Source organism: Micromys minutus, assembly GCF_963924665.1.
Source record: "Micromys minutus genome assembly, chromosome: 22".
NCBI classification, from domain to species: Eukaryota; Metazoa; Chordata; class Mammalia; order Rodentia; family Muridae; genus Micromys; species Micromys minutus.
Window position 1 is genome coordinate 19,961 of NC_137957.1, and position 72,089 is coordinate 92,049.

The 72,089-nt window shown below is 39.5% G+C and overlaps 1 protein-coding gene across 2 annotated transcripts; it reads right to left on the reverse strand.

Moving 5' to 3' along the window:
• Positions 1-17,854: 17,854 nt before the first annotated feature.
• On the reverse strand, positions 17,855-53,934 carry LOC308435045 (uncharacterized protein). Of its 2 annotated transcripts, XM_080935588.1 has the most exons (5): positions 53,831-53,929; positions 47,966-48,060; positions 47,737-47,863; positions 20,285-20,345; positions 17,855-19,838 (listed from the first exon to the last, which is right to left on the reverse strand). In XM_080935588.1, the coding sequence occupies exons 2-5, from the start codon at positions 47,972-47,974 to the stop codon at positions 18,533-18,535; spliced, it is 1,503 nt and encodes a 500-aa protein (XP_080791714.1). In that variant the 5' UTR covers positions 47,975-48,060; positions 53,831-53,929; the 3' UTR covers positions 17,855-18,532. The 2 variants fall into 2 exon arrangements, with proteins under 2 accessions (XP_080791714.1, XP_080791715.1); XM_080935589.1 differs by lacking the exon at positions 47,966-48,060 and having other exon boundaries at positions 53,831-53,934.
• Between the last annotated feature and the right edge of the window lie 18,155 nt (positions 53,935-72,089).

Sequence of the window (72,089 nt, forward strand, 5' to 3'; positions counted from 1 at the left end):
AGATTTGTACAAGGAGATAAGAAAGGATCTATTTTCATTCTTTTGCATGCTGAGTGCCAGTTGGACCACACCATTTGTTGAATAGGCTGTCTTTTTTCCATTGAATGTTTATGGCTCCTTTGTCGAAAATCAGGTGACCATATACATGAGGGCTCATTTCTGGATCTTCTATTCTATTCTATTGATCCACATGCCTATTTCTGTACCAGTACCACGCAGTTTTCAGCACAAGTACCTTGTAATATAGCTTGAGGTCAGGGATAGTGATTCCCGCAGATGTTTTCTTGTTGTTGAGGATGGATTTCGCTATTCTGGGTCATCTGTTGTTCCATATGAAATTGCACATTGATCTTTCCAATTCCATAAAGAACTGTGATGGAATTTTGATGGGCATTGCATTGAATCTGTAGATTGCTTTTGGTAGGATGGCCATTTTTAAGATGTTGATCTTTCCAATCCATGAGCAAGGGAGATCTTTCCATTTTCTGAGATCCTCCTCAATTTCCTTCTTTAGAGGTTTGAAGTTCTTGTCGTACAGGTCCTTCACTTGCTTAGTTAGAGTCACACCAAGGTATTTCATAGTTTTTGTGACGATTGTGAAGGGTGCCTCTTCCCTAATTTCTTTCTCCACATGTTTGTCCTTTGAGTATAGGAAGGCTACTGATTTATTTGAGTTAATTTTGTATCAAGCCACTTTGCTGAACTTGTTTATCAACTGTAGCAGTTCTCTGGTGGAATTTTTGGGGTCACTCAAGTACACTATCATGTCATCGGCAAAGAGTGATGTTTTTATCTCTTCCTTTCAGATTTGTATCCCCTTGATCTCCTTTTGCTGTCTAATTGCTCCAGCCAGGACTTCCAGTACTATGTTGAATAGGTAGGGGGAGAGTGGGCAGCCTTGTCGAGTCCCTGATTTTAGTGGGATTGCTTCGAGTTTCTCGCCATTAAGTTTGATGTTGACTGTTGGTTTGCTGTATATTGCTTTTATTATGTTTAAGTATGGACCTTGGATTCCCGTTCTTTCCAGGACTTTTAACATGAAGGGGTGTTGAATTTTGTCAAATGCTTTCTCAGCATCTAGTGAGATGACCATGTGGTTTTGTTCTTTAAGTTTGTTTATATGGTGGATTACATTGATGGATTTCCTTATATTAAACCATCCCTGCATCCCAGGGATTAAGCCTACTTGGTCATGATGAATGATTGTTTTGATGTGTTCTTGGATTCGGTTTGCAAGTATTTTGTTGAGTATTTTTGCATCAATGTTCATAAGTGAGATTGGTCTGAAGTTCTCTTTCCTTGTAGGGTCTTTGTGGTTTAGGTACTAGGGTTATTGTAGCCTCAAAAAATGAGTTAGGTAGTATTCCATCTGATTCTATCTTCTGGAATAGTTTAGAGAGTATTGGTGTTATGTCCGCAATAAATGTCTGATAAAATTCTGCACTGAACCCATCTGGACCTGGGCTTTTTTTGGTTGGGAGGCTTTTGATGACTTCTTCTATTTCTTTAGGTGTTATAGGGTTATTTAGATGGTTTACTTGGTCCTTGTTTAACTTTGGGATCTTGTATCTGTCTAGGAATTCATCCATTTCCTCCAGATTTTCCAATTTTGTGGAGTATAAGTTTTTGTAGTAGGATCTGATGAATTCTTGAATTTCCTCAGTTTCAGTTGTTATGTTTCCACTTTCCTTTCTGATTTTGTTAATTTGTATACTCTCTCTTTGCCCTCTAGATAGTCTGGCTAGGGGTTTATCAATCTTGTTGATTTTCTCAAAGAACCAACTCTTGGTTTTGTTGATTTTTTCAATGGTTCTTTTGTTTCTATTTGGTCTATTTCTGCCCTAATTTTGATTATCTCTTGCCGTCTACTCTTCTTGGGTATATCTGCTTCCTTTTGTTCTAGGGCTTTTAGCTGTGCTGTCAGGTTGCTGATGTAAGCTCTCTCCAATTTTTTTTGGACGCACTTAGGGGTATGAGTTTTCCTCTCAGTACTGCTTTCATTCCATCCCATAGGTTTGGGTATTTTGTGTTTTCGTTTTCGTTGAATTCTAGAAAATCCTTAATTTCTTTCTTTATTTCTTCTTTGACCCCGCTATCGTTTAACAGAGCACTGTCTAGTTTCCATGTGTATGTGGGCTTTTTGTTTTCTTTGTTCTTGTTTAAGACCATCCTTAGACCATGGTGATCTGAGAGGATGCATGGGATTATTTCAATCTTATATCGATTGAGGCTCGTGCTGTGTCCAATTATGTGGTCAATTTTCGAGAAGGTGCCATGGGGTGCTGAGAAGAAGGTGTATTCTTTTACTTTAGGATGATATGTTCTGTATATATCTATTAATTCTAATTGGTTCAAAGACTCTGCTAGCTTTGCAGTGTCCTTTTTCAGTTTCTGTTTCCATGATCTGTCCATTGGTGAGAGTGGGGTATTAAAGTCTCCCACTATTATTGTGTGGGGTAAAATGTATTTTTTGAGCTTTAGTAGGGTTTCTTTTATGAATGTGGGTGCTTTTTGATTTGGAGCATATATGTTAAGGATTGAGAGTTCCTCCTGACAGATTTCCCCAGTAATGAGTAAGAAGTGTCCTTCCTTATCTTTTTTGATAACTTTTGGTTGGAAATTTACTTTATTTGATATTAGAATTGCTACTCCAGCTTGCTTTTTGGAGCTGTTTGCTTGGAAGTTTTTTTCCCACCCTTTTACTCTGAGATAGTGTCTGTCTTTGTCTCTGAGATGAGTTTCCTGTATGCAGCAAAAGGCTGGATTTTGTTTATGTATCCAGTCTGATAGCCTATGTCTCTTTATTGGGGAGTAGAGTCCATTTATTTTAATAGATATCAAGGAATAGTTGTTTCTGTTTCCTGCCATTATTGCTTTTGTGGGTTGAGTTGTGTCTGTGTCTTTTTCTTCTTTTAGTTTTCTTGTTTAGGAGTTTTCTTGTTTTTACTAGGCTGTATTTTCCCTCATTGTATTGGGTTTTCCACCTATAATTCGTTGTACTGCTGGGTTTGTGGTCAGATATTGTGTAAATTTAGATTTGTCTTGAAATATCTTCATCTCTCCATCGATGGTGATTGATAGTTTTGCTGGGTTATAGCAGCTTGGGCTGGCACTTGTGCTCTCTTAGGGTGTGCATGATGTCTGTCCAGGCTCTTCTAGCTTTCATAGTCTCTGTTGAGAAATCGGGTGTGATTCTGATTGGCCTGCCTTTATATGTTACCTGACCTTTTCCCCTTACTGCTTTTAGTATTCTTTCTTTGCTTTGGGCACTTGGTGTTTTGACTATCATGTGTCAGGAGGTATTTCTTTTCTGGTCCAACCTATTTGAAGTTCTGAAGGCTTCTTTTATGCTCGTGGTCATCTCATTCTTGAGGGTAGGGAAGTTTTCTTCTATGATTTTGTTGAAGATATTTACTGTGCCTCTTAGTTGATACTCTTCTCCTTCTTCTATTCCTATTCTCCTTAGGTTCGGTCTTCTCATTGTGTCCTGGATTTCCTGGACATTTTGGGTTAGGAGCTTTTTGTTTTTTGCATCTTCTCTGGCTGTTTTGTCTATGTTTACAATGTTATCTTCTGCCCCTGAGATTCTCCCTTCGATCTCTTGTAATCTATTGGAAATGCTTGCTTCTGTGACTCCTGATTTCTTTTTTAGGTGTTCTACCTCTAGCGTTATCTCTTTTAGTAATTTCTTTATTGTGTCAATTTCCATTTTAAATTCCCTCTTCCATTCCTTCGTCTCTTTGGTTGTGTTTTCCACTAGTTCTTTGAGTTGTTTGAGTGTTTTTCTTGCTTCATCTTTAAAAGCTTCTGAATCTTTTTGCTTTTCCTCCCGTTCTTGTTTAAGTATCTCTATCAGCGTCTTGATGTATGATTTCAGGTCTGCATCATCTTTTTCTGGAGTGTTTGGCATTCCTATGTTTGCTGTTGTGGGAGAGCTGGGTGCTGGAGTTGCCAGGTTGTCTTGGTTTCCTTGGGATATACCCTTTCGCTTTCCTCTTGCCATTTTGTTGTCAGTGACATGTTCTCACCTTTCCCTTGTATCTGGTCTGTGTCCCTGGGTCTTCACTGGTCTAGGTGGCAGATGGGCCGAGCCCTGTTCTATGCCTCAGAGTCGCCGGGTGGAAAAAGAAGTTCCAAAGTTCTGTTCCTGGTCCCTGGATCAGGCAGGCCTGGGGGTGGGCTTACAGTGCTCACTCTGCAGAGATCTCTCTGCTCCCTGGCTGCCCAGGTCTCCTACTCACCAGTCTTTAAAGCTTTAGGTGCTGCTGATCCGTGTGGCTGATGGGCTGCACCCTGTTCTGTGCCCTGAAGTCGCCACCGGGTGGAAACATTAGTTCCAAAGTTCTGTTCCTGGTCCCTGGATCAGGCAGGGCTGGGGGTGCGCTTACAGTGCTCACTCCGCAGAGATCTCTCTGCTCCCTGGCTGCCCAGGTCTCCTACTCACCAGTCTTTAAAGCTTTAGGCGCTGCTGATCCCTGTGGCAGATGGGCCGCACCCTGTTCTGTGCACTGAAGTCGCTGCCGGGTGGAAACAGAAGTTCCAAAGTTCTGTTCCTGGTCCCTGGATCAGGCACTGAGGTCGCCGCCAGGTGGAAACAGAAGTTCCAGAGTTCTGTTCCTGGTCCCTGGATCAGGCAAGGCTGGGGGTGCGCTTACAGTGCACACTCTGCAGAGATCCCTCTTCTCCCTGGCTGCCCAGGTTTCCCACTCACCGGTCTTTAAAGCTTTAAACACTGCTGATCCATGTGGTGAATGGGCCGCGCCCTATTCTGCGCACTCGAAGAATGGTTTTACTATGTAAGGAAATTTAAAGGATTCAAATTCCTTGATCCAAAAACAAGCTTAACAGTATTTAATAAAAGACTAATATTTGATTTTAAAAAATAAACAAATTTGTCTTCTTTTAAAAGAAGTTTTCTTCAAAGTCATTAAGCTGTAGCTACTACCTCCTATTTGAAATAAGAAACTGCAGTGGGGAGAGCACACCTGTCTGTTTAGTATTAGTTGATGCCATATTCCTAAGACATGCAAAAGAAATAATACTTAGAGCATCTATTTCATTAGCATGGTTAGCGTGCCTCAGTGGTACAAGGACCTCAGGGGAGCAAATGGAATCACACCAGATGCTGAGTCCTGCCTCTCGTTCCCACAGCCCAGGACGGCCCCTACACAGGGTCCTGTAGCTTCTTTCCATGTGGGGATGGCAGCCCTGCTCACCATGGCTCAGATTCCCAACTTGCCTGGATCTCCTCAAAGGTCCCAGCAGTGGGTCACAGGTCAGCACACAACCCTCTCTTCAAACACAGGCAAGCCTGGAGCACAGCCAACCAGAAATGCCCTCCCCATTCTGACAAGTGAGTCCATCTTGAGACCCTGATTAGTATTAGCTGAATCCATAATCCTGGCACAGACTTCTAGTACAAAAATATTATTCTACCTACTTCATTAGTATAGTTCAGGGTAAGCCCTCTGATTCACAGGGATGGTTCCTTTGTGAAAATATTAATTTGTCCCCATTAGAATATTATAACTGTACCCAGGCCAGAAATTTTTTTTCTCTTGTTCATGAAGCTTTTTCTACTGACAAAATTTCATTACTACCTTACTCTTCTAAAAGCCCCTAGAAAGCACTTAGCTCAGAGATCTCAGCTCTGAAAACACTTTGGCATCCTTAAATTAGGCTAAAAATGAAATTGTTAATGGTTCTAGTGACATTCCTGCACCAATCAAGTAAGAAACATGTTCTTTTTCTTTGAGGTGTTTTTTTTTTCCCCCTAACTTCCCTGCCCAAAGAACAAGAAGTCTCAACCCCCTCTGAAGAAGTAACTTTACCAGGATTGGGGCAACAGCACATCTTGATTCCTCTGGCTGTGACAGGTGGCAGTACTGGGGCAGCTAACCAAAGGTCCTCTTTAAAGGGTTCCAAATGGCACATGTAGTCTTGAAAGGATAAAAATGTCCAAGGACCATTAATCTTTCTTCATAGGCTCAGAAAAGCCCCTTCCATTAGACTTCTCATTTTCCTTCAGCCTCTAAGGTTATTTTCCAGATGTGATTCCATAACCAACCCTCATGCCATTAATCAGCCAAAAGTCATCATGATACCCCCTCCATGTGGCTTTCAAAGAGAAGAAAAGGGATATTTAGCTTCCATTTCATGTTTATGCTAAAAGGAAAATACTGGCTTGTTTTCTTTGGCTGTAGGTAGGCACTAGAGTGAGCCAAACTCTGACATCTTACATCTGGGCAACATCTTTTTATCAAAATAAAAATATTAATAAGATATATGTCTAATTAACATCTCCCCAAAACTTACACTTATTGTCTGTGAAGCATGGTCCCTTTTTATCAATTCTTATATTACTTGGTTAAGCTTTCCTAATAAGTGCTAAAAATTGCGCAGGTGCCGAAAAGTAATTTTTTTTTCTGTACTGTTGAACAGAACCTCAGGTGTCAAGTGAACTTTCTAGAACTCTTAGGCTCCTCCAGCCTTTTCCTACTACTTTCCATCAATATAAGAGTAAGTCAAAGGCCTTGCTTGACCATATATGGCTTCCTCTGACACCTGCATTAAACTTCCCCATTGTACAGTGACAATATTACCTCATCGAGTAGGGTCACCATGACTCCATGAGCAATGAGTGACTTTCCACAGGTACAGAACACTGACTAATTTGATCAATGGCCCACAGACTGCTGAGACCTCACTGACTGGAGAGGGCAAAGAGGAAAATATTCTCTTAATCTCTCTAACCACATTAGAATAGCCTCCAAATGTCTTTACTTAATTTCCAGAAGATCACTTTTCAACTAGTCTGTCACTTAAAAAATATCTATTTATTTTTTTCTCCTCTTTTATTGGACATATTTTATTTACATTTCAAATGTTATCCCCTTCCCCGTTTTCCCCTCCTTAACACCCCTTTGCATCCCCCCTCTCTCTGCTTCTGTGAGGGTGCTCCCCTAACCATGAACCCCCTACCTCCCCACCCTGACATTCCCCTATACTGGGGCATCATGCCTTGGCAGGACCAAAGGCTTCTCCTCCCACTGATGCCCAACAAAGCCATCCTCTGCTACATGTGCAGCTGGAGCCACAGGTCTACCCATGTGTACTCAATACTCACCAAATTATTCCACAAAATAGAAACAGAAGAAATACTACCCAATTCCTTCTATGAAGCCACAATTACACTTATACCTAAACTACACAAATACCCAACAAAGGAAGAAAACTTCAGACCAATTTCCCTTATGAATATCAATGCAAAAATACCCAAAATTCTCGCAAAATGAATCCAAGAACACATCAAAACAATCATCCATCACGATTAAGTAGGCTTCACCCCAGTGATGCAGAGATGGTTCTATATATGGAAATTCATCAATATAATCCACTATATAAACAAACTGAAATTAAAAAACCCACATGGTCATCTCATTAGATGCTGAGGAAGTATTTGACAAAATTCAACACTCCTTCATGTTAAAAGTCTTGGAAAGAGCAGGAATCCAAGGCCCATGCCTAAACATAGTAAAAGCAATATACAGCAAACCAGTAAACAAAATCAAACTAAATGGAGAGAAACTTGAAGCAATCCCACTAAATCAGGGACTAGACAAGGCTGCCCACTCTCCCCCTACCTATTCAATACAGTACTGGAATTACTAGTAAGAGTACTCAAAGAGCAAACAGAAGTCAAAGGGATACAAATCGAAAAGGAAGTCAAAATATCAGTATTTGCAGATGATAGGATAGAATACTTAAGTGACCCCAAAAAATCCCACCAGAGAATTCCTACAGCTGATAAACAACTTCAGCAATGTGGCTGGATATAAAATTAGCACAAACAAATCAATTTCCTTCCTCTACTCAAAGGATAAACAGGCTGAGAAAGAAATTAGGGAAACAACACCCTTCACAACAGTCACAAATAGTATGAAATACTTTGGTGTGAGTCTGATACCTGTACTGATATTTCAATATCCATACATTTCTAAATAAATCTGGATTTGAAATTCATTTTAGCCAATCTAAGATTGTTGATCTCTGCCCTTGCTGACTTTAATACACAATACATCATGTGAAACCCTCATTTTTTATGTTCCTTAAATTGCTGCTTCAGACCTTCATAACCGGCAAAAGTTTTCTAGTCTTACTTACTCTGGAGATATCCAGCCATCTTTATCTTCATATATCTAAGTCTTTCATTACTGAGCAGGCCCTTTATGTATTTAGATCCTTCTAGCATTTTCCTTACTGTTTTTGTCCTAATGCGATGAGGCATAGGAACATTAACAAATAAATTTATTAGATGATCCATTTTACTGATGTGTGGGTAGATACTTGTATTCTCTTCATTTTCATGCTAGGGAGCATGAAGAACATCCTCAGTTTCTCCACCCCTCAAGATGTGACTCTGAAATATCTGCGAATGCTCCTTGTATTTATCTCTGTCTCTCTGTCTCTGTTTCTCTCTCTGATTTTAGCCTGTCTGTGCTAGAATGCCATGTATCCCAACTTCTTCAATGCAGATGTTAAATATATGCCAAAGAGATCAGTAGAGTTAATAGCTCTGAGTTAGGAAGGGTTTTGGCCCTGCTGTCTGTTTCTATGCTTGCCCATCAGACCCTGGCTAGCCCTGGCTCCACCCTCCTTGATGATAGCCCTGCCACCACCCAGAATCTGCCTACCATCACACTTCTACCTCTAATATTTGCTTCATCCCTCCCAACTTCTCGTCATGTTCCCAGAGCAGCACACTAACCTTCTAGTTCCTTTACCCTCTGGCCCTGTGCTCCCAGGTTGCCATGCCCACCAGCAAGGACAGATGGCTCAGCAGTCCCCTACCTCGTATTTCTTCTCCAGCAACTGCTGCAGCTTCTGCACCTGCAGAGGCTGAGGTCAGCGCTCTGAGTGCCTAAGGATCCTGGACTCTGCACACAGACCCAAGAGCCAGATCACAAGACCCAGGACTGTGCCAAATGACCCTGGACCTAGGTTTAAAAATAAGGGCTCTGGGACCCAACAACCCTAAACCAAAATACTTTCAAAACGCTGGGAAGTCAGAACCTTGACCCTCAAAAGCTCCAGCTGTGCCCTCCGCACCTGTCACTCTAAGCTGTGAACTGAGCAGGCCTCTGCCTCCAAGGTTTATGGTTAGAAGTGGTTGGGACTGGATGGAGCTGGCAGAGCCATGTGCAACCTAGTGTCTGAGAGTCACGTCTCTATTCTCCACAGACACTGAACACTGTTATGCTGCTGGAGCATTCATGCCAGACCCCATTGTGTTCTCTTCCTAACTCAAAGTGCCCAGTGCCTGCTCCATAGAAGATCCTGTTCCAGGCCATTTATTCAATCACTCATTCGGGAATTCACTCCTCACTGTGGGCTAGTCATTTTTCCAGTATTTATCAACTCTGAGCGTGGCACATTCAATGTCTTCATGGGTGTGTCTTTCAGTGGGGAGTTAGGCTATGGTGAAAATGAAAGAACCTAAAAACGAGAATATAATATTAAATAAAGTGGGCAATGGACAGTAACAAGCAGAGGATATAGGAAGGGAGCCTTAGCGACAGCTGGAGGGACAGAAATTCTATACGACAAATGGTATGGACAATTGCCCTTGGGTAGGAGAGTACATAGATTGTTTGAAGGCTGAGTGTCTGTGTATCAGGAGCAAAGAAAGGGTGGAGTAGAGAGGGAGAAGGAAGCATAGGAAGGTAGGTGGTACGGTGTGCCAGACTTGCTTCCCCACACCCAGACTGTAGACCCTGCAGCTCTATAACTTACCTCACCCCACATTCTTTGTGATGTTGCAGGCTTCCAATCCCCTGCAGGAACCGCCATTTTGCTTCAGGTACAGGATCTCCTCAAAAGCATGCAGATGGTCCTGTCCCCTCCCCACCAGTGGGTTCCACTTTAGGTGAGGTGCCTAAGCTGGCACCCTCATAAGTATGAAGCAGAGCCCCATTCCACCCTAGGCTACTCCTGAAAGAATAAAAACTATAGCCTAACCCCTCCAAGGACCCCAAGCTAAAGGAGCCTTAACCCTATGCCTAAGAACTCCACCCCCCACCCCGCCCTAGTGACTTATGACTGCCATTGCAACTCCCACCCAGGAGACCACGAAAATACAGACCTCTGAGACTATAGGGAAATGGTTGGTTTGTGATTCACAGGTTTTGCAATGATTGGTTGTAATTCACAGGCTTTTGTTATGATTGATTTGTGATTCGCAGGCTTTGCCATGATTGGCGGGCTTTGTTGTGAACTATATAAAATCTGTCTGGATTCTGCCCTCGTGGTCCGCAGCCCTCCAACATGGCGTACAGGTTGTGGGCCCCAAGCACGCTCGGAATAAAAATCCTCTTGCAGTTTGCATCAAGATCGTTTCTCGTGAGTGATTTGGGGTGTTGCCTTTCCTGGGAGGTTCGGAGAACCTGCACTTTGAGGTCGGAGGATCCCCGACCCGGGAGTCTGCCCTTTCACTCCTACATCTCTAGTGGGAACCAGTGTTCAAACCAGAGGGTAGAGGGCCTTCACCTTCCTGGGGACCAATCTTTCTTAATGTTTGGACACTGAGTTCTGGGCACTGGGGGAGATATCATATGGGGTCCAGACCAGGATCCAAACAAGAAATATAATGCTAAACTTTCACCTGCATGCTTTTCCTGGGGAGCCATGCCCTCAGCTCCTGATCCTTAAAACCTGCTGAGTGGCCTTAATCCTAGGATTTTCTTACATGTGGTTTGTTACATGCAGTCCAAGCAGAAAAATGTTTCTAGTCCTCCAATTAACTTTTCTAGTTTACTCACCATGGCTTCGAACTCAGTAATGTAGCCGAAAGTGACACAAATTTCCTGATTTCTCCCACTGCTGTCCACTGAGTGCTGGATGACAAGAGTGAGCCACCATACCTGGTTTCTTCTATGCTGATGACACAAGTCAGAGCTCTGAGCATTTCAGGCAAGCAGACTACAAACTGAGCTTCAGCTTCAGGCCCTCACTTCTTTCATATCTTAGACTTGATAACTCTTTGTACACCCACTCCTCTTTACCTTACACAATGCTATACTATACCACACGTGGCCAAGAAGGGGTCATGACAAATTCATCAATAATATTCTGTTTTGGAAATACATAAACTATGAAATCCAGAAGCGTTCTTCCCTCAGGCTAAGTCTGTTCTTAAAGAGATGAAAACTGAGCATCTTGACTCACTGAATCTCACACAGAATGCTGAAGTGGGAGGGTTTTCTGAGTTCCAATCCAGTCAGTAGTGAATTGCAAATTCAGGTGAGAGTAGACTACAATGTGATATTCTGCATAAAAGTAAGTAAACAAATTGATAAAATGGAAAGAGTCCAGCCTTTCTATACTGTGAACTCAGAATTGATTTTATCCTGGTGCTTTGGCATTGGTGTGTGAAGACTATTAGTCCTGATAGGAGAGAGCTTTGCCATTACCAAACACAGATAACTTGATTTTGTTACATTTTTATGTATTTGCCTACTTATTTGTTTGGAATGGGTATACATATGTGCATACATGCTGCAAGGTGGGACGTGGCTCTATCCTCTCCAGTGAACTTGTAGAGGTCAGAGGAGAGTGTGCAGGAGTTGGTACCCCATGGATTCTAAGAATTGAACTCAGGTCACATGGCTTTTAAGCATTTAAGGTGAGATTACATCTTTCTACATTTGGTTGCCTTGAAGGATTATGAGTTATGCCTGTGATGTGCTTATGTCATAATATGTAAAAAAAAAAAAAACCAGTTGCCCATTAAAACCCTGACTATGTACAAACTTCAGTCTTCCAAATTCTAGATGAAATACATCCATATGCCAAATACTATTTTTTTTATTTTTTCTGGTAACCTTACACTTACTTCCAGTGGATGATGTAGTTTGGTTATACAAAATATAAGTAATAAATTTTCTTATAATTTCTTTGGCTTGCTGGCAGCTGACAGAAATTTTTTATTTAAACCTTTATTGTGAACATGGCATCTGACCTAAAATTTTGAGGCTTCTAACATATTTCCTATTAATAATTAGTCAATTTCTCTATTCCCTTTGTCAATGGGCCTGACAAGCTTGTCGAGGCCAGATATAGGTGTTATATAATGAATAGCTTCTATTTCATATTGCCTGTTACAGTTGCATATATAACAAGTGAAATTTTGAATAGTCAGAAATAAATTTAGCAGTTTCTTTTTTCTGCATATTGTGAGCCAGTAATTTTATTATGAGATTCAGATAAAATAACATAAGAATTGTATACAGCTCTGATTTTTGAACTTTAGTATATGGGCTTTGAACTACTTTGCTCAATCTGTCTGACTTATTTCCCGTCATCCAATGTATTTGCATCCATATATAATGCAGGTGTTTTAGGAATTGGTGTTCCCTTTATGATATGTGGGGGAATCCAATTAGTCTTTTTGTAAACTGAAGATGCTTGCTTTCACGGCATTTGCTGTTAATTTATTCCAAATAGTTGCTTCAAGCTTTTTGTCAATCTTATTGATTACCCATAATGACATAATCTTAATATTAGTTAAGTACTATGATTTCTGCTGAGTCTGTTCCTGACAATTGATGTAGTCTTATTCTACCTTTGATGATTAAATCAGAACCTTTTTCTATTTAACTCTTTAACTTTTTACTTTGTATGCTAAGAAAGTCCATTCAACGACCGCATCTTCCCTTTGCATGGTGAGCTAGTATGAGAATGAGTTGATGGCAAAAGAACCAAAATACAATTAACTTTAGGATCCACATATGCATCTTGTAGTCTCTGTTCTGCCAGAGTTTACTTTGTTTCACCTGTTACACATTCTGGACTGTTTAAGTCTAAATCTCCTTGTAATCTTTGAAACAAATTACTGAAAATTAAGTAGTTAATTCAATGGTAGGTGGTAGCCAATTAACATTTTCATTTAGTAATTAAAAACCAAAGAGTTTGCAGTTAATCTCTTCTGATATGTATCTTTTGTAGTTAAATTTTCTGTTGACTTATTTTATACCCAATAGTTAATAGAATCTTCTCATTGTCGTCTTTCCCCTTCAGGAGCAGTCTCTAATCCCCAGCATGGCAGCATTGTTTGTTTCCTTAAACTTTTTCTCTAAAATATTTTTTTCAGAGTCTGACAACAAAATATCCATGTAACGACAAACAATGGTTTGAGGAAATTGTCTATGAATTATTTCTCGTAGTTGTTGGACAAGATATTGACATGAAGTTAGACTATTTAAGACTCCTTATGGAACTTTCCATTGATACCTTTTTACTGGGTGACCAGTACAATAAGTAGTACTGTGAAAGCAAACCTTTCCTTATTCTGCTCATGCAAGGAGATAGCTTTAAAAAAAAAAATCAAACTTTTAAATAAATTACTATCTTCAGCCATGGCTTAGGGAATAAAGAAGGTAAAGGAATTCCAGGCTTTAAGTGGTACATTAGGTGAATTATTCTATTCACCACTCTTACATGTATTAACATTCTCCATTTTCCTTATTTCATTTACAACCCCCCCAAAAAAACAAAACAAAACAAACAAAAAAAAAAAAAACAAAAACAAAAACCTAAGAGGAATGCCATGGGCTCGTAGACATTTCTGTATGTTACCCATACAGCTGCTTGTGTACCAGCTGCTCAAGTGCATATAATTATCCTTTGTTAAGGGACACTTATCTACCCACACAGGTATGTCAGTCAACCATTTTAAGGGTGGCCTCCCTTATAAATTTGGAAACTCAATTCCTGTGAGGTCTTGTGTTTGGACAATTGTCACAGCCTTGAGTTATTTTTGATGATGTACAGCAATGGAGCACGCAGCAGTTCAGCCTTAATTTCATCATGAAATCATGGGAATATTAATCTGAGCCCACTGTTGTAAAAGATCATTTCCCCATAAACATATGGGTATCTCAGCTACAAAAGGCTTTAACTTTCTTTTTTGACATTCCACTTTCATACATTTGACCCATGGTACTTTGTCTGAGATAACTTTCCAGTTCCTAGAAACTGTTCATAAATATTTGGAAGTGGCCATTCTGAATTTCAAGATTTTTGATAAATGATAGTTATACCAGCTCCTGTATCCACCAACTTTACTATTTCAGTACCATTTTCTTGCAATTTTAATTTGGCCTCTGATCATTTAAACTTTTTTGTCAGAATGTTTTCCAGTACTTTTAAACCCTCCTGTTCTTTTTACTTGACCCATTTTAGCTTTGACGTAGGGAAATAATAGAAGCTGTGAGCAATTCCTATCACCATTAAATTTCACCTGTTTTTACATAGGCTATAATTTTAATTTCTCTTTTGAAGTCATCATCTTTAATTTCTGAATAGACAATGAATCCTTGAGAAGTCTATCTGCACATTCTGAAGATTATATCTATTGTCCTGGCAGGAAAAGGACCATAAACGCAAGTATATATTTTATAACATTGAGTTTTGGGGGATACAGTAGGATCTTTATCTATGGCCAGGTCTAGACCAGCACTGCCTACAGTAGCTTGTATTGCTCCAATGGAAACCCTTGCCACATTCCTTGTACACACTTCAATGACTAGGCTGTCTTTCTATTATATATTTAGAGAAACCACTACCCTTAAAGATGCCTTGTTTACTTTTTCAATGCCAAGTACTCTATTTCTTGCATTTAACACACTGACATTTTGTGATCTGAGATCTTTAATGGTTTGGTCACTGTCTCTTCAAATGAAAGTATTTCATACAATTAAAGCATTTTGATATTAGAGATCTCTAGCTAGAGTCTGATCTATGCTATGAACATGATACACGTTAGAACCAATACTGATCATATCCTTATCCACTCATCGATTTGTGATTCTCAACCCTATGATGGTGTAATAACTTGTTTACATTTGTATTTGCATTTTCCTCTACCAGGGTTTCTATCAACATCTGCCTTACAGCAGGGTCTGATCTGAGACTAACCTTTGTTTAAAAAAAATCAGTGAAGGCTACTTCAGATCCTTATATAACTGTTGTAAATTAGGTGGATCTTATATCAATTTTCTCAAATATGTCTCAAGCTCTTAAAGCTACTAAGCAACATTGTTCTATAATAACAAAATCAATTTGCTTTTGTTTTTGTATGTCAGAGTACTGCCCTTTGCCTAGCAATTGGTCTCTTACTATATTTATCCCCTGTTGGGATTCTGTAAACCCCACCCCTCAGTTACCTAGCAACAGCCAGGTATACCCCACCCCTCAATTACCCAGCAATGGCCAGGTATGCTTCTCCCCAGTGACCTGACACTATAAAAGGGGCTGCTTGCCCCCTCCTCTCTCTCTTGCTCTTGCAGCCTTCCTCTCCCACCCCTACCCCTCCTCTTCTCTTTCCCTTATCCCTTCTCCCACGTGCTTATGGCCGGCCTCCACTCCTCAATTTCTCTCTCTCTCTCTCTCTCTCTCTCTCTCTCTCTCTCTCTCTCTCTCTCCCTCCCTCCCTCTCTCTCTCTCTCTCTCTCTCTCCCCCCCCCCCTCTCTCTCTCTCACCACCCTCTTAACTTTCCCATGACCTGAATAAACTCTATTCCATACTATACCATTGTGTGGCTGGTCCCTCAGGGAAGGGATTCCCAACATGGACCCCCCAGAGGCATCTGCTGTGCCCCTAGGCCTTGCTGCACCTCCATGGGCCATATGCCTTCCACTCTCTTCATCCTTCCCCTAACATTGGTGCCGTGACTCGGATCGTCATCCTTTCACAACATTGGTGTCCTGTGACTTTTCCTTTCATTGGTGCCCCGTCATCTTTTCCTTACATCCCCCTTATGCTATTTCACTTTTCAATATTCACAGCTCCTTCCTTTCAGCATGTACAAAGGTATATTTCTATTTTGAGTAGACCAGTCAATTAGAATTTGTTTCACATAAGATGAGGGCATCCCATATGAAACTATCACCTCCTTAAAATGGCTTAGATTTATCATCCATTCTTGTCATAACTTGGCTTCACCCTATTAGCAGGTATATGCTGTATGAATATTAGGAAAGATGATAGTGGTTTTGTAACTCCAGGATGCCCTGCCTCACACTCTGGTGACACAATTGTTTTGAGATTAACCCTTTCTCTTGAAATTGGATGTTTCTTCAGACTGCCATCCTTTCTTTTCAGCTTTTCTCTGACCTGAGGACCCTCCAAAGCATTTTCTTTCTCACTTTATTCCAGTCAGAATGTCCTTCTGTCTTGTGCAGTCTCCTGAACTGACTCATTTTGTTCTCCCTTTTCCAGTGCATGTAGATTCCCAAGTGGTTCAACCTCTACCCACAATTTTTCCAGTAGCCCTGACAATTCTGTAAACCTTTCAAATAAGAAAGAGTAGTGCGAACCCTTTTGTTTTCTCGTCTCCCTCCGTTTTCACTCCCAATTTTTTGTTTCTCAGTCCCTCCATTTTCACTCCCAATTTTTCCAACTGCTGAGCCATTCTCCCTTCCTTTTTTGAGAGAGGATATGGAGAGAAGAAGAAAAAAAACAAAAAATAAATATAAACAAGAACAAGAACAACAAAAACAAACAACCCCAAATGATCCTCCCTGGGAACAAATCAGGAAATATCTCGGGGTAACCAGCCACAATAAGTATTTTGCTGGCATCTTGAAACAAAAAGCCCTTCCACCATCCCTAGCTGTTTCCTCTATGGAATTTGAGATAAAATTTCTCATTCTGCCTACCTCCACTTAAGGGTGCCAGTTGTAGCCAGTGTTTGCTACTTTATGGGATATTTCTTCTACCCTTCTTTACCCCTTTTCTTCTTCCCTTTCAACTTCCTACTACAAAATCTGAAAGAAAAAAGGGTATACGAGAAATGTTATCATCAGACTACTTTGTGCTGATTTGGAGTGTTGAGTTCCTTGAGACCAAGTTGATTTTTGCTATCAGGATATCTAATTTGTTCTTCTTGCTTCTTTGAGCAATATACTGCCTTTTGGGGCCATAGCACTTATATATATGCCCTTTAAAAACTCTCCAGAATTCCAAACATGACACAATGGAAGAAACTATCTGCCACTGTGAAAAATCACATATGAGGCAAATCACAGACTCTCCATATACTCACACCTGAGATTAAAACAAAAATATATTTCCACAATGTTCCTGTGTTTATAAAAGAAACCAAAATTACACAATTTTCTCTACCTCCAAATTGTATTTTATAAGGAACCATAGTAGGAGATATGCTTGCTTACTCTGGGAGATTTTTAGTTGTTGGCATATTTGATTCTTGTTTCTTGTTTTGAAATTTCTGAGACAGGATCTCTCTTCATAGCTATGCCATCCTGGATCTAACTATGTAGTTCAAACTAGCCTGAAACTCATAAAAATTCACCCGGCTCTGTCTCCGAAGTGCTGGGATTACAAGAATGTACCACTACACCCAGCTGAGATGTTTTTAAAATGACCTATCTTTAAATCCGAGAATGAATGAAAGAATAATGTAAGATTTAAACAGGAGCCATCATTCTTTGGAGAAACAAAAACTCCTTGGAATACTAGAATGTGAATATAAATCATTTATGTTCTCAACATTTTGATTATTTTCTTTAATTTCATCTAGAATAATTTTTGTCTATGTGTACACACATGTGCTATGTAGTGCATGTGCCAGTCAGAAGACAACTTACAGGTGTCTGTTCCCCAATTCCTCCAGCAGGGCTGTAGAGATCAAACACAGCAAGTGCCTTCAACTATGGAGTAAAATCACTGGCCTTTACTTACCAGTCAAAAGTATTTTTGTATATATGTGACATTGTATGTGTGCATATGACACAGCCCAACTGTAAAAGTCAGAGAAAAACTTGCATGAGTAGTGTGAGTTTCCACATTACATATAAACTCAGGTCATTAGCCTTAGCAGCAACCTCCTTTAGTCACTGAGACATTTCTCTGCCATTCATTTGTGCTTCTGAGAAAGAGTTAAGAATAAGTATTAATTCCTCAGAATAAAGTAACCCATAAAAATGATGGTAGTATTATCATTTTCATTTGCAAGTAGGTTTTATTATTCAAATTATTCTGTGTTCCTCTATTTTGGATGGCAATGTGTAAACAAGACAATATTTTAATAATGAAGTGATTCTACTTATCTCACATGATTCCCAGTGAGATCACTCAGTGGGAAAAATGTGCCTGATGTATAAGGCTTTACTGCATTTATTGAATTCATGGCATTTCTAACCAGTAGGAATTCTCTCATGCCTTTGAAAATCATAACATGCAGAGGGATTATGACTTGATTGCATTCACAGGGTTTCTCTCCAGTATGAGTTCTTTGCTATGTCTGAATATTATACTTACATGCCAAAGCGTACTGCATCAATTACATTTGTAGGGTTTCTCTTTATATGACATTTTTTTGTGTGTGATTACAAAAACTACTGTAACACATAAAGACTTGTCCACATTGACTAGACTCATAGTTTCTTTCCAATATGATTTCTTTCATGTATTTGAAGATGACTGCAATATGGAAAGACTTTAGCACACCAATTAATTTGGTTTTTTAGCAGTATGATGTTTTCTATGATATCGAAGACTACTACGACTTGCAAAGGCTTTTCCACATTGATTACACTCATAAGGTTTCTCTCCACTATGACTTCTTTCATGTACTTGAAGACTAAAGCGACGTGTAAAGGCTTTACCACATTGATTACACTCATAAGGTTTCTCTCCAGTATGAGTTCGTTCATGCCTCTGAAGACTAATGCAATGTACAAATGTTTTTCCACACTGATTACACTCATATGGTTTCTCTCCAGTATGGATTCTTTCATGTATATACAGATCACCTCGACGTGCAAAGGCTTTACCACATTGATTACATTCATAAGGTTTCTCTCCAGTGTGAGTTTTTTCATGTTTTTGAAGACTACTGCTACATGCAAATGCTTTGCCACATTCAATGCAATGATAGGGTTTTTCTCCTGTATGAGTTCTTTTGTGTAGTAGAAGATTACTTCGACATGCAAATGCTTTACCACATTCATTACAGTCATAGGGTTTCTCTCCCGTATGAGTTCTTTGGTGTATTTGAAGAGAACTGTGACTTGGAAAGGCTTTACCACACTGAGTACATTTGAATGGCTTCTCTCCAGTATGACTTCTTTCATGTATATAAAGATTACTGTTATATGCAAAGGCTTTACCACATTGACTACATTCATATGGTTTATCAAGAGTATGATGTTCTTCATGATTTTGAAGACTTCTATGACGTGCAAAGGCTTTACCACATTGATTACACTCATAGATTTTCTCTCTAGTATGACTTCTTTCATGTTTTTGAAGAGCATTGCTATATGCAAAAGCTTTACCACATTGATTACATCCATAGGGTTTCTCTCCAGTGTGCTTTCTTTTATGAATTTGAAGATTGCTGCTACTTGCAAATGCTTTACCACAGTCATTGCAATCATAGGGTTTCTCTCCTGTATGAGTTCTTTTGTGTAGTAGAAGATTGCTGCTACATGTAAATGCTTTACCACACTCATTGCAATCATAGGGTTTCTCTCCTGTATGAGTTCTGTTGTGTATTTGAAGAGAATTGCGACTTGGAAAGGATTTACCACAGTGATTACATTCATAGAGTTTTTCTCGAGTATGTGTTTTTTCATGTTTCCGAAGATGACAGAAATGTGCAAAGGTTTGACTGCAGTGCTTACATTCATAGGGTTTCCCTTCACTATAGATTCTTTTATATATTTGAGGAAACCTTTTACCTGCAAATGTACATTGCTTCTTTCCATATCCCTCAAGTTCACAAGGTTTGTATCCAGAATGACAGATGTCATGTCTATTAAAGGAGAGACAACAAAAAGTGGTCACAGTGCATTCACACAGCTAACATTTTGTTCCCCATAGACATGTGCTATAGGAATTAATATTTTCCATAACTTTCTTGCCTCCTATAAATTATTCCTCTCCCTAAATTTTAGAAAATCATTGTAAGTTTATGAGTAACCCTAGCTTTACAATGAACTACTTGCTTATAATAGGTCTAGGATATAAACTAAACACCAAATCAATATGTATGCCTTTTATGATAATTGAATGGCATGAACCTAAATGTTGGTCAGCTACCTGAAACTGAAGTACATGGTCTTGTGAGAATTTAATAATCATTAACAAACATAAAGCTGTGTTTATTTCCACTGGTGCTTTACTTTAAAACTTTGGTTTCCATTAGACTTTTCCATTAAACCAGTGATGCATCTGTATTAGCTTTGAGATGAGACTTACCTTCCATATCTTCTAGAGCATCGAGAGTAACCCTCACTATTCAGGTCTTCCAACTTGTATCCTAAAATACAATACCAGAAAGTTTACTTTTTTTTTTTTCAAATCTCGGGTCTCTTTAATTTTTCCCCATTAATTAATTTATTTGTTCACTTTATGTCCTAATTGCTGCCCCTCCCCTTCCAGTCCTCCTTCCTAGGAGAGCCGGTAACCCTTCCCTCCAGGTATCTGACACATCAAGTCTCTGCAGGGCTAGGCACATCCTCTACCACTGAGGCCAGACATGGCAGCCCAGTTAGGGGAACACATTCCACAGACAGGCAACAGTTTTTTGGACAGTGCCTACTCCAGTTGTTGGGGAACCACATAAAAACCAAGCTGCACACAGCTGCTACATGTGTGCAGGGGGCCCAAGTCCAGCCCATATATGATCTTTAGTTAGTGGTTCAATGTCTGAGATTTCCCAAAGTTCCAGGTTTGTCGATTCTGTGTTTTCCTGTGGCGTTTCTATCACCTTTGGAGCTTCCAATCTTTCCCCTAACTGTTTCATAAGAGACCCCAACCTCTGTCCAACATTTGGCTGTGGGCCTCTGCATCTACTTCAGTCAGATGCTAGGTGGAGCTTCTCAGAGGACAGTTATGTCAAGTTGTTTTCTGTAAATATAACAGAGTATCATTAATAGTGTCAGGGATTGGTGCTTACCCATGGGATGGGTTTCAAACTGAGGTTGTTATTGGTTGGCCACTTCTCAGTCTCTGCACTATCTTTCTCCTTGCACTTCATGTAAACAGGATAAATTTTACCTCTATTGTGGGTCTTGCCTGAATGCAGGAGGTTGCCTCTTCAGGTTCTTTATCATCACTGCTATGAGGCTAAGCTAAGGTCACCACCTGGGAGTCTCCCCCATCACTAGTCTCTAGCATGTCCTAGAGATGTCCCCCACCCCTCACTCCCCACCCTCAGCAACTGTAGATTTCCATTCATTCTCCTGGCCTTTCTCCTGCCCTTCCCTACTCCTGATCCTGAATGCCCCACAGTCTCTTTTCCATTCTCTCCTACCCAGTTCTGTCCCTCCATCTGCCTACTAGACTGTTTTATTCCCTCTTCTAAGTGAGATTCAAATATCCTCACTTAGATCATCATTCTTGTTCATCTTCTTTGGGTCTAGAGAGTGTATCATGGGCATCCTGTAAGTAAGTATATATCATGCATGCCCTTTTGGGTCTTGATTACCTCACTTGGGATATTTTTACAAAAGATATGATAGTATAAATAACTGACTCAAAAATTTATAACAGAGAGTTCCTACAGCTGACAAATGCTTTTAGCAATGTGGCTGAATATAAATTAACTTAAAAAACTCAGTAGACCTCCTTTATACAAATGATAAACAGGCTGAGAAAGAAAGTGGAGAAACACCAGTCTTCACAATAGCCACAAATATGAAATACCTTAGTATAACTCTAACCAAGCAAGTGAAAGAGCTGTATGATAAAAACTTCAAGTATCTGAAAAAAGAATCTGAGAATACATCTAAAGATAGAAATATCTCCCATGTTCATATATTGGTAGAATTAACATAGTGAAAGTGGCCATCTTACCAAAAGCAATGTACAGATTTAATAAAATTCCCACCAAAATTCTGACTTTTTTTTTTTTTTTTACAAAGCTTGAAAAAGCCATTCTCACATGAAAAAAAAAAAAAAAGTACCCAGGATAGTTAAAAAAATCCTGTATGATAAAAGAATTTCTGGAGGTATCACCAAACCTGATCTCATGCTGTACTACAGAACAAAGGTAATAAAAACTGCATGGTATTGGTAGGCAGACAGGCTGATCAATGGAATCAAACAAAGATCCAGAAATAAACTCACACAGCTATAGACACTTGATTTTTTAACAAAGAAGACAAAACCATAGAACAGGGGGGAAAAACGGCATCTTCAACAAATTCTGATGTAACTGGATATCTGCATGTAGAAGAATGCAAATAGATTCATATTTATCAGCCTGCACAAAACTCGAGTCCAAGTAGTTCAAAGACCTCAACCTAGCTATAATAAGTCTAGAGAGTGGAAAATAGACTTTGACCTCAAATATATAGTAAAGCCTTTATGTCTAGCTTCAAGTGCAATGTTTCAGTGAAACTTTTACTGTGTTTGGGTTAATCAGTAGAGGCTGAGAAACTGTTCTGAGGCTGTTTGAACCTTGACAAAATGTTGTGTCTAGAGAATTTGCATTTAGTGTTACATGAGCACATACAGAACTACATCAACCTTACTCTGAAGACACTACAGAGAAACTTTCAATTATGGCTAGCCATGATCAAAATGGATTGAGATTTATGTGGTTTACCTGCTCACAGGGAGCAAAGGCAAGATAGCTTTAGTAACTGCAATATTTCCCTTTGGTAAGCCACAATTACCCCTGTGTAATATATGAATAAAGTAACTGGAGTAAGCTAGCTGGGTGTCAGTCTTTTCCAAGAAGGCTGACCTCTCTGCTAATTTGGAAAATAAAGACAGCATATTGGTGAGCTTCTCTCTACTGCAGCACCTACAACCAACTTCAACCAATAAATGGTGGACCAAAGGAGAGGGGGAGAGAGGAATCTGGACTTACTAGGAGAGGAGGTGAAAGAAGTTGCACTTACAAAGAATAAGTGAGTCTTCAGGATTTTGACAGAGGTCATGGGAAATTTACTACCTGGCCTGAGCAATTTCTCATCTCAAGAGTATTAGTATAAGCAGTTTATTCAATGTTTATTGGAAGAAAGTAGAGTAAAAAAAGATTATCAAGCTCTTTACATGAATTAAAAAGCACTGTCTACTAAACAGAGACTATGAAAGCTAGAAGATCCTGGACAGACATCATATAGACTCTAAGAAAACACAAATGTCAGCCCAGGTTACTCTATCCAGCAAAACTCTCAATTAACATAGATAAAGAGACCAATACATTCCAGGACAAAACTAAATTTACACAATATTTCACCACAAATCCAGCCCTACAAAGAATAATTGATGGAAAACCCAACAAAAAAAAAGAAGAAGAAAAGAAAAAAAAAGGAATCTACACCCTAGAAAAAGCAAGAAAATAAGTAATCAAGAAAACCAAAAGAGGAAAGACATACAGACATAATTCTACCTCTAACAGCAAAAATAGAAGGAAACAACAATCACTCTTCCTTAATATCTGTTAACATAAATGGATACAATTCACCAACAAAGAGACATAGACTATAAGACAGGATACATAAACTGGATTTCAGAGACAAAGACAGACACTATCTCAGAGTAAAAGGCTGGGAAAAAACCTTCCAAGTAAACAGCCCCAAGAAACAAGGTGAAGTAGTGATTATAATATCAAATAAAGTAGATTTTCAACCAAAAGTTATCAAAAAAGATAAGGAAGGACACTTTTTACTCATTACAGAAAAATACATCAGGATGGATTCTCAATCCTTAACATGCATGCTATAAATACAAGAGCCCCCATATTCATAAAAGAAACCCTACGAAAGATCAAAACATATATTGCACCACCACACACAATAATAGTGGGAGACCTCAACACCCCACTCTCATCAATGAACAGATCATAAAAGCAGAAACTGAACAAAGACACAGTGAAATTAGCAGGGGTTATGAGCCAATTGGAATTAACAGACATCAACAGAACAATTCATCCTAAAACAAAAGAATACATCTTTTTCTCAGCACCTCACAGAACCTTCTCCAAAATTGACCATTAGGTCAGTCAAAAAACAAGGCTCAATAGATATAAGAAGATTGAAATATTCCCATGCATCCTATCAGATCACCATGGACTAAGGCTGGTCTTGAATAACAACAAAGACAACAAAATACCCACATACAAATGGAAGCTGAAAAATGTTCTATTCAACGATAGCATGGTCAAAGAAATAAAAATATTCAGGATTTTCTAGAATTTAATGAAAAAGGAAAGCACAACATACCCAACGTTAGGGGATGCAATGAAAGCAGTACTAAGAGGAAAACTCATGGCTCTGAGTGCCTCCAAAATGAAACTGCAGAGAAAGCATACACTAGCAAATTTACAGCACAGTCGAAAGCTCTAGAACAACAACAAAAAAAAAAAAAAAAAAAAAAAAAAGTAGATACACCCAAAAGGAGTAAATGGGAGGAAATAATCAAACTCAGAGCAGTAATCAACCAAGTAGAAACAAAAAGAACCATACCAAAAAAAAAAAAAAAAAAATCAACAAAACCAGGAGCCTGTTCTTTGAGGAAATCAATGAGATCGATAAACTCTTAGCCTGACTAACTAGAGGGCAAAGGGAGAGTATCCAAATTAACAAAATCAGAAAGAAAAGGAGAGAAATAACAATAGAAACCAAGGAAATTGAAAAAATGACCAGATCCTACTATAAAAGCCTATACTAAACTAAACTAGAAAATCTGAAAAAAAAAATGGAAAATTTTCTAGACAGATACCAGTTAAATCAGGACCAGATAAACCATCTAAACAATCCCCTAACACCTAGGGAAATAGAAGTAGTCATCAAAAGCCTCCAACCAAAAGAAGCCCAGGACTAGATGGGTTCAGTACAGAATTCTGTCAGACATTTATTGATAACCTAACACCAATACTCTCCAAACTATTCCACAAAATAGAGTCAGATAGAACACTACCCAACTCATTCTTCTAAGCCACAATAACTCTCATTCCTAAAAGACATAAAGACCCTAAAGGAAAGAGAACTCCAGACCAATCTCCCTAATGAACATTGATGCAAAAATACTCAACAAAATCCTTGCAAACCGAATCCAAGAACACATAAAAATGATCATTCACCATGATCAAGTTGGCTTCATCCCTGGGATGCAGGGATAGTTTAATATATGGAAATCCATCAATGTAATACTTCATATAAACAAACTCAATAAAAAAAAAAAAAAAAAAAAAAAAAAAAAACACATGAACATCTTACTAGATGATGAAAAGGCATTTGAGAAAATTCAACACCCCTTCGAGTTAAAAGTACTGGAAAGAGCAGGAATCCAAGGCCCATACCTAAACACAATAAAAGAAATATACAGCAAACCAATACCCAACATCAAACTTAACAGTGAGAAACTTGAAGCAATCGCACTAAAATCAAAGACTAGAAAAGGTTGCCCACTGTTCCCCTACCTATTCAACATAGTACTGGAAGTCCTGGCCAGAGCAATTAGACAGCAAAAGAAAATCAAAGGGATACAAATTGGAAAGGAAGAAGTCAAAATATCACTATTTGCAGATGATATGATAGTATACTTAAGTGACCCCAAAAATTCCACCAGAGAGCTTTTACAGCTGATAAACAACTTCAACAAAGTGGCTGGATATAGAATTAACTCAAATAAATCAGTTGCCTTCCTCTACTCAAAAAACAAACATGTTGAGAAAGAAATTAGGGGAAAGATACCCTTCACAATACTCTCAAACAATATGAAACACCTTGGTGTGACCCTATCTAAGCAAGTGAAGGACCTGTATGACAAAAACTTCAAATCTCTGAAGGAAATTGAAGAAAATCTAAGAACATGGAAAGATCTCACATGTACATGGATTGGTAGAATCAACACTGTAAAAATGGCCATCTTGCCAAAAGCTATCTACAGATTCAATGCAGTTCCCATCAAAATTCCAACTAAGATCTTCATAGAGTTGGAAAGAGCAATTTGCAAATTCATCTGGAATAACAAAAAACCTAGAATATCGAAATCTATTCTCAAAAAGAAAACTTCTGCCAGAATCGCTATCCCTGACCTCAAGCTATATTACAAAGCAATTGTGTTAAAAACTGCATGGTACAGGTACAGAAATAGGCAGTTAGATGAATGGAACAGAATAGAAGATCTACAAATGAACTCTTACACTTATAATCACTTGATTTTTGACAAAGGAGCCGAAAACATTCAATGGAAAAAGGACAGCCTCTACAACAAATGGTGTTGGCTCAACTGGGAGTCAGCATGCAGAAGAATGAAAATAGACCCTTTCTTATCTCTTTGTACAAAGCTCAAGTGCAAGTGGATCAAGTATCTTCACATAAAACCAGATACACTAAAACTATTATGTGAAAAAGTAAGGAAAAACTTTAGAACCCATAGGCACAGGTGAAAATTTCCTGAACAGAACACCAATGGCTTGTGCTTTAAGATCAAGAATTGAGAAATGGGACTAAATGAGATTGCAAAGTTTCTGTAAGGCTAAGGACAGTGTCAAGAAAACATAATGGCAGCCAATGATTTGGAAAAGATCTTTACAAATCCCACATCTGATAGAGGTCTAATATTCAATATATATAGAGAACTCAAGGAGTTAGACTCCTGAGACTCAAACAGTACATGGGAGAGATGGGAACCAATCACTGGCAACAAGATGGCAAGAGGAAAGCAGAAGAACTTACCCAATGGAAACCAGGACAACATGGCAACACCAGAACCCAGCTCTCCCATCACAGCAAACAGCAGAATGCCAAACACTCTAGAAAAAGAAGACTCAGACCTGAAATCATACCTCAAGATGATGATAGAGATCCTTATACAAAAACGGGAGGAAAAGCATAAAGAAATAGGAGCTTTTAGAGAGGGAATAAGAAAAACACTCAAAGAAATCAAAGAACTAGAGGAAAACAGAACCAAAGAGATGAAGGTATTGAAGAAGATATTTAAGATGGAAATGGAAATAATAAGGAAAACACTAAAAGAGATAACCCTGGAGGTAGAAAACGTAAAAAAGAAATCAGGAGTCACAGATGCAAGCATCTCCAGCAGACTGTAAGAGATGAAAGAGAGAATCTCGGGGGTTGAAGACAACATTGAAAACATAGACAAAACAGTCAGAGAAGATGCAAAAGCCAAAAAGCTCCTAAACCAAAATGTCCAGGAGATCCAGGACACAATGAGAAGATGAAACCTGAAAATAATAGGAATAGACGAGGGCAAAGAATATCAACTAAGAGGCACAGTAAATATCTTCAACAAAATCATAGATGAAAACTTCCCTACCCTTAAGAATGAGATAACCACGAGCATAAAAGAAGCCTACAGAACTCCAAATAGAGTGGACCAGAATTTCTCCCGACACATAATAGTCAAAATGCCAAGTACCCAAAGCAAAGAACAAATACTAAAAGCAGTAAGGGAAAAAGGTCGTATAACATATAAAGGCAGACCAATCTCAATCACACCCAATTTCTCAACAGAGACTATGAAAGCTAGAAGATCGTGGGCAGAAATCATGCAGACACTAAGAGAGCACGAATGTCAGCTCAAGCTGCTATACCCAACAAAACTCTCAGTCACCATAGATGAAGATACCAAGATATTCCAGGACAAAATGAAATTTACACAGCATCTGACCAGAATACCAGCACTATAACAAATTATAGGTGGAAAACCCAATACAAGGAGGGAAACTACATTCTAGTAAAAACAAGAAAATACCTAAGCAATAAAACCAAAAGAAGAAAGACACACAGGCACAATAATCCTCGAAAACCAAAAATAGCAGGAAACAGCAACCACTATTCCTTAATATCTGTTAACATAAATGGACTCAATTCCGCAATAAAAAGATATAGGCTATCAGACTGGGTAGATAAATGGAATCCAGCATTTTACTGCATACAGGACACTCATCTCAGAGACAAAGACAGACACTATCTCAGAGTAAAAGGATGGGGAAAAACTTCCAAGCAAACGGCCCCAAGCAGCAAGCTGGAGTGGCCATTCTAATATCGAATAAAGTAGATTTTCAACCAAAAGTTATCAAAAAAGATAAGGAAGGACACTTTTTACTCATTACAGGGAAAATATGTCAGGGGGAACTCTCAATCCTTAACACATATGTTGCAAATACAAGAGCACCCATATTCATAAAAGAAACCCTACTAAAGCTCAAAAAATACATTGTACCCCACACAATAATAGTGAAAGACCGCAACACCCCTCTCTCATCAATGGACAAATCATGGAAACAGAAACTGAACAAAAACACAGTGAAACTAGCAGAGGTTTTGACCCAATTGGAATTAATAAATATCTACAGAACACATCATCCTAAAACAAAAGAATACATGTTCTTCCAGCACCTCATGGCACCTTCTCCAAAATTGACCAATACAAGCATCAATAGATATAAGAATATTGAAATATTCCCATGGATCCTATCAGATCACCATGGTCTAAGGCTGGCCTTTAATAACAACAAAGACAACAAAAAGCACATATACACGTGGAATCTAAACAATGCTCTTTTAAACGATAGCATGGTCAAAGAAAAAATGAAAGAAATAATGGATTTTCTAGAATTTAATGAAAATGAAATCACAACATACCCAAACCTATGGGATGCAATGAAAGAAGCACTGAGAGCAAGATTCATAGCTCTGAGTGAGTGCTTCCAAAAAGAAACTGGGGAGAGCATACACTAGCAACTTGACAGCACAGTTGAAAGCTCCAAAACAAAAGGAAGCAGAAACACACAAGAGTAGATGCTAAGAAATAATCAAACTCAGAGCAGAAATTGACCAAATAGAAACAAAAAGAACCATTCAAAGAATCAACAAAACCAAGAGCTGGTTCTCTGAGAAAATTAACAAGATTGATAAACACTTAGCCAAACTAACCAGAAGGGAATGAGAGAGTATCCAAATTAACAAAATCAGAAAGGAATGTGGAGACAAAACAACTGAGAAAATTCAAGAAATAATCACATCCAACTACAATAGCCTATACTCAACGAAGCTGGAAAATCTGGAGGAAATGGGTGAATTCCTAGGGAGATATCAGATACTGAAGTTAAACCAGGAAAAGGAAAACCATCTAAATAATACCATAACACCTAAAAATATAGAAGCAGTCATCAAAAGCCTCCCAACCAAAAAGAGCCCAGGTCCAGATGGGTTCAGTGCAGAATTTTATCAGACATTTCCTGATGACCTAATACCAATGCCCTCAAACTATTCCACAAGATAGTCAGTTGGAACACTACCTGACTCATTTTTCGAGGCCACAATAACCCTCGTTCCTAAACTACACAAAGACCCTACAAGGAAAAAGAACTTCAGACCAATCTCACTTATGAACATTGATGCAAAAATACTAAACAAAATTCTTGCAAACAGAATCCAAGAACACATCAAAACGATCATTTACCATGATCAAGTAGGCTTCATTCCTGGGATGCAGGGATGGTTTAATATACGGAAATTTATCAATGTAATACACCATATAAACAAACTCAAAGAAAAAATCCCACACGCTCATCTCACTAGATACTGAGAAAGCATTTGACAAAATTCAACACCCCTTCATGTTAAAAGTCTTGGAAAGAACAGGAATCCAATGCCCATACCTAAACATAATAAAAGCTATATACAGCAAACCAATAGCTAACTTCAAACTTAATGGTGAGAAACTTGAAGCTATTCCACTAAAATCAGGGACTGGGAATATACCCCAGATAAGCTCCAACATACAACAAAGACACATGCACCACAAATGTTCATAGCAGCCTTGTTTATAATAGCCAGAAGCTGGAAAGAACCCAGATGTCTTTCAGATGTCTTGGAATATCTTGGTCTCTCCATCTTTTTGATTGAGAGTTTTGCTGGGTATAGCAGCTTGGGCTGCGACTTATGTTCTCTTAGGATCTGCATGATGTCAGTCCACGATCTTCTAGCTTTCATAGTCTCTGTTGAGAAATTGGGTGTGACTGTGATTGGTCTGCCTTTATATGTTACCTGACCTTTTACTCTTACTGCTTTTAGTATTTGTTCTTTGCTTTGGGTACTTGGCATTTTGACTATTATGTGTCGGGAGGAATTTCTTTTCTGGTCCAACCTATTTGAAGTTCTGTAGGCTTCTTTTATGCTCGTGGTTATCTCGTTCTTAAGGATAGGGAAGTTTTCATCTATGATTTTGTTGAAGATATTTACTGTGCCTCTTAGTTGATATTCTTCTCCCTCTTCTATTCCTATTATCCTTAGGTTTGGTCCTCTCATTGTGTCCTGGATCTCCTGGACATTTTGGGTTCAGAGCTTTTTGGTTTTTGCATCTTCTTTGTTTTGTCTATGTATTTAATGTTATCTTTGGTCCCCGAGATTCTCTCTTTCATCTCTTGTAGTCTGTTGGAGATGCTTGCATCTGTGATTCCTGATTTATTTTTTAGGTTTTTTACCTCTAGGGTTTTATCTCTTTTAATATTTTCTTTATTGTTTCCAATTCCATTTTAAATTCCTTCTTCCATTCCTTCATCTCTTTGGCTGTTTTCCTCTAGTTCTTTGAGTTTTTTGTGTGTTTTTCTTGTTTCCTCTTTCTATTTCTTTATGCTTCTATTTCTTTATGCTTTTCCTCCCGTTCTTGTTTAAAGATCTCTATTATCATCTTGAGGTATGATTTCGAGTCTGAGTCTTCTTTTTCTTGAGTGTTTGGCATTCTGCTGTTTGCTGTGATTGGAGAGCTGGGTTCTGGTGTTGCCAGTTTGTCTTCGTTTCCCTGTGGTATGTTCTTTTGCTTTCTTCTTGCCATCTTGTTGTCTGTGATTATATGTGGTCTTGTTGTCAGGGATTGTTTCCTGTCTCTCCCTTGTACCTGGCCTGTGTCTCTGGATCTCCATTGTTCTTGGTGGCAGATGGCCTCAGAGCCTGTTCTGCATGCACGGGCCTCTGGGTAGAAACAGGGACCCTAAGGCAAGATTCCTGCTCCCCTGAACCAATTTGGGGGAAGGGTCGCTCTTTCCAAGTGCTCAGCACAGACCTCTCTGCTCCTTGCCTACTTAGAGTGCTGTCTCACCAGGCCTGCATTCCTGGATTTCTGCTGTTTCTGGTGGCAGATGGCTTGAGTGCCTGTTTTGCACACACAGGCTGCCCAGTGGAAACAGAGACCCGGCAGGGTTCCTGCTCCCCTGAACCAATGGGGGGGGCACTTTCCAAGTGCTGGGCACAGACCTCTCTGTTCCCAGGTACTTGGAGCACTGTCTCACCAGGCCTGTGTCCCTGGATCTCCGCTGTTCCTGGTGGCAGATGGCCTGAGCTCCAATTCTGGATGCACTGACTGCCGGTGGAAACAGACACCTTAAGGCAGGGTTCCTGCTCCCCTGAACCAATGGGGGGCGCACTTTCCGAGCACTAGGCACAGACCTCTCTGCTCCTTGGCTACTTAGAGTGCCGTCTCACCAGGCTTGTGTCCCTGGATCTCCACTGTTCCTGATAGCCAAGAATAGATTTTGATACTTGAGATTTTTTGTTACTCTAGATGAATTTTCAAATTGCTCTTTCCAACTCTATGAATTACGTTTGAATTTTGATGGGGATTGGACTCAATCTGTATATTGCTTTTGTCAAGATGGCCATTTTTACAATGTTGACCCTTCCAATCCATGTGCATGGGAGATCATTCCATCTTCTGAGCTGTTCCTCAATTTCCTTCTTCAGAGTCTTGAAGTTCTTGTGATAGAAATCCTTCACTTGCTTGGTTAGGGTAACCCCAAGTTATTTTATAGTCTTTGTGGCTATTGTGAAGGGAAATGATTTTCTAATTTTTTTCTCAGCCTCTTTATCCTTTGAGTAGAGGAAGGCTACTGATTTTTTTGAGTTAGTTTTATATCCAGCCATTTTGCTAAAGTTGTTTATCAGCTGTAAAAGTTCTCTGGTGGAATTTTTGGGGTCACTTAAGTATACTATCATATATCATCTGCAAATAGTGATATTTTGACTTCTTCCTTTCTGATTTGTATCCCTTTGATTTCCTTTTGCTGTCTAATTGCTCTGACCAGGACTTCCAGCACTATGTTGAATAGGTAGGGGAACAGTGGGCAGCCTTGTCGAGTCCCTGATTTTAATGGGATTGCTTCAAGTTTCTCTCCATTTAGTTTGATGTTGGCTACTGGCTTGCTGTATATTGCTTTTACTATATTTAGCTATGGTCCTTCAATTCCTTATCGTTGCAAGACTTTTATCATGAATGGGTGTTGAATTTTATCGAATGTTTTCTCATCATCTAGTGAGAGGATCACGTTTTTTTTTTTTTTTTTTTTTTTTTTTTTCCTTTGAGTTTGTTGAATCATTGCTGCATTCCTGGAATAAAGCCTACTTGATCATGGTGGATGATTGTTTTGATGTGTTCTTGGATTCGGTTTGCAAGAATTTTATTGAGTAATTTTGCATCGATGTCCATGAGAGAAATTGGTCTGAAGTTCTCTTTCTTAGTAGTGTCTTTGTGTGGTTTAGGTATGAGTGTAATTGTAGCTTTGAAGAATGAGTTGAGTAATGTTCCTTCTGTTTCTATTTTGTGGAATAGTTCAAAGACTATAGGTATTAGGTCTTCTAATAGAATTCTCCACTAAACCCATGTGGTCCTGGGCTTTTTTTTTTTTTTTTTTTTTTTTTTGCTTTTCCTTGTGTGTAGTTTCCTTCCTTGTTTTGGATTTTTCCATCTATCATTCTTTGTAGGGCTGGATTTGTGGATAGACATTGTGTGAATTTGCTTTTGTCCTGGAATAGCTTGCTTTCTCCATCTATGTTGATTGAGCGTTTTGCTGGATATAGTAACTTTGGCTGACATTTGTGTTGTCTTAGAATGTTTATGATGCTTCTCCTGGATCTTTTAGTTTCCATAGTCTCTGTTGTAAAGTGTGGTGTAATGCTCATTGGTTTGCCTCTATATGTTACTTGTCCTTTTTTCCTTAAAGCTTTTACAATTCTTTGTTTTGAATATTTGGAGTTTTGACTATTATGTGTAGGGAGGAGTTTCTTTTCTTGTCCAATCTACTTGGAGTTCTGTACGCTTCCTGTATGTTCATGGTCATCTCGTTCTTAAGGATATGGAAGTTTGTTGAAGATATTTACTGTGCCTTTTAGTGGACATTCTTCGCTTTTACACCTATTATCCTTAGGTTTGGTCTTTCTATTGTGTTCTGGATCTCCAGGACATTTTGGCTTAAAAGCCTTTTGGTTTTTGCATCTTCTCTGACTGTTTTGTCTGTTTTCAGCCCCTGAGATCCTCTCTTCCATCTCTTGAATTTTGTTGGTGATGCTTGAATCTGTGACTATCGATTTCAATTTTAGGTTTTCTATCTCCAGGGTTTTCTCTTTTTGTGTTTTCTATATTGTTTCTATTTCCATTTTCAATTCCTTCACCTCTTTAAGGGCTTCTATTTGTTTTTGTGTGTTCTCCTGTAATTGTTAAAGGGAGTTATCCACGCACTTCTGAAAGATTTCCATCATCTTTGTTAAGTATGATTTCAAGTCTAGGTCTTGTTTTTCTGGTGTGTTTGGCCATCCATTATTTGCTGTGGTAGGAGAACTGGGTTCTGATGTTGCCAGGTTGTCTTGGTTTCTATTGCTTAGGTTCTTTCGCTTTCCTCTTGCCATCTTGTTTTCTGTGATTATAGGTGTTCTTGCCTCTGACAGGAGCCTGTCTCTCCTGTGGACCTGAGGGCACGTGGGCTCAGAAAGGAAATTCCTTCTCGGTATTTGGATGCTTTCGGGCAAGCAGTGAGTTCTGATTGTAGTGACTCTGTTCTGTCTCCCTGGGATCAGGTGGGAAAGCTCTTGTGAGGATGTTCTGGGAGTTCAGGTGTTTTTAGGTGGGTCCTGACCTTGATGTCAGTCACCAGTGGGCCAGAAAGAACTGAGCCCAGCATGTACCACATTATATGCCCTCCAGGAGCTCCAGGTAATCCCTTCCAGGACAGCCTGTAGGGCATGTGGCAAGTTCCCTGTGGGCTCAGGTGGAAGAGCGCTTGCAAGGCTGTTCTGGGGGCTCAGCCTTCTGGGGGTGGGTCTTGAGTCTTGATGGTGGTCATGAGGTCCTCTCACTTGGTCAGAAAGAACCTGATCCCAGAGTGCATCACCCTATTTGCCTACGAGATCACCAGGTGTTCCCTCCCAGGACCGCTGGTGAGGGTATGTGGCAGGCTTAGGGCTTACCATGGGCTCAGATGGGAGAGTGCTTGTAAGACTTCTCTGGGGCTCAGCCATCTGCAGGTAGGTCCTCAAGATTCCCAACATAAAGGACAAATAAATATCTTCAACAAAAGTATAGACGAAAACTTCCCTAACCTAAAGAAAAATATGCCCAGAAAAATACAAAAATCCTACAGAACTCTGAATAGATTGGACCAGAAAAGAAACTCCTCCCAACACATAACAGTCAAAAAACCAAATGCACAAAACAAAGAGAGAATATTAAAAGCAGTAAGGGAAAAAGGTCAAGTAACATAACAGCAGACCTATCAGAATTATACCAGAATTCTCAACAGAGACGACAAAAGCTAGAAGATCCAGGACAGATGTCATACAGACCCTAAGAGAATACAAATGCCAGTCCAGGTTAATATATCCAGCAAAACTCTCAATTACCATAGATGGAGAAACCAAAAATTACAAGACAGAACCAAATTTACACAATATCTTTCCACAAATCCAATCCTACAAAAGAAAATAGATAGAAAACACCAAAACAAGGAGGGAAATCACACCCTAGTAAAAACAAGAAAGTAACCTTATTTCAACTAAAACTAACCCAAAAGAAGACAGACACACAAACTTAACTCCACTACTAACAACAAAAATAACAGGAAAAACAATCATTGATCCCTAATGTCTCTCATATTAAGGGATCCAATTCCCCATTAAAAAGATATAGACTAGATTGCATATGTAAACAGGACCCAACATTTTGCTACAAACAGGAAACATACCTCAATGAGAAAGACAAAAACTACCTCAGAGTAAAAGTCTGGAAAAAAAATTCAAGCAAATGGTCTCAAGAAACAACCTGGTATAGCCATTCTAATATCGAGTAAAATAGATTTTCAAGCAAAAGTTATCAAAAAAGATAAGGAAAAACACTTCATACTCATCAAAGGAAAAAAAATAACAAAATTATGAACTCTCAATTATAAACCTCTGTGCTCCAAATACAAAGGCACCCTTTTATATTCATAAAAGAAACCCTACTAAAGCTCAAAGCATACACTGGGCCACACACAATAATAGTGGGAGACTTCAACACCCCACTCTGATTAATGGACAGATCATGGAAACAGAAACTGAACAGACACAGTGGAACAAACAGAAGATAAGAACCAAGTAGATTTAACAAATGTCTACTGAACATTCTAATCTGAAACAATGAATACACCTGCTTCTCAGCGCCTCATGGCACCTTCTCCAAAACTGACTGTATAGACTGAGGTCACAAAACAGGTCTCAACAGATACAAGAAGATTGAAATAATCTATGCACTTATTAGATAATCATGGACTAAGGCTGGTCTTCAATAACAACAAAAAGCCAACATACACATGGAAGCTGAACAACACTCTACTCAAAAACAACTTTATCAAGGAAAAAATAAAGAAAAAAATTAAAGACTTTTTAGATTTTAATAAAAATGAAGGTACAAGATACCTAACCACACGAGAAACAATGAAAGCAGTGAGAAGAAAACCCATACATCAGAATGCCTCCAAAAAGAAATGGGAGAGAAAATCCACTAACAGCTTCACAGTACACCTGAGAGCTCGAGAACAAAAAGAAGGAAATACACAGGAAATAATCAAACTCAGCTGAAATTAATCAAGTAGAAATAAAAAGACCCATACAAAGAATCAACAAAACCAGGAGCTGGTTCTGTGAGAAAATCAACAAGACGGATAAAGCTTTATCCAGACTAAATGAAGGGCACAGAGACAGTATTCAAATTAAGAAAATCAGAAATGAAAAGGGAGACATAAACAACAGAAACTGAGGAAATTCACAAAATTATCAGATCCTACTACAAAAGCTTATACACAACAAACTGGAAAATCTGGAGGAAATACACCAAAGAGAAGTAATCATCAAAAACAAAACAAAACAAAGACAAATGAAAGAAAGAAAGGAAGGAAGGAAGGAAGAAAGAAAGAAAGAAAGAAAGAAAGAAAGAAAGAAAGAAAGAAAGGGAAAAAAAGCTCAAGACCAGATGGGTTTTGTGCAGAATTCTATCTACCCGACCTTCAAAGAAGACTTAATACCAAAATTCTTCAAACTATTCCACAAAACAAAACAATACCGAATTTGTTCTATGAAGCCACAATTGTGCTTATACTTAAAGTACACAAAGACCCTATAAAGAAAGAGAACTTCACACCAATTTAGTTCATAAATGTCCATGCACAAATACTCGATATATTTCTCACAAACAGAATTCAAGAACACATCAAAATGAGCATTCACCATACCAAGTAGGCTTCATCACAGGGATGCAGGGATGATTCCATATATGAAAATCCATCAACGTAATCCAGTATACAAACAAACTCAAAGAAAAAAAACCACATGACCATCTCACAGATGCTGAGAAAGCATTTGACAAAATTCAACAGCTCTTCATGGTAAAAGTCTTGGAAAGATCAGGAATTCAAGACTCATCCCTAAACATAGTAAAAAGAAATATACAGCAAACCAGTAGCCAACATCAAACTAAATGGAGAGAAATTTGAAGCAATGCCCCTAAAATCAGGAATAAGACAAACAAGCCCACTCTCCCCTACCTATTCAATACAGTACTAGAAGTCCTAGCCAGAGCAATCAAACAGAAAAAGGAAGTCAAAGAGATACAAATTGGAAAAGAAAAAGTCAAAATATCACTATTTGCAGATGATATGATAGTATACTTAGGTGATGCCCAAAATTCCAGAGAACTCCTAAACTTGATCAACAACTTCAGTAAGGTGGATGGATATAAAATTAACTCAAACAAATCAGTTCCCTTCCTCTACTCAAAAAATAAACAGGCTGAGAAAGAAATTAGAGAAACAATAGCCTTCAAAATTGTCACACAATATAAAATACCTTGGGGTGACACTAACCAAGCAAGTGAAAGATCTGTATGACAAGAACTTCAAGTCTCTGAAGAAGAAAATTGAAGAACATCTCAGAAGGTGGGAAGATCGCCCATGCTCATGGACTGGAAGGATCAACAGTAAAAATAGCCATCTTGCTGAAAGCAATCTACAGATTTAAATAAATCCTCATCAGAATTTCAACTCAATTTTTCAAAGAGTTAGAAATTTGCAAATTCATTTGGAATATCAAAAAAAATCTCAGGATAGGGAAAACTGTTCTCAACTACAAAAGAACTTCCAGGGGCATCAGCTTACCCTGATCTCAAGCTGTATTACAGAATAATAGTGATAAAAACTGAATGGTATTGGTACAGAGACAGGAAGGTGGTAGATCAATGAAATACAACTGAAAACCCATAAATGAACCTACACACCCATGGTCACTTGATCTTTGACACAGGAGCTAAAAACATTCAATGGAAAAAGGACAACTTCTTCAACAATGGTGCTGGTTCAACTGGCACTCAACATGCAGAAGAATGCAAATTGATCCATTCTTATCTCCTTGTACAAAGCTCAAGTCCAAGTGGATCAAAGATCTTCACATAAAACCAGATGCACTGAAAGTAATGGAAGAGAAAGTGGGAGTTTAGAACACAGAGGCACAGGGGAAAATTTTCTGAACAGAACACCTATGGCTTGTGCTCTAAGTTCAAGAATTGACAAATGGGACCTCAAGAAATTGCAAGGCTTCTGTAAGGCAAAGGACATTGTCAAAATGACAAAATGGCACCCACCAAATTGAGAAAAGATATTTACCAATCCTACATCTGATAGAGGGCTAGTATCTAATATATACAAAGAACTGAAGAAGTTTGACTCCAGAGAATCAAATAATCCTATTAAAAATGGGTACAGAGCTAAACAAAGAATTCTCAATTGAGGAATATTGAATGGCTGAGAAGCACCTAAGGAAATGCTCGACATCTCCTGTCATCAGACAAATGCAAATCCAAACAACCCTGAGATTTCACCTCAGATCAGTCAGAATGGCTAAGATCAAAAACTAAAGGAACAGCACATGCTAGCATGGATGTGGAGAAAGAGGATGCTGGTGGGACTGTAAACTGGTACAACCACTCTGGAAATCAGTCTGGTGGTTCCTCAGAAAACTGGACATAGGACCTGAGCTAAACCTGAGGACCCAGCTATATCACTCTTGGGCATATACCCAAAAGAAGATCCAACATCTAACAAAGACACATGTTCCACCATGTTCATAGCAGCCTTATTTATAATATCCAGAAGCTGGAATGATCCCAGATGTCCAGCAACAAAGGAATGAATACAGAAATTTTAGTACATATACACAATGGAGTACTACTCAGCTATCAAAAAACAATGACTTCATCAAATTCCTAGGCAAATGGATGGAACTTGAAGCTATCATCCTGAATGAAGTAACCCAGTCACAAAAGAACACTTATGGTATGTACTCACTTATAAGTGGATACTAGCCCAAAAATCTTGGAATACCCCAGGAACCATCCACAGAACTTATAAAGCTCAAAGAGAAGGAAGGCCAGAATGTGAATGCCTCAGTCCTTCTTAGATGGGAGAACAAAACACTCATGGGAGGAAATACAGGGACAAATAGAGAAGCAGGACTGAAGAAAAGATCATTCAGAGACTGCATCACCAGGGCATCTACCCCACATACAGCCACCAAACCCAAGCACTACTGCTGTTGTCAAGTAGTGCTTACTGGCAGTGACTTACTGTCTGCATGGAAGCCTCCTCAGAGGCTTTGCCAGAGTCATACAGATACAATTCAGAAGGCTTGCAGCTAACCATGGTACTGAACAAAGAGACCCCAATGAAAGAGCTAGAGAAAGGACTGAAGGAGCTGAAAGGGTTTGCAACCCTATGGTAAGAACAACAGTATAAACCAACCAAATCCCCCAGAGCTTTCAGGGACTAAAACACCAACCCATGAGTACACATGGGAGACCCATGGCTCAAACTACATATGTAGCAGAGGGTAACTGGCATCAGTGGAAGAAGAGGCATTTGGTCCAACAAAGGCAACATTTCCCAGTTTAGGAGAAAGCCAAGGCACGAAGTTGAGAGAGTGTGGTTGGAGAGGGAGCACCTTCATGGGGGAAAGGTGGGGGCAGGGCTGGGAGTGGGAGAAAAGGGAATAGCATTTGAAATGTAAATACAAAGAATAACCAATAAAAATAAATAAAAATAAAGGGAAAAACCATAAGAGAGGGAGGGCAGGAGGGAGAGGAGAGACCTAGAATGAACATAATAGCCTAATTTTGAAGCAGACATCTAATCCTCCTACATGTTAACAGCTTAAGAAATTGCCCGATAAAAGAGAACAACAGTTTGACTACTGTCTGGAAAATCTCTAGGCACTGCTTGTTTTCTGCCATCCTCTCTGTGGTAACTGTACAAGTAATAAGGACACATCAACCTTATAGTGTTTATATTTTTAATCCTCCAATTAAAATAGGGATAAACTGGGGAGACATGGATATTCCTGTGTTAGTCAATTAATTTACCTGGTCTTTATGACCACTGCGGACCCGTTCAACCTGCAGAGGAGGGTAAAAAAAATGTAAATTACACTGTGGGAATAAAAGCAATTCTTATTTGTTTGAGTAATGGAATTTATTATCTAAATATGATTTGGATATCTACAACTGATCACACTACTACCCAGAATTCTCACAGAAAACTGGTGGTTTGTGCTTTTGGATTAGAGGGAAAAGAGCTTAATGCACTAGTTCCACAAATTAACCGTCTTGCAAATTATGGATCACAAGTAACCTGATTGAACACATTGGCAGGAATGCACAGACACTACCGTGACGATGACAATGCAGTTATTGGGGTGCCCACTGCACAGGGGAGAAACCTTGGGTGCTTGTTAATATGTCCCAAAGAGGTCACTGGGGCCCTTATGTTTGAAAGTTTTAAAATTCTTGAAGGCATTTTCACTTGAATTGATATGACAGTGAATAAAGCTGTGGAAGTTGTCTCTGCTTCTAGAGACTTTATGGAGTGGCATAGATTTGGAACATTAGGCCCTGTATCACAATTTGATAATTCTACTCAGACTAATCTGTAGAGATTGTCAAACACTTTTCATCCATTTGAAGTGAGAACAAAAAGTTAAACTGTAATAATAAAAAGTTTCCCTTCTGGTCTTCATCTGCGCCCAGAGCTAGAGCCATTTCATTCTCATTGTGACTCACAACCTGCCCAAAGAGAGCTGATCACCCAGGAGTGCTCTCACTCATAAGCCCACAGGCTCCAGTCAGACACAATGAGACCCACTAACCTCACAAATAATAGGATGGCAAGAGACAAACACAAGAACCTAAGCAACAGAAACGAAGACAACCTGGCAACATCAAATGCCAGTTCTCCCACCACAGCAAGTAGCAGATATATCAACACACCAGAAAAAAAAAAACAAGATTTGGACGTAAAATTATACTTTATAATGATAGAGGGCATCAAGAAGGACATGAATAAATCTCTTAAAAAATACAGAACAACACAGGGAAACAAGTAAAAGCCCTTAACAAGGAAACACCAAATCACTTTAAAAACTACAGGAAAACACAACCAAACATGTGAAGGAAATGCACAAAACCATCCAGGATCTAAAATTGGAAAAAGAAACAATAAAGAAATCACAAAAAGATACAACCTCAGGGGCAGAATATACCATAGAAAACATTGACACAATAGTCAATAAAATGCAAAAGGCAAAAGCTCCAAAGCCAAAACATCCAGGAAATCCAGGACACAATGAGAACACCTAACCTAAGGATAATAGGTATAGAAGAGACTGAAGATTCCCAAATTAAAGGACCAGTAAATATCTTCAACCAAAGTATAAAAGAAAACTTCCCTAACACAGAGATGTCCACGAACATACAAGAAGCCTACAGAACTCCAAATAGATTAGACCAGAAAAGAAATTCCTTTCATCACATAATAGTTAAAACATCAAATGTACAAAACAAAGAAAGAATATTGAAAGCAGTAAGGGAAAAAGGTCAAGTAACGTACAAAGGCAGACTTATTAGACTTACACCAGGCTCAACAGAGAAGATCCTGAACAGATGACATAAAGACTCTAAGAAAACACAAATGCCAGGCCAGGCGACTATAACCTGCAAAAGCCTCAATTACCACAGATGGAGAAACCAAGATATCCCACGACAAAACTAAATTTACACAACATATTTCCACAAATCCAGCCCTACAAAGGATAACAGATGGACAACTCCAACACAAGGAGGGAAACTACACCCTTGGGGAAAAAAAGCAAGACATCTTCTTGCTAAAAAAAACGAAAAGAAGATAGCCACAGAAACATAATTCTACTTCTAACAACAAAAATAACAGGAAACAACGATCACTATTCCTTAATCTCTCTTTTTTTTAAAGATTTTATTGTAGTTTTATTCACAACTCCCTCCTCAACTGTAAAGAATGTCCTCCAACTTGGGGCTGAATAAGCAGTAAGACATCCACACAATAGCATATGAAACATGAATCAAAACTATCGATACATACAGTGATTATCCTCAATAGTTACATATTATATTCCACTTACAACTTTTCTCAAAAGACAAGCCATCGAGTGAAAGCACAAGTCAGTGACTGTCAGGGAGAGAACAAGATTTGACTATAAAAGACCAGGAATGGGGGAGGGAGGCTAATAGGACTCTTCTGTCTTGTGTTAATGATTACTCATCTTTACCTATTCATCAGGGCTTATAGGACTGCAGCTAACTTGAATGACAGGTTTAAAAGGAAAAAGCTAAAAGCTTAATGCCACAAAATAAGCCCCTGTGTGACTTATGACATTCATACTAAGGACCAGGAAAGAGGTCTGTGCCTACTAGGATGGGGGTAGGACTATAGTGTAAGGGGACACAGTAAGTATGGGGACTATGCCACAAAAATACTCTATTTGATTATGGTGGCAGACCACCCCTGTTAAAAGGTGTCCATACTTACAGAAGTTAAAATCATAAAGGATGAGATTTACTGAATAAAAATGATTTTTAAGGGGAGAATAAAGACCCAAGAAATTGTCTTAGGAATAAGGAAATATTCAGGCATGATAGCAAACACCTGCGATCCCAGCACTTGGGAAGCTAATCAGTGGGCTAAAGTTCGGGATCACACTGGGGTGCATGCCCATGCCAACCCCACCATGAGACACATTAGACTATCTAGAGTTCCACATTACTGTATTCTGTTTTGAGACCACCTTTTCCTCTGCAGCCCAGGCTGGACTCAGCTTCACGCCATCCTCCTGCTTCAGCATTCTGACTGCTTGGAGTACTGGTGTGAGCCACCTGCCTGGTTTTACTTCTATTTTATTTTGGCATGATTATGTCCTAAGAATCTAGATGCTTTTATTTCTGATATATTATTGTCTATGAAAACTTTTCTAACTTTTTAAAACTTTTAAAGAAACAGAGTAGCAAAAATATACTTTAAATACATGACAACAGAAAACACTACGGAGTAGGGCTCCTTTGCTGAGAAGACAAAGTAACAAACCAAAGGCCAGCATACAATCTGAATTAGACTGGAGTGTTAACCCAGCACACTACCACATCACGGTGACATGAGCACATTCTGTCAGCTCTCTGAGCCTCACCCCTTCCTGGAAGAGATATATCGAAGGTGAAAGGCAGTAACTGATTCTCAGAGTTTATTAATTTGTGCTTAGCCTTTAACTGTCCAGAAAACAGGTACGATCTACATTTCCTGAACATCCTACAGCCAATGGCTTTTCAACTTACTATGGTAGGTATACCCTTTCTAGAATCTTCGACCCTATCCCCAGATACTTCCAGAGACAGAACACTCACCGCTATCCTTCTCTACGCCTATACTCCTCAGATGAGGGCCTACCTATTGATTTGGAAAACCCAAGGCAAGAGCCTTGACACTGAGATCTTGTAGGGTGATAAAAACAAAAAGGATCACCTATCCAGGGACGACCGCCACCACCACCACCACCAGGTTTCCCAGCAGTCTAGGCTTCAGAACATTAGCTTGTCTAAGAGGTTAACCCTTATCAGCCAAACTCCCAGGGCAGGCACATGAATTTAGTACAAGGTACATGTCAGCACATGAACTCTGCTTATTTGTTTTTTTAAAAATAATTATAAAATCATTTCGTTGTTGTTTTATTTTTCATTTTCAACATAGAGTTTTCTCTATGTAGCCCTGGCTTTCCTGGAACTTGCTCAGTAAACCAGGATGGCCTGAAACTCATGAGATTCACCTTCCTCTGCCTCCCGAGTGCTAGGATTAAAGGTGTGTGCCCAACTAGACTCTGTTTATTTGTTTTGGACTGTTTTTGAGAAAGGATATTGCCAGATAGTTCAGGCTGGCTTACAACTTACATTTCTCCTAGCTCCAGGCTCCCAAGTGCCAAGGATACAGATATGTTGCCACCATGCCAAGAATTTACTGATTTTATTTACCTTGTAAAACACAGCAGGAGCTGGGGATGGCAAAAGCCTGTAACCCCATGACTTGGGAGGCTGAGTGAGCAGACTCCCCAATGCTAATGATGGATGGCGATGACAGCAATACTACAGCTTGGTAAGAGAATGGTTGTCTAACATGTGTGAGGACCTATTAGGTTCAATTCCTGGCACCATGAAAACAGCACAAAGTCATTTTCAAAGACAGGAAGGATTAGGTAGAGGGTGTTGGGGTTTGGCAGCTCCAGAACTTTGATAAGAATGGAGTGACCAAAGCAGAAGATACTTGATAAGGAGGTGTTCTAATGTAAGTACATCAGGGAGAAAGGAAAGGCAACTGATCCTCCCGTCCCACAGGAAGCAGTACTTGCAGTATGAGGGAAGGTCAGCTGCTCAGTCACCAGCACCGTCATCAGAGTAGCCAGAGAGGTCAAGCATAGACATCATGGAGTCAGACAACTTAGTAGTCATTTCTGCTGAATGCTTTTGCATTTTTTTCTTATTCTTTATGGCAGATACCAGAGCCTGGCCTTGTTGAAGTGGGTCTGTCTCCAGGATCCTCTGCAACATCGGGTAGTGGTCCACTGAACTGACTTCTGCTACATGGTTATTTTGGGGGCAATGGTGGTTCACATTTCTTTTAGGTCATCACATATGATGACAGTTTGGTTTGGTAGAGTACCCAGTGAGATTTTCAATCTTATACACAGTGCTTTTATTTTCAATGGTGTCTGCTATTTTCAACAGTGGAGAAGGAAGCCACCTGACCTCCATTTCTTGTGGGTCCATATCACCCATCAGTTCATCAGATTCTCCCATGGCTAAGCATTCCATGGTGTCTTCATTGGCATGCTCAGTATCTTTTATATCAAAGATCTCAGTCATCTCCTTAACAATCTCAGCACTGAGATGGCTGGATAGAGTGTGAGTGGTCCTTAATATCTCTTAACATCAATGAACTCAATCCCCAATAAAAAGACATAGACTAACAGACTGGATACATAAACAGAAACCAGCATTTTGCTGCATATAGGAAACTCACCTCAGAGAAAAAGACAGACACTGCCTCAGAGTAAAAGGCTGGGAAAAAACTTTGCAAACAAATGGTCCCAAGAAACAAGCTGGAGTAGCCATTCTATTATCAAATAAAATAGATGTTTAACCAAAAGTTATCAAAAAATATAAGGAAGGACACTTCATACTCATCAAAAGAAAAAAATCTATCAAGATGAACTCTCAATCCTGAACATCTGTGCTCCAAATGCAAGGGAACTCATATTCATAAAAGAAACTCTACTAAAGCTCAAAAGATATTGCACCACACACAATAATAGTGGGACACTTCAACACCCCACTCTCATCAATGGACAGATCATGGAAGGAGAAACTAAACAGACACACAGTGAAACTAACAGAAGTTATGAACCAAATGGATTTAACAGACATCTATAGAATATTTCTTCCTAAAACAAAAGAATATACCCTCTTCTCAGTACCTCATGGTAACTTCTCTAAAATTGACCACAAAACTGGTCACAAAACAGGCCTCAACAGATACAAGAAGACTGAAAGAATCTCATGCATTCTATCAGATCACCATGGACTAAGGTTGATCTGTAATAACAACAAAAAGGACAGAAAGCCTACATACACATGGAAGCTGAACAATGATCTGCTCAATGACAGCCTGGTCAAAGGAAGAAATAAAGAAATTAGGGACATTTTATAATGTAATGAAAATGACAGCACAACATACCCAAACCTATGGGACACAATGAAAGCAGGGCTAAGAGGAAAACTCATAGCTCTGAATACCTCCCAAAAGAACATACACTAAAAGTCTGACAGCACACCTGAAAGTTCTAAAATAAAAGGAAGCAGATACACCCAAGAGGAGTAGAAGGCAGGAAATAATCAAACTCAGAGCTGAAATCAACCAAGTAAAAATAAAAAGACCCATACAAAGAATCAACAAAACCAGGAGCTGGTTCTTTGAGAAAATCAACAAGATAGATAAATTAGCCAGACCAATTAGAGGGCATAGAGACAGTATTCAAATGAAAAAAAAATCAGAAATGAAAAGGGAGACATAAAAACAGAAACTGAGGAAATTGACAAATTTATCAGATCCTACTACAAAAGCCTATACTCAACAAAACTAAAAAATTGGAGGAAATGTTAAATCAGGATCAGATAAACCATCTAAAGAGTCCCATAACCCAACCAAAAAAAGCCCAGGAGCAGATGGGTTCAATGCAGAATTCTATTAGACCTTCATAGAAGACCTAGTACCAATACTCTCCAAAGTATTCCACAAAATAGAAACAGAGGGAACACTACCCAATTTATTCCTTGAAGCCACAATTATGCTCACACCTAAACCACACAAAAACCCAGCAAAAAAAAAAAGAAAACTTCAGACCAATTTTGATAAAACTGAATATTGATGCAAAAATATTCAATAAAATTCTCACAAACCAAATTGAAGAACACATCAAAACGATCATACATCATGATCAAGTAGCCTTCATCCAAGGGACGCAGGGATGGTTCAATATACAGAAATCTATCTACATAATCCACTATATAAACAAACTCAAAGAAATAAACAACATGATCATCTCATTAGATGCTGAGAAAACATTTGACAAAATTCAACACCCCTGTGTCATAAAAGTCTTGGAAAGATCAGGATTTCAAGGCCCATACCTAAACATAGTAAAAGCAATGTACAGCAAACCACTAGCCAACACCAAACTAAATGGTGAGAAACTTGAAGCAATCCCACTAAAATCAAGGACTAGAAAACGCTGCCTACTCTCCCCCTACCTATTCAACAGAGTACTGAAAGTCCTGGCTGGTGCAATTAGACAGCCAAAGGATATCAAAGGGATACAAATTGGAAAGGAAGAAGTAAAAATATCACTATTTGCAGATGACACGATAGTGTACTTAAGTGACCCCAAAAATTCCACCAGAGAACTCCTATAGCTGATAAACAACTTCAGCAAAGTGGCTGGATATAAAATTAACCCAAACAAATTCAGTAGCTTTCCTCTACTCAAAGGATAAATAGGCTGAGAAAGAAATTAGTGAATAGACACCCTTCACAATAGTCACAAAGACTATAAAATCCCTATGTGTGACCCTTACCATACAAGTGAAAAATCTGAATGACAATAACTTCAAGTTTCTGAAGAAAGAAATTAAAGATGATCTAGAGAATGGAAAGATCTCCCATGCTCATGAATTGACAGGATCAACAGAGTAAAAATAGCCATTTTGCTTAAAGCAATCTACAGATTCAATGTAATTCTCATCAAGATTCCAACTCAATTCTTCATAGACTTAGAAACAACAATTTGCAAATTCATTTGGAATAACAAAAAACCCAGGATAGTGAAAACTATCCTCACAATAAAACACCTTCTGGGGGAACCAACAATTCAAACCTCAAGCTGTATTTTAGAGCAATAGTGATAAAAACTGCATGGTATTGGTACCCAGACAGGCAGGTAGATCAATGGAATAGAATTGAAGACCCAGAAATGAAACCACACACCTATGGACAGTTGATATTTGACAAAGGAGCTAAAATCATCCAGTGGAAAAAGAACAGCCTCTTCAACAAATGGTGCTGGTTTAACTGGCAGTCAGCATGCAGAAGAACGAAAATCGATCCATCTTATCTCCTTGTACAAAGCTCAAGTCCAACTGGATCAAAGACCTGCACATAAAACCAGGTACACTGAAACTAACAGAAGAGAAAGTGGGGAAGAGCCTCAAACACATAGGCATAAGGGAAAATTTCCTGAACAGAATACCAATGGCTTGTGCTCTAAGATCAAGATAAATAGATGGAAGTACAAAATATCCTGAGTAAGATACTGTGCAAAATTTAAGTTAGTGTGTTTGGTGTACCTAAGAACCATGTCTAATTATACACCACATTCTTCCTTTATCAAAATTTAAATCACACACACACACACACACATGCTTGTCCCTGTCCTCTTGTTTAGAAAGTGAAAGACAACTAGCATTCTTACCTATAGCAGAGAGGTTCCAATAGGTTTCCAGCATCACATCTTTGTAGAGACTCTTCTGGGAGGGATCCAGCAGAGCCCACTCCTCACGAGTGAAGTTCACATGCACATCCTCATAGGTCAGTGCAGCCTAAAATATCCCACACATGCACATAATAGAAATGGTGAGACTACATTGTACATATACACTTCACGAAGAATATATTCATATACTTCTGGGTGCTTCACATACCTTTTCCATATTACAGAGTTTAAAATGCAGTCAAGTCATTTTAGAAGGAAACAGAAAAGGAGGATGGCACCTCTCTGAATTCCATACGACACCGCCTGAGAAACAATAACTAACAATAACATGGAGAGACACTCAAACTGATCAACCCCATTAAGTACATGTTAGTAAAACCGTATCAAAAAACCCCTAACTTCAAAAGAGGTTGGGCCTTTTACTACCAGACCCCAGGAGGCAGAGGCAGGTAATCAGAGCTATGTAGTGATACACTGTCTTTTAAGAAAACCAACTGAAAAATACAGAAAATACTTAGGGGCTCTTTCCAAATTTCTTCAAAGAGTTAAATATCACTCCAGTTTAAAACTAGTCTATAAAAAATTACAGTACCCCAATTTCAACCGTAAAAGAATATGATATTCATTTACACAAATGCATTTTTATTAATTTACTGAACTGACAGATCAACGAATTCTCAGAATGTTAGGGAATAAATGTTGATCCAAAATCAAAACCAAAAAGCAAAGGCAACAAAGATGGGTGAACAGTTAAGAGCACATGTTGCTTTTGAAGAAGACCTGGATCAATCCCTAATACTTGGAGGTTCCCAGCCATCCGTAACTCCAGATCAAGAGAATCCAAGGTTCTTATCTGACTTCAGTGAATGCCAGACACATATTCACTTATGTGCTACGTACACATGTGTGTGTGTGTGTGTGTGTGTGTGTGTGTGTGTGTGTGTGTATGCTGTCCTGATGAAAAAAAAACCCTCTGCCAAAACTCAAAAGTAAAGATGTGAGTAAAGCTCAGCACAAGAGTAACTGCTTGACATGCACAGAAATCTAATTCCATCAGCCAAAAATATAAAAATAAAAATATAAGGCCAGAACAATTGGTTAGTAAGGAAAAAAGCAACTGCTTCTGTTTTATATTGCACTTTTTAGGGATGGAGTCGGTAATGGTGGAGATTGTGTGGGTGCATGAGAAGGAATAACCAAAAACATATTTAGTTTAACTTCAAAGATTAGCCTGTATTATAGAAGTCCCAACACTCTTCCAATGCCCTAAGTTTCTTCAGACTATGACATTGTGGAAAAACAAAACCCAAGTTATATCTTCCCAACATACAACAGCACAGAATCCATATTTCCTTACCAAAGAAGTATTAAAAGATTAGACTAAGGCAAGACTGAAATCTTTCTGGGCAAAATCTAAGTCCTGGAATTCTATGTCAGCCACCTTGGATTTCAGTTTCCAAGACCTTAGATGGGTCTTTCTCTATACAATCTTCATCTTCATTCATGGTTTTATAAAAAAGAATGAATGTCATGTGATATGTTCATTATTGCAACCACATGGCATAAACAAAATGGTCAACATTCATAAATTTCCCGGTGTCACTCCATTACACTAAGGAGATGTCAGACTTCCATGCTGTGTTTGCTTTGTTTTATGTTTACACATTGATTTACCATGTATACACTAGCTTCCAAATGAGAAATTCTATTAGCCATGTACCTCCAACAAATAGTTATGCAGTTATCAAAGGAAAGACTCATGTGCATTTGCATTAGAGAGTTAGAATTTGCATTAGAGAATTAGCCTAGAGAGCTAACATTGGGCAAGCACACACCCCAAAGGAACCAATATAGACTGCTGGTTGCTAAAGGAGCTGCTGCCAGGGAGCAGCTAGGACATCTGGAGGCTGCAGATACAGGTGAAGCTGGGTCTTAAGCCTCACTTCACACCCCACTTCCCACTGGTAATCTCCATACCTGTTTTTCACTAAGACTCTCATGACTCCTCTGTTTCACCTGTGATATCCAAGCATGCCCTAAGAACCTTATGTTAATTTGCCAGTTGCTTTGATATAAACAGCAATAGAAAAAAATAACCTTCTAACATTGTTTTCTTCTCAGTTATTTTAGACGTTTTCTGTATTCCTTAGCCTATAGTCCTTAAACTATGAGTGAGCACTTCCCATCCCAGATGGCTATTTTTTTTTTTTTTTTTTTTTTTGAGGATGTGGGGGAGATAAAAGGGTTTATTTCACTCACACTGCTATATACAATTTCATCATCAAGAGTAGTGAGGTCAGAAACTCAAGCCAGGCAGGAACTTGGAGACAAAAGCTGATGCAGAGGCCATGGCTGGCGCTGCTTCCGGCTTTGCTCACCACAGCTTGCTCAGACTGCTCCTTACCAATTAATTACTCTAAGAAAATGCCTCACAGCCACTTCATAGTCTTTGTGAATTTCATATCATGCACCCCAATCCCAATCATCATATCAGCTTTTTGCCCTTGCTACCTACTGAGACAGAAAACAGAGCTCATTGTAGGAGCTATAGTATGTCATGGTGTGTGCCACAATACACCTTCTGTCCACACATCTTTACTTGCAAGTGTTCCTTGAAATGACTCATTTATTAGTCCAGCCTTTACTACACTATCAATACTGGATCCTCACAAGAATCCCTCTCGGCTGTCCTGTTGTTGCCCTGTGTCACAGAGATCCTGCAGCTTTGGATCTGCAGGGACATCTCCTTCATTCACTAAAGCAGTTCATAGATGAGGTAGATGCTGGATCTGGGCCTGGGTGGTAGCTGAGGTGGGGAGTCCACCAGTTCTCCCACACCCTCACCACCAGGATGATCTTTCCTTAAACCCAGCACTTGGGAGGTAGAAGCGGGCAGATCTCTGTTTAAGTTTGAGGCCAACATGAGCTACACAGAGAGTTCCATGACAACCAGGGCTACGTTATTGTCTCAAATAAGCAAAGTCTTATCTCTTATACTCAAAGAGCTTCAATTCAGAATTGTCATTTTTATTATAAACCATTAAGGATACTTAAAAAAATTACTATGAATTAATAGTCACCTTATAACCAATCAAATTCTTTATTTGTTCAGGACTATATTTGTAGTCATGCTAAATTCTAATGTAATTAATTACCGCATAAGTCTTATTTAACCCCCTGTTTTATGTTTTCAAGATACAGTGTAAAGCAAAAACAAAACAACCAAAAAACTAAAAACAGACAATGATTGTTTACCTCAGATCTGCTTGAAAGACACTGGCCCTCAAACCTGTCCCAGATCTGCTGAGCATGACATTTAAGATGTTTAAATTTAGTAGGATAGACAGAGACTTTCAGATCATAGTAATGAACTCCAAAATCTCCAAGAAGACAAGGGAACAGCAGCTGTAGGTTCAGATTTCTCAAACCTACTTTAAAATATCCTTAAACCCTTTCATTTCCCTTATAGCCCACCAGCCACCAGAGGTAGTGGAAAAGCAAGGTTAATAGGGCAATCATCAGACCTGTACTACTAATTATTCAGCAGGACAGATTGAGCTTTCTGCAAATAGCTTGGAGGAAGCAGCAGTATCTGAACACACAAGCAGCACCATGTTGCCTCCCTTCATCTTCATATTGATAAAAAACTTTGTGTGGATCTTGTAAAACAGAACCCGATCGATCTCTTCCTGCGGGAGGTCCTATAGGGAAAGTACCAAAGCGTCACCACAAAGTAGAGAGCACATGTGGTTAGAAACGACTTACTCAGAATGTGGAAGTCCTGGGGAAGCATGGGGCACAGTCAGGCTACTTGGGATGTGTTTCCTAGAGGGCTTACAGTATGTAAATGTCTTGGATTCTCTGAAACCCACATGATTCAGTTCTAGCTCTGGATTCCCTCAGTTGACCTTTGAGGAGGTTTTATCTATAGTGGAGTTCTTTTCCTTGTCATAGACCTTATTGGGTTTGGGGTTTGGAGTTTTGTTGTTTTCCTCCCACTATTTAAAGCTCACTAGAAGTTAGTTGTATGTTGAGGCTGAGTTGGTTGGTGGTTTGGCTTCTTAACATCAAGATAGCTGAATGGAGCTCCACACCTATAAGTACACACTGCAGGCTTATAAGTTCCACATATGTTGTCAGTCTGGTTAATGGTGTTCACTGCCTCTGGTAGTTCCAATAAGAATGGTGCCAATAGGCTCACAGATTTAAATGCTTGGTCATTAGAGGCAGGTGCTGCCTGACAACGTCTGGGACCTTTCTTTGTCTTGGAGTTTGTGTGGCATTCTTGGAAGAATTGTGTCACTGGGGCTGGGCTTTGGAGTTTCAGATGCTCAGGTCCAGTGTCTCTCTACCTGCTGCCTGCTGATTTGGATGCAAACCCTCAGCTACTTCTCCAGCAGCATGTCTGACAATGTCCTACCCTACTCCCCACCCTGACATCAGTAAGAGATGCTAAGATTATGGTGTGTCTTCACAAGAACTGAACTTTGACTAAGACACTGCTCTGATCTCATGGCTTGCTAAGAATGCTTTCTTATGCAACCCAAGACCATCCGCCCACGGTGATCAAACACAGTGCGATGGGCACTATGATATCATTAACCAGAACACCCTATCTATATATTTACCCACAAGCCAGTTTGTCTAGCTTGTTCCAAGCTCACCAAATCTGACCAGCAAACCTACTGAGTCATCTCCCAACATCCAAAGACAGATTCTTTAGCAAACCTAAATTCTCTTAATGCTAGTGTTCATCATGTGTATATGCATACACACATGTAAATTTTTAAAATCTGTCCAGTTAAAGACTGGAGAGATGGCTCAGCAGCTAAAACTAGTTATTGCTCTTGCAGATGACCTGGGTTTAGTTCCCAGCACGACCATGATAGCACAAAATTATCCTTAGATCTTGTCACAGGATATGTGATGGCCTCTTTGGTCTTCTGTGGATACAAAACACCTAAGAGATAGACACACACATATGAAAGTAAAACTCATACAAATTAAAGAAATTTAATAAATTAAAAAACACAGACCTCCATATCTCTTCTATGTCAGCATGGATAAAATGGCCAGAAATACATAAAACTATGACGAACTTTCTAAAGTAGCCAAAACTGTAACTTTCTAAAAAGAATCAAGGAACTTGGTCAAAGGAGAGAGATTCAATAATTTTGAACAAGAAACCTCAATATTATTTCAGTACAATTTTTGAGCTATGTATTCAAGAAAAAGATTTCTTGGCAGTCCTGGTGCACAATTTTAATCTCAGCACTCAGGAAGCAGAGGGAGAGGGAGAGGCAGAGACAGGTGTAGGTCTCTGAGTTCAGAGCCAGTCCGCAATACAAATAAAGTTCCAGGACGCCAGGATTACAGAAAAACCCTGTCTCGAAAACCAAAAAGTCTAACGATTTCTGCAAGGAACAACAGAAAACCGATGACAAAGGTCATCATGAGCAAAACATGAGCAACACAAGACTGAAAAACAGCACTCGGTGACACCATCTGACTTCAGAACTTCCCCTACACCTGCAATACAGACTGTGCTAACGAGAAAGAATAGAGGCCAGTGGAACATGAGAGAACACTTAGAACAAAATCACAATTATTATTTGGTCAATTTTGACAACTCAGGCCAGGAAACTGAGTCTGGCCTTACTGACACACGTGACTGGACCACCGTGACATCTACGTGCGACTGTGTTAATAACACACTTTACACCTGCGCAGAATTCACTGCAGACGGAACCTACACCTGAATGTCAAATGCCAAGTGCAGAACTCTACAAGACACCAAAGGAACAAGAGCTCTGCCAGTCAGCAACTGTGAAATGAAAGCCTTGACAATGAAAGCCGAGTATACGCGAGCTCTGCAAAGAAACCAGAATTGTTTCCAAGCACAGCTCCTGCTTCCCACGCTGTGCGCAGGCGCAGCCAGGAGAACTAAGTGACCGGGACCAAAGGGAGTCACAGGAGCGCCGCGTCTCGCCAGCGGGTCCCGCACCCTGGGTCAACCCCACACCGGCTCCCGGGGATCGGTTCCTTCCCGTATGGGGTCGGTGGCCCCGCTCACCATGGCGCGGTTTCCGGCCTCGCCCCGCTTTCCGCACAGCTGTGGGAAGCAGAGACACAGCAAGGAACATGGACCCAGGAGACCCTTCCCCAGTTACACTGCGGAACCTGAGGCTTGGCAGACCGGAAGTACCCGCCTCTATTCCGACTGGTGTTCCTGATTAGCTAGTGAGACCTGAGTGACAGGAGCTGCTCCTTTAGAGTGCTGGGAAGGAACGCAGCACAGCCCTATCTTTCCAGCCCAGGCACAGAACAGAGATTTCAAGGACTGCGAAGTCGTCCCTGCACTTAGTAGGAAATTCTACTTAATATAAACACAGGGTCTCTAGCATATGCAGATCATTAAACAATGTGTAGTGGAGTGATCCTCCTGCCTCACCATTGAAAGAAAGCCATTCAGGTCAAATTTAAACCACTGGATGGATATTCACCAGGCATCAACAATCTCAATAATGCACACCATATATTGCAAACACCTCTCTCAGCTGCACATCGTTGGCCAAACAGTAACACTTCCCCAGCCTTCTTTGGTGCCACTGGCTCATCATGTAACCATTTGTGAAGTAGAGGCAGGGCATCAGTAGTTTAAACAAGCTTGGTCTATGGCACAATACACCAACAATTCTGATCCAGGGAGTTATCAGTATAAGATGATGATGGCTCATGCCAAACAAGTTTATGAAGAAGTTCAGGTCTGATACAAGGTTGGCGGAGGGAAAATCAGACAAAATTAGCAGAACCAATTCAGCAATGCTGACAAGAACACAGGACACCTCAGACTGAGCAAACTGGCCTTGGGACTGATAACCATGGCCCCTCAGTCAGACCAAAGAGCCAGGAGCAATTGACACCTTCAAGACTTCCCCAAACACCAAAACAGACCTTGCCAAGTTGGACCTGGGGCAAGCACCTCCGAAGTCTTGAATTGGCCCCCAGAAATAAATGGCAGGAGAAAGGCGTTAAATCATTCTTAAAGTTGTTTTCTATGTGGGCATATTAAAAGTAAGTTCTGGGTGGCCAAGGAAGAGACCAGCACTGAAACTTTAGTGACTAGAAAAGAAAAACTTTACTCTTCATCTAGAGACTATGTTCCTGCCAAAAGCAGAGGTGTCATTGGTTTTTATTCTAACCAAGGTGGTGACTAATCTTGCCATAAGCAATCTGCAGATTCAACACAATCCCCATCAAAATTTCAACTCAATTCTTCATAGGCTTAGAGACAGCAATTTGCAAATTAATTTGGAACAACAACAACAAAAAAGAACAGGATAGTGAAAACTATCTTAAACAATAAAACATCTTCTGAGGGAATCACCAACCCTGACCTCAAGCTGTATTACAGAGCAATAGTGATAAAAATTGCATGGTATTGGTACACATACAGGCAGGTAGATCAATGGTATAGAACTGAAGACCCAGAAATGAACCCACACACCTACGGTCATTGGTCTTTGACAAAGGAACTTAAAACATTCAGTGGGGAAAAAAAGACAGCACCTTTAACAAACAGTGTTGGTTCAAGGGGCAGTTAGCTTGTAGAGGAATGCAAATCGATCCATTCTTATCTCCTTGTACAAAGCTCAAGTCCAAGTGGATCGAGGACATCCACATAAATAGGTACCCTGAAGCTAACAGAACAGAAAATGGGAAAGAGCTTAGAATGCACAGGCACAGGGGACGTTTTCCTGAACAGAACACAAATGGCTTATGCTCTAAGATCAAGAATCACCAAATGTGACTGCATGAAATTGCAAAGCTTCTGTAAAGCAAAGGACACTCTCAATAGCACAAAATGGCAACCAACAGATTGGGAAAAGATCTTTACCAACCCTACATCTGATAGAGGGCTAATATCAAATATATACAAAGAACTTAAAAAGTTAGACTCCAGAGAAATAATCCTATTAAAAAGTGGGATAAAATCTAAACAAATAATTCTCAATTGAGAAATACCAAATGACTGAGAAACACCTAAAGAAATATTCAACATCCTTAGTCATTAGGGAAATGCAAATCAAAACAACTCTGAGATTCCACCTCACACCAGTCAGAATGGCTAAGATCAAAAACTCAGATGCCAGCAGATGCTGGAAAAGATGTGGATAAAGAAGAACACTCTTCCATTGTTGCTGGGACTGCAAGCTGGTACAACCACTCTGTAAATTAGTCTGGAAGTTCCTCAGAAAATTAGACATAGTGCTACCTGAAGACCCAGCTATACCACTCCTGGGCATATACCCAAAATACGCTCCAATATCTAACAAGCACACATGCTCCACTATGTTCATAGCAGCCTTATTTATAATATCCAGAAACTGGAAAGAACCCTGATGTCCTTTAACAGAGGAATAGATACAGGAATTGTGGTACATTCACACAATGAAATACTACTCAGCTATTAAAAACAATGACTTCATAAAAATTTTTGGCAAATGGATGGAACTAGAAAATATTATCCTGAGCGAGGCAACCCAGTCACAAAAGAACACACATGGTATGCACTCACTGATAAGTGAATACTAATCCTCAAAGCTTGGAATACACAAGAAACAATTCATAGACCTTATGAACCTCAAAAAGAAGGAAGGCCAGAATGTAGATGCCTCAGTCTTTCTTAGAAGGGAGAACAAAATACTCACGGGAGGAAATAAAAGACAAATAGAGGAGCAGGGACTGAAGAAAAGCTCATCCAGAGACTGCCTCAACTGGGGATCCATCCCATATGCCACCAGACCCAGTCACTATTGCTGATGCCAAGAAGAGCTTACTGGCAGGGGCCTGATATGGATGTCTCCTCAGAGGCACTGCCAGAACCATACTGATACAGATGAGGATGCTTACAGCTAACCACTGGACTGAGCACCAGTGACCCCAATAGCAGGACTAGAGAAAGGACTGAAGGAACTGAAAAGGTTTGCAACGCCATGGGAAGAACAACATAAACCAACCAAACCATCCAGAGCTCTCAGCACCAACCAATGAGTACACATGGAGAGACCCATGTCTCCAGTTGCATATGCAGCAGAGGATATATTCTCTGGCATCAATGGGAGGAGAGGCCTTTGGTCCAGTGGAGGCTCATTTTCCCAGTGTAGGAGAATGCCAAGGTACTGAGGTGGGAGTGGATGGTTGGGATTTTGAGCATCTTTATGGAAGCAAGGGAAGGGGGAGGGGGTATTGGAGTAGGGGGAGAAGGGAATTCCTGCATCAGATATAAAGGAAGGGAAAAGGTCCCTGCTCCAGCTCATTAAATTCCTACCACAGACGAGGGTCTTTGAGGAAACTAAAGTTTTACTGGATAAGGAGATTAAAAATATTTGAACTTCCTAATCCAAAATCAGGATTAATAGTATTTGATGGAAAATAGTCATATTTGATTTTTTAAACATATATTATTTTGTCTTTCCATAAACTTTAAACTCATTTAAGATGTCATCACTATAGCCTGTGTTGAATGAAGAAAGCACAGTGGGGAGGTCCCTGTTGAGGGCTAGTTGATTCAATAACCCTGAGATGTCTTCAAGTACAAACAGAACAAATAATTATTGCATCTACTTCATGATTATGATTTAGGGTGAATTAGTTTGCTTCTAATTCAGATCCTTCTCATTGGAAGGTTAGGCCAGAGATTCTGTTCTCTGGTTAATGGGGACTTTCCTCTAAACAAGTTATCACTACTACTTGTAACTTCCCCTCTTCCCACAGCTCCCTAGAATCACTTAGTTCAAAGATCAGATCTCTGAAAACACTTTTTGGATCACTGAACTCTGGTAAGGATGAAACTGTCCAGGCAGTCAGCTTTTTCTATCATTTCTTTAAGTTTGGAAGCTGATACTTGGTATATACCTAGGTAATAATTTTTCCTTCTCAGATATCTGTTGGGGTTGAAGATTAGACAATTGTAGTCTCCCATATAAATTTAAATTATTTAGGATTTAGGAAAATGTATTAAGTTCTATGCAAGTTCTGGTAAAGAATGATTTAGACACAGAACTTAAACTCACCAAGATAAAATAGATTATAGAACACTTTATTCAAAGTTTGCAAACTTTGTTATTTTTTGTGAATTTGACAACACATACCCCAATCCTACTCATCGACATGCACCTTTGTTTCAGCCTTTTGCCCTGGCAACATCCCCTTCCCCCACATATTGTTATGAAAGCTTTAGTATCACACATTATGCCCTTTTGCCCACATAATTTACTTGCAACTGTTCATTTCAATAAATAAATGGTGTGATAGGAGATTCTGGCTTCTGCCACACTATCAATACTGAATCTTCACTGGGATTCCTCTGAGATATTCTGTTGTTACCCTGTGTCATGGAAATCGTGAAGCTTTGTACATGCAAAAGCATTCCCTTCATGTGCCCCAGCAGTTCATGGATAAGGTAGATGGTGGATTGGGTTAACTCATTGTCCTGGATGGTTATAGGTGATACCTGACTTGCATCTCCTACATCATCAACACCAGGGCACGGTCACCACCAGGGCAAGCTCTCCAGAACTTCCCTAACTAGCTCACACAATGCCACATCCTGCAAAGAGAAGAGCTAACTCCTCTGCTCTTGTGGCTAGCTTGCCCAAGTTCTCACCATCAGGGTCAGGTCTACTGTGCCCAGCCAAGGTGCAAGGACATCTCTTCCATGTTGCTTCAGCTCACAAGGCACAAGGCCTTTTGTTAACTAAAAGGGGGAAATGTAGACATAATGTTTTTGTGCCCTGTCGGAAAATTTATCTTTGTATTATTCAAATGCTGACTTCTCTGGCCCCATATCTGTTTTCAAGCCTTATTCTAAGTATCACCTGTCTCATTGTTATATAAGTATTGCTCACCATTTATTCTCCGACTTTCCAACAAAAGCCTACCATCCTACCTACTTACGGAGCAGGAAGGAACAGGTCAGAATTTCATCCCATCCATATTAAACCTAGAATCTCCACTCCGAGGGCCCATGTCAATAAACTCAACCTGATCTAGTTTTATGTTCCTTCTACCGTTATCCCACACCCTTAAAATCCATTCCCACACATATTCCCCAGACTTCTGCTTGAATGAATCAGCAAAGTCATTAAGTTCCTTAGTAGTGTATTGAATTTCCTCATGGACTACACTTCCTACCTTCTCACTAGGGGCCTGTTTTGCTTTGAGTCTGGTTATGGGTCTAGAAGAAACTATTGTTGGGCCTTGAGAAACACTAGTATTGTCTTGTCTGGCATTTTCTTCTACAAAAGTCACTGCTGGTTTATCAGACTCTGATGTATTAATTTCCTCAAGCGAAAGAGGCATTATTTCAAAGGGTGGGGCTGAAGGTATTACTTCCTCAGGTGGGGTAATCCCTTGAGAATCTGAAGAGTCAAAAATCTCAGCTTCAACAGGGTCCTCCCACACATCCCCATCCCAAGTTATAGACTCCCATTCTTTGCCAATTAATGCCCTTACTTTAACTGCTGACACCCTCTGAGGCTGAAACTTGAATTTTCGCTATACTTCACCAACCTTATAATGAGGGCTTCAGTTGGTTTTCTGCAGCTCAAGCTCTATGGCTGCTGGAGAGAAGATTCTCTTCAAGGACACACCTAGCAACCTTTTGATTGTTTACTTGCATCTGGAGCCTTTCAACTTTACCATACAGCTCATTCCTTTCCTTCATCAAATTTTCCAGAGATACCAAGAGTAAAATGCCAAGAAAATCATTTTCCAATGTTTTCCCATCTTGTAGGAAGCTTTGTACACCGAGTTGCCTAATTCATCAAGATAATCAAAGGCTTTAGCTTTTTTAAGTTTGAAATATACTTTCAACCACGGATCTTCAATATTCTCTGAGCTCCCAGGAGAGAGAGTATCTGAAGAGGTCTCAGTAGTTGAAGGTGCTGGTGAATTATTAAACCAATTCCAGATTACTAAAAGATCCATCCTTATACTTCCGCTCCTCTAGAATCATTCCTGGTATCAACTTCTGTATTAGTCAGGATCCTCTAGAGTCACAGAGCTTACGGGAGTCTCTATATAGTAAGGTATTTGTTGATGACTTACAGTCTGTTGTCCAACTCCTCAACAATGGTTGGCAGCACGAACCAGAATATGGATTCAGGACCCTCTTCATGCCACACAAAATTCTTCCCACCATTCCTATCTCTGCCTGGAAGTTTTCCACTTTCCTCTTCTGCCTAGATATAAGCCATGGGCTATTTTTTTTTTTTTTTACTTTATTTAAAAAAAAACAAAGATAAATGTACAAATTTTCAGCATTTTTTCATAAAAGTATATGAATACATTTTTTACAGTTGTAATTAAGTATTTGTGGGTACATATACATACACATATGTATATATGTAACAATAATATAGTAAAAGAGGCTATTAATTTGAGGAGATAGGAGAGAAACTAGGAGGGACTGTAGGGAGGAAAAGGGGATGTGATACAGTTCTATTTTAATTAAAATATATTCCTTTTTTGTTGTTGAACTTCACACAGTCTGTGAGTTGTTTCTGGGGTGTTCAGAGCTTTCTGGGGTTAGTATCCCATTCTCAGTGACTACATATTATGTCTGTTCTTTTGTGACTGGGTTATCTCACTCAGGATGATATTCTCTAGATGCATCCATTTTCTTAAGAATTTCGTTAAGTCATTGTTTCTGATAGCTGAGTAGTACTCCATTGTGTAAATGTACCACAATTTTTGTATCCATTTATCTACTGAAGGACATCTGGGTTCCTTCCAGCTTCTGGCTATTATAAATAGAGTTGCTATGAACATGGTGGTGCATGTGTCTGGCCACATCTTGGCCACCCCCCAAAAGATGGCTTCTTCAGCTCTCATGGCAGATGTCATCATTGCTAGTAGTAATAGAAGTTTCTGCATCTTTCTTGTCTTCTTTCAGCTTTCTTGTCAGCCGTTCAGGTACCCACAAAGGATCACTCTGGTCCTGGGGAAAAAACACAAACCGCTCCCCTAGATCTCGTTATCATGGGATCTGGGCCATGCCATAAACCAGTTATCACATCCTTCCATTTTACTGACACTTGATTATTGATGGGTCGGGGATCAGAATGACGATCCACTGCAGAGTCACCATCAGTGTCGCAATTCAAAAAATTTAGGGTGAATAGTGCAATGGCTAAGCTGTCTTTAGGGGTACGACCACAGCCTTAGATTTTTTTTCTAACTTATCTCAGCACGCCACAGTTAGGCTTTCTGAGACTGCGAACCAGGGTGCAATGGTATTGCATTCATTTAAAAACCTTTTTAGGGTGCTCTTTTTCATTTTGAGGTTTTCTTTGAGAAGAGTAGCTCTTGAAGAGCCAGAAAAAATGGATGAGTTCCCATCCTAAATCGTTTACTTTCAGTTTGCTGTTGTTGCAAACTTCTTTGCTCGATACCCGAGACCTTATTACCGCTTTTCTCCACGGTCCTTATCGTCCCAACTTACCTTGGGAACTTTTCCAGCGCTGCCCTGCCTGCAAGAAGTTCTGACCTTGAGCAGAGACTCCCATTCGTTTGAAGAATGTAACAACAGTTGCAGCAGTATAAGCTGGACCATTGGCTGTTTTAATATTTGGAGGCTTTTCCCAGGGAGCCCATGCCTCAAGGCAATTTCTGTCTCATCTTTTGGCAATGTATCTTTTTGTGCTGTTTTATTGTTTTGATGCCTTGTTTCCTTCTCTCACTATGACTATCACTACATTCTGACTGGCTCTCCTGATATTCACTGAGTGCCTTTTGACTGTTTTTAATAGCGGCGATACAGCGGCCGTCTTCAAGACAGGCACGAATCAACTTCCAAATAGGTCTCATACCTGGTTTTAATCTGTTTTCTTCATATGCCCTATTTAAGTCTCTTCCTAACTTGTCCCAACAAGGAAGGTTAAGGTCCCCGGAGACCACAAACCATGAAGCATGGAGATTGCACTGAGACAAAAAAGGTTTGGATGTTTTTCTCGCTTAGCTTCACTTTTCTCTCTCTTAGCAATTCTCTGAGCGCCAGGCATATGGGATGACTCTGGTTATTTCCCATGTCGCGGACACACTTACCTACATGTGCGGACTCTTTAACCATGACCAAGCGAGCCTAACGCTCTTCAGCGGGGAGATGGCACCCGCAAAGGAGGAACACTATCAGCACTAGGACTGTCCACACCGGTACAAACAGCGCAAGTGCGAGGAAGTGATCCATTCAAATTTTTCCCAATAGTCACGTAACGTGAACTTTATTGTCCCAAATTACAGGGACCATTATTGTCCCAAATTACCGGGAACTTACCGGTACCGCTCCTGTCACCGCTTGAGAGTTCTGAACCTTCACGCTCCCAGGTTTCGGCACCACTTGTCGCGCCCAGCCTTGTCCCGCAAGGAAAGACGCAACACGGCCAGGTTCTTCTCTCAGCAGTTTATTCAGGACACCTTCTTAATGCTTTGATGGATCCCGAGAGCCCCGAGCCCAGGAGGCCTTCTCCTTTTATCCTCCCTGCCCATCTGAGCCCGTCCGATAGCTGAGGTGTCGTAGCATCTTTGGTCCATAATGTGGCCTGATAGTGGTGTGATACAGGCGCATGCGCTCCTGGGGTGCTTACTGATTAGAGAGGGCAGACACCGGCACCATCTTAGAGTGCGGCATAGCGGCACAGCACTGCGGCGTGGCGCAGCGCAGCTCCCTACACTCTAACACCTTTTAGGTAGCCATGTAGCCTGGTGACCAAACTGCAGGTTTAGCTTCTTTTCTCCCTATGAAGACACATCCAGCAAGCACCTGGAACTCTCCTTCATGCTAATAGAGTGCTCCCTGCACCTTAGCTGTAGCCAATGATATACACTCACCCCGAAAACCCTTTACCTACTCAAGGTTCATATATCCTTGTTACCCCCAATTAAGGAGAGCTTTTTCACTACAAAGCTCTCTGAAGACTTTCTCCCCTAAACTCAAGCATACCAAAATCCTGTGAACCTACCCAAGCCAGGAAAAACTTTTTTCCTTTCAGTCTGGCCATGTATTCAATGGTGCCAGCATACCTAAAGGGAAGAAGAGAACCTGGCTGGCAGCTGGTGTCTAGGGGATTCAACAAGACCTCCGGTAGACCAGGGAATGGTGACTGCCTCTTGCTGATACTTTGGTATCAAAGGCTGAAGTCTCCACACTCTAAGGGCTGGCAGTCTATCTTTTCCTACTTTGTTTGGATATATGCTAATGCATTTGGGTTCAGATATGTTGAAAGGGCAGATGAAGCCTTCTGGCCAGGGCACTCTCTCGTGTAGAGGTACCTAAACCTCTCTCTGAACCCCAACAGCCTGCCTGACAATTTGAAACAACAACAACAACAACAACAACAAAAATCCATGTCTCTTTTTTTTCTTCTTAAAACTTACAATAACTGGCTACATAGAAATCGGTAAATGCCACTCAGGCTGATGTATTGGTACACTGCTGAGTTCCCTGTCAGTGGCAAGTCTATAGAAACATTCTTTGCTGGTTCAGACCTTTCCTTTTTTAGAATGGGAAATGCCTCATCCCCCCCCCAAAGAAAACCCCAAACCACTCAGATTAGGAAAATATAGACCTTGTAAAAATTATCCCATAATGAACCTCAACAAAAGGCCACATGGACAGTCAGTCCCATCCACATTCCTGTCCCTTGCCCAACAACCTTGTGCTCCATAAGACACCATTACAAAGGTAGTTGAACTGCAACCCTGCACTCTGCAGGACTCCATTACAAAGGTAAAACTTGTAGTTTTCCCACCCCTTCCTTTCCTGGCCAGCAAAGCTACACACTTCAAACCCTTCCAGAATAAAAAATAAATAAAAATAAAAGTTAAACAAATCAAAACAACAACAACAAAACTCTCAGGGAAACACCACATAAACTCTGCTTCTTCAGCCTTGCCCAAGGCAATGAAAATGCAAATTAATATTGCTGCTAACTCCACCACTCCTTCTACTCATGACTCGACCAGGAAGGGTTCCAGCCATTTCCAATTAATGCCCATCCCACTGGGGCTGGATACTGCCACAGTTAGATCACCATTTTAAACTGACAGCTAGCTGTTTCTATAGCTTAGCCAACAAGGCATTACAGCCAAGTGCATATTCGCAGGCTTAGGGTTTGAGACAGAGTAGCCTCTCCCTCTGCCTCACAAGCCACTATGCTTGGACCTCACCAGCACACCTCAGCCACCTTTTACCCATCTCCCTTTCTGGGCCTAATTTGAATGGAGCAAACCAAAAAAGAAAAAAAAAATGTAGCAGCAGCAGAGTGGGCAACTACTCCAGGCAAGGTGTGAATGGTGGTGGGATGGAAAGGATCCACCAACACCAGACACACAATGCTCTAATAACCCCGTGGTTGTTGCCTAGCAGCTTATCACCTGAGAGCCATGGAGCTGGAAGACCACAATTAAAGAATGGTAGTAGAATCTTGCTGCTAAAGCTACAGCTTGAGAAGATGTAGCTTAGAACCAATGCAGCTAACCCAAAACTTAGACTCTTGTTTCTTTGTTTGAATTTTGTTAAAATATTTTTGTTTTTCCTGTAGTGGCAGGATAATATCAAAAGCTCAGGATTTTTAAGTTTCCTTTAATTGTCTTTTCAGTATAGACTCAAAGAAGCTGCTCATTATACTAAATCTAATCTTGTGAATAGACAAAGGAAGTCTTTCTTTCACAGTTGGCAAACTAAGGAATGTTCATGCTTTTAACCCAAAACCATTTCCCAAGCTGCTACTAAAGACACAAAGGTTTGAATCAATTGCTCTCTCTACTATATAGTTTCAATGAGCTTAAAAATTCTTGTAAACTTCAGAGAATCATCCTAGATTCACAGGTCAAATAAACTACAGATTATTTACCTATAGATACTGATAACATCAGCAACTCTGTCTTTAAAAAAATAGTGCTCGTGTTAATTTGATCAATACATCTTAGTTATATGAAACTAACAGTTTGCCATTTGAAAATAAAATTACTAAGGTCCACATAAAACTAATCAAGTAGTTCATATGTTCACCTTTTTTCAAATACAATCAAGAATTACTAAACTAATAAGAACACAACATCGTGATTAATAAAGTCTGCCAAGATTCTAGTCTACTTCATATTGCTCCAGAAAATTTTTTGCAAGCGTTCTGTAATAAAAACACTTGTATCTAATATCAAACAACCTAAGTAAAGGTTTGTGTTCTTAAATAGTGCCATTTTAATAGAAGTAAAATGTAAACAATGTATAATTTTATATTTTTCAGTAAACACATAAAGCTAAAAAATGGGTGGAAATCAAATTACTACATTTGTTTCTTCATTGATACATGTATGTAATGTGCAGTGTGCACAAATCAGTTAAATAGTATATCTATTATACTATTTCAACTGGAAATCAGTAGAAAAAATAAGATTTATTTTACCCTTTTTTGTTCTTATTATTTAGTCTCCAATTAATATAATAGAGATATGACTATTTATTTGAGCCAATTTATTTCACACAGACAAAATGTTACTGACTATTCCACAAATTCTGTATTTTGCCTTCATGTCATATGGGATTTTTCTAATGCCTAATACTACCTATGACACATCCAAGTAGTTAGCAATCTCCAGACCAACATATTTGCTCCATGAATGTAAAATTACTCTTAGGGACTTAATTTCTAGAGCTTCAGAGTTTTGTACAGTCAATTTTAAAGGGTTACCAAGAAAAACCATCACTCATGTTGGCTTATAACTAAACCTCGCCAGGCTTCTTTGTACAGGTCACATAGGTTAATATGTTGTTTCTTTCCTCAGTTACTCTAAACAAGTGGGATAAATGATGCTTTATTTACTTGAAATTTTCTTAAGCATCAATGAGACAGATAACACTGCTGTAGAAATACACTGGATTTTAGAAAGGACCGCCAAATTAAATCAGCCTATATGTGTGATATACTCAGAGTGGAAGGCAGGAAGTGTGTTGTGTTGAAGATGTTTTTCTTTTGTTTTAATAGGAAATGACAAGCTTTAGATCCTCACAAAGTTAATAAAAATTATATCTGACCAGGAAAAAACTCCTGAAAGTCTTGGCTGCAGACATGAAGGAAGAGACAGAGAAAAACAACAAAACAGGAAATGTAAATGCTGTTCCTCACTTTACAGACTGGCTGAGACCCAAATGCCTCTTCACAGCCAGCAAATCCCTTTGGCTACAAAGTCCTCATGACTTCTTATTATATGCCACCCTTTCATATGAAGTGGAGGCAAGTTATACATTCAGTTCAAACTACCTTACAGAAAGGAAAAGATACATCACCTGCTCAAAGAATAAGAGAATTATCTTTAGTTGGTTTGTGCACACTGCACATTCCATACACGTGTCAATGCAGACATGTACCTACAATGTTCATCTTTAAAGTCTGTTTTAGAGTAAAAGTGTCAAAAGACCTTTGAGAGTCAAACGATCATTTTAGAGGAATACTCTCCAATTGCCTGCAAGTAAGATGTTTCTTTTAAGATTATAGTCACTACGACAAAACAAAAAATGTGTTAAAGGGTTTCAGGATTAAAAAAGCTAAGAATCACTGGCTTCAAAATGTCTCCCCTTACCTAAGGTCCATTCAGAATAACAGACTGATATTAAGATACATGTCTAAACTTAACTTGTTAACTGCCTCTAAAAGACTGGGTTGTAGGAAGACCTGTACAGCATCTTTAAAAGTAATGATTAATGGGGAAGGCCCAGACATTAGGAGTGGTACCCATACCTGGGTTGGTGGTCCTGGGCTCTATAAGAAAGCAGGCTGAACAAGCCACAGTGGGTAAGCTCATAAGCAGCACCTTCTATGGCCTCTGCATTAGCTCCTGGCTCCAGGTTCTTTTCCTGTTTGAGCTCCTGTCCTGTCTGCCTTCGATACTAAACAGTGCTGTGGAAGTGTAAAGCCAAATGAACCTTTTCCTCCCCAACTTGTTCTTTGGTCCTGATGTTTCATCACAGCAACAGAAAAACTAAGATACCTACATGATGCACTGTTCAAAAAATAAATGAATGAATAACCACTTGAGGAAAATTGAATGAAGTTCATAATAAGTGAGAATATTGGAGAACAGAAGTAAACAGAGATTAGAGCAGTAATATATGGACAAAAATGAAAATTTAAGTGATATTGTGGTGGTCTGAATGAGTATGACCCCCATAGGCCCTATGTTTGACTGCTTGGTCATCAGGAAGTGGCACTGCTTGAGAAGGATAGGACATGTGGCTTTCTTAGAGGAAGTGTGGTCTTAGTGTTAGTATGTGACTGGGGGCACAATTTGGGTTTCAAAGGCTCAAGCTGCCATTGGCTTTCTCCCTGCTGTCTGTAGTTGTGGATGTAGAACACTCAGCTACCTCTACAGTACCGTGTCTGCCTGCGGGCTGACATGTTGACATGTGGACTTCTAAGTTGTGAGTAACCCTAAACCTCTAAAACAGTAAGCAAGCCACAATTTAATAGTTTCCTTTATAAGAGTTCATATCTCAAAGAGATTTTCAACTTTATACTTTTAGGCAATGTTAAGAGTATGACAGACCATGATGAGTTTTGAAGGTACACTGAGGGATTTTGAATGATGATACAGTTACAAGCCTACTGGAGCAAAATAGTGGCTTTTGGTGGATTGAATAAGAATGTCTCCAGTCATATATCTGAATGATTAGTTATGAGCAAGTCATACTCTTTGGTGGATATTAGGAGGTATGGTCTTGGTCTTGTAGAAGAAAGTGTGTCACTTAGGGTACTCTTTGAGGCTTCAAGTGCCTAAGCCAGACCCAGTGACTTCCCACTTACTGTTTCCTGCAGGTCCAGATTTATACCTCTCAGCTACCCTGGGTACCTCCACACCACCATGCTTTTCACCATGATGGTAACAGAATAAACCTCTGAAACTATAAGCAATCCTCAATTAAATGTTTTCCTTTACAACAGTGACTTAAGTGTCTTACAATTTCCATTGCTGTGCAGGGACAAACACCATGAAGATTGTTATAAAAGAAAACATTTAATTGTGGATAGCTTACAGTTCGAGATGGTGTCCATTATCATCGTGGCAGTATCCAGGCAGACATGGTGCTAGAGAAGAAAATGACAGTTCTATGCCTTGGTTCTCAGGCAGCAAAAGAGGGGAATGATGTTACACTGACCAGACTTGAGCATATGTGAGATCTCAAAGCAAACCTCCACAGTGACAGACTTCCTCCAGCAAGGCCACACCTCCTAATATTGCTCTCTCTGAGACAAGCATTCCAGGACATGAGTCTATGGGGACCATATCTTTTCAAACTACCACACAGAAAGTCGCATGTCAAAACTTGAAAACAAAAACACAAAGAACAAAAAAAGTATATTGCTTTTAAAACAGTTCTTTCAGGGAAATGTCATTAATAAGAGACCATATAGACGGTCTTTTATAAAGTGTTAGCTGCAGAGACCATATAGACGGTCTTCTATAAAATGTTACCTGCAGAGTACTGTAAGCCAAATACTCTGTGTCTCAATCCTCTCACCATACTGAAGAGAACCTGTGGTGAGATTTTGGGGTAGTTTGGCAAAACTTTGACACTGGGCCAGGACAAGTAAGTAGAGCTACCCCAGGCGGGAATTTGACTTTGGGCCAGGACAGGGAAGTCGGCTCAGACATCAATACATCCTTAGAAACAGAGATCCTGGGACTTTGTTCCCTGACTGTTTGTGTTCATTGTCATTTGTCCCTTAACCTTGAACTGACCTTATCACTTGCATGGAATTAAAATGCTCTAAAAGCAGACTAGGAAAAAATAAACCTGCTTCAGCCTCAGAACTTTCTGGGGCCATGCTACAGTGCTGTCTAATTGCCTTTTTTCTCTTTAATCCTCACTCCTGTGTTGGAGAACTTGTTGACTGGCTAAGCTGGCTTGGTCAAGAACAAAGGTTGACACCCATAAGAGGGTTGGGCGTTCATTGGCCCAAGGTAGCTTTTTTTTTTTTTTTTAACGACTTTATTTTACAAAACAAAGATAAATGTACAAATTTTAAACATATTTTGCTTAAAATTATACATTTTTGTCAGTACTGTTTTTTCAGATATTAAAATAATTTTTACATAAAACTATGTGAATATATTTTTTAGTCAGTACTTGATTTTTTCAAGGGCTTGACAGTATGCATTGAAAACCTAATAGTTACAATGAGCGTAAAGTACATGCGAAACAAAACACAACATGGAAATTGTCAAAGTCTTCTTGTTTTGTAAATATTTTTTTTTGTTTTCTTTATTTCCTGGACTTCATACAGTCTGTGAGTTGTTTCTGGGGGAGTGCAAGCCTCTGGGGTTAGCATCCAACTATCAGTGACTGCATATTATGTCTGTTCTTTTGTGACTGGGTTATCTCACTCAGGATGATCTTCTCTAGATGCAGCCATTTTCTTAAGAATTTGGTTAAGTCATTGTTTCAGGTGGCTGAGTCGTATTCCATTGTGTAAATGTACCACAATTTTTGTATCCATTCATCTTCTGAAGGACATCTGGGTTCTTTCCAGCTTCTGGCTATTATAAATAGAGCCCCTATGAACATTGTGGTGCATATATCTTTGTTGTGTATTAAAGTGTCTCTGGGGTATATGCCCAGAAGTGGAATAGCTGGGTCTTCAGGTAGTACTATATCCAATTTTCTGAGGTATCGCCAGACTAATTTCCAGAGTGGTTGTATTAGTTTGCAACCCCCTAAACAGTGGAAAAGTGTTCCTCTTTCTCCGCAGCCTCGCCAGCATCTGCTGTCATCTGAGTTTTGGATCTTGGCCAATCTGACTGGTGTGAGGTGGAATCTCAGGGTTGTTTTGATTTGCATTTCCCTGATGGCTAAGGATGTCGAGCACTTCCTCAGATGTTTGTCGGCCATTCGGTGTTCCTCAACTGAGAATGTTTTGTTTAGCTCTGTACCCCATTTTTTAATAGGGTTATTTGATTCTCTGGTGTCTAGCTTTTTGAGTTCCTTGTATACCTTGGATATTAGGCCTCTATCTGATGTGGTGTTGGTAAAGATCTTTTCCCATTCTGTTGGTTGCCGTTTTGTTTTCTTGACGATGTCCTTAGCCTTAAAGAAACTTTGCAATCTCATTAAGTCCCATTTGTTAATCTTTGACCTTAGAGCTTGAGCCATTGGTGTTTTGTTCAGGAAATTTTCTCCTGTGCCTATGTGTTCTAAGGTTTTCCCTACTTTCTCATCTAATAGTTTCAGTGTGTCTGGTTTAATGTGGAGATCTTTGATCCACTTCCCCTTGAGCTTTGTACAAGGAGATAAGAAAGGGTCTATTTTCATTCTTTTGCATGCTGAGTGCCAGTTGGACCAGCAACATTTGTTGAATAGGCTGTCCTTTTTCCATTGAATGTTTACTGCTCCTTTGTCAAAAATCAGGTGACCATATACATGAGGGCTCATTTCTGGATCTTCTATTCTATTCCATTGATCCACATGCCTATTTCTGTACCAGTGCCATGCAGTTTTCAGCACAATTGCCTTGCAATATAGCTTGAGGTCAGGGATAGTGATTCCCGCAGATTTTTTTTTTTGTTGTTGAGGATGGATTTAGCTATTCTAGGTCTTTTGTTATTGCATATGAAATTGCACATTGATTTTTCCAATTCCATGAAGAACTGGGTTGGAATTTTGATGGGGATTGCATTAAATCTGTAGATTGCTTTTGGTAGGATGGCCATTTTTAAGATGTTGATTTTTCCAATCCATGAGCATGGGAGATCTTTCCATTTTCTGAGATCCTCCTCAATTTCTTTCTTTAGAGGTTTGAAGTTCTTGTTGTAAAGGTCCTTCACTTGCTTAGTTAGAGTCACACCAAGGTATTTCATAGTTTTTGTGACGATTGTGAAGGGTACCTTTTCCCTAATTTCTTTCTCCACATGTTTGTCCTTTGAGTATAAAAAGGCTACTGATTTGTTCGAGTTAATTTTGTATCCAGCCACTTTGCTGAACTTGTTTATCAGCTGTAGGAGTTCTCTGGTGGAATTTTTGGGGTCACTCAAGTACACTATCATGTCATCTGCAAAGAGTGATGTTTTTACCTCTTCCTTTCCGATTTGTATCCCCTTGATCTCTTTTTTCTGTCTAATTGCTCCAGCCAGGACTTCCAGTACTATGTTGAATAGGTAGGGGGAGAGTGGGCAGCCTTGTCAGGTCCCTGATTTTAGTGGGGTTGCTTCAAGTTTCCCGCCATTAACTTTGATGTTGGCTGTTGGTTTGCTGTATATTGCTTTTATTATGTTTAGGTATGGACCTTGGATTCCCGTTCTTTCCAGGACTTTTAACATGAAGGGGTGTTGGATTTTGTCAAATGCTTTCTCAGCATCTAGTGAGATGACCATGTGATTTTGATCTTTGAGTTTGTTTATATGGTGGATTACATTGATGGATTTCCTTATACTAAACCATCCCTGTATCCCAGGAATTAAGCCTACTTGGTCATGATGAATGATCGTTTTGATGTGTTCTTGGATTCAGTTTGCAAGGACTTTGTTGAGTATTTTTGCATCAATGTTCATAAATGAGATTGGTCTGAAGTTCTCTTTCTTTTTAGGGTCTTTGTGTGGTTTAGGTACTAGGGTTATTGTAGCCTCAAAAAATGAGTTAGGTAGTATTCCATCTGATTCTATCTTTTGGAATAGTTTGGAGAGTATTGGTGTTATATCCCCAATAAATATCTGATAGAATTCTGCACTGAACCCATCTGGACCTGGGCTTTTTTTGGTTGGAAGACTTTTGATGACTTCTTCTATTTCTTTAGGTGTTAATAGGGTTATTTAGATGGTTTACTTGGTTCTGGTTTAACTTTGGGATCTTGTATATGTCTAGGAATTCATCCATTTCCTCCAGATTTTCCAATTTTGTGGAGTATAAGTTTTTGTAGTAGGATCTGATGATTTCTTGAATTTCCTCAGTTTCAGTTGTTATGTCCCCACTTTCCTTTCTGATTTTAATTTTTATACTCTCTCTTTGCCCTCTAGTTAGTCTTGCTAGGGGTTTATCAATCTTGTTGATTTTCTCAAAGAACCAACTTTTGATTTTGTTGATTTTTTCAATGGTTCTTTTTGATTCTATTTGGTCTATTTCTGCCCTAATTTTGATTATTTCTTGCCGTTTACTCTTTTTGGGTATATCTGCTTCCTTCTGTTCTAGGGCTTTTAGCTGTGCTGTCAGGTTGCTTATGTAAGCTCTCTCCAGTTTCTTTTTGGAAGCACTTAGGTCTATGAGTTTTCCTCTCAGTACTGCT

Excerpts from the sequence above, each read along its gene's own strand:
- LOC308435045 (XM_080935588.1), bottom strand. Across the intron at positions 20,346-47,736 it reads TTGGAACCTCTCTGCTATAG|GATACAAGTTGGAAGACCTG; the intron begins GTAAGAATGCTA and ends ATTGTATTTTAG. Across the intron at positions 19,839-20,284 it reads TGCTCTAGAAGATATGGAAG|ACATGACATCTGTCATTCTG; the intron begins GTAAGTCTCATC and ends CTCCTTTAATAG.